This window comes from Talpa europaea, assembly GCF_964194135.1.
Source record: "Talpa europaea genome assembly, chromosome: 4".
Lineage (NCBI taxonomy): Eukaryota > Metazoa > Chordata > Mammalia > Eulipotyphla > Talpidae > Talpa > Talpa europaea.
In genome coordinates, this window is record NC_140070.1 from 143,005,126 (window position 1) to 143,076,629 (window position 71,504).

General features: G+C 49.6%; 1 protein-coding gene across 1 annotated transcript; it reads right to left on the reverse strand.

The window, feature by feature from the left end:
- Nucleotides 1-8,038: 8,038 nt before the first annotated feature.
- On the reverse strand, nt 8,039-34,328 carry VPS26C (VPS26 endosomal protein sorting factor C; the record flags this gene model as incomplete). Its single annotated transcript, XM_084232525.1, has 8 exons — nt 8,039-8,121; nt 8,384-8,536; nt 8,736-8,886; nt 11,774-11,848; nt 13,473-13,553; nt 17,853-18,002; nt 19,234-19,377; nt 34,272-34,328. The coding sequence occupies 8 exons, from the start codon at nt 34,326-34,328 to the stop codon at nt 8,039-8,041; spliced, it is 894 nt and encodes a 297-aa protein (XP_084088651.1).
- Between the last annotated feature and the right edge of the window lie 37,176 nt (nt 34,329-71,504).

Genomic DNA, 71,504 nt, shown 5'->3' on the forward strand with positions numbered 1-71,504 from the left:
CCCCGTGCGGGCAGTGCCTTCCAGCCTCAGCATGGGCTGAGGAACAAGGGCCAGCTGTTCCACTTTCAGGAATTTTGTGAGCTGGCTGTTAAAACTGCTGTTAAAGATGGAATTATAGAAACATCATCTAAAAAAGCAGAGGCAGCAACTTCCCTATTCCTCCCCCTGGTGCCCGGCGTCCGGGGCGTCTGTAGGCAGAAATGGGGGGTTCTGCGCGTTGTGCCCCAGCTCTCCAGCATCACAGCGGCAGCTTGGACTTGGCAGTGGTGGGAGTATTTACACCACAGAAATTGGGAAACGTACCCCCAGCCCGAGAATCTGTGAAACCTGGAGTTTGTCTGTAGGAGAAGCAGCTGGTCTGACGCTCTTCATACCCTTCCCGCCTCCCGGGAAGTGACTTCACATTTGAAGGCTGAGGGGGCACTTGACCCACCCCCGCCTCAGGTGGTTTCTGCTGAGTGAGCTCCATCCCTCTGCTCTGTTTGGCCTTGATCTTGCTTCGCTGCTGTGGTACCTTTTGGCCTCAGCCAGGGCTGCCCCCTTCCCTGCCGTGCTGGGAAGAAGGCGCCGCTCAGCACGGGCCCGGCCTGCTGGCCCCAGGGCAGCCCAGAGTCTGAGCTCTGCTTTCCCCATCTACAGGGCCCTTCTCTGCCGAAAACCAAGGACAGGCCTTCCTGCCCCAGCCAGGCCCTGCCCCTGGAGGGTGCAGGTAAAACCAAAGCAGGTATTTCTGGGTGTCAAAGGAGATACTGCCCTGAGGGATGACTCCAAGCCCAGGCAGGGCATCTTGCCTCCCTGGCGGGATGACCAGGCTTGAGAGGGCCCAGCCCTGACCGGGCCGTGAGGGCCTCGGCCCAGCGGTGGGCACTGGTTGCCCAGCTTCTGTGGCAGGACACCTCAAAGGGAAAGCCTGTGCTTTCGAACATGGGCTCTTGTGTCCAACAGAGGAGTCGTTGTTCTCGGCAAGTAACTTGGAACTGCAGTGACTAAACACCATTCTGTTCTCTAAGATCCCCCCTCTGTTTTTCAAGTTATGTATAAAGGCCTTTTGCCTAATTCCTCAGCCCTCTATTTCAACTTCTATTTATTCGGTGTGATAGAAAGGTCTTAATTTAGGTCTCCTGCTACCAGTTCCAAGAAACCTGCCACCCGCTCCAAGCGTCGTGTCCTGAAGTGCCGCCTCATTCCAGCCGGGTGAGCCAACGGCCTCTGAAAACAGAAAGCAGTTGAATAGATGGACACTGCTCCAGGCGCGGAGCCCGTCCCCCTTCCCGGTGAGGAGGCTCGTCAGCCCTCGGGCCTTCCTGGGCCATGTCTCCTCTCTGCCTCGTGTCCCCGCTGGGGCCTGTGCCTGGGGGCCTGTGCCTGGGGGCCGGGCCTCGAGCCCCTGTGCCTTCCCTTCTGCCGGGAGCCCTGTGCGAGTGGGGCGTGGTGGGGGCCTTCGTGGCTCCTGTGTTCCTTCAGCCTCGCCAAGGCTTGACGGCGCGGGACCAGGAGAGGCGCTGTTCTCGGAGCTGAAGGACAAGGGAACCGAAGCGATGAAAGGCCCTTCCTCAAGTCTTCGCCTTGAGGGGACATGAGGGGACATGGGTGTCAGTCGCTCGGTAGCGCCGTGATGTGTCATGGCCCCCACAGGAGAGCGGCGTCGGGCGAGGGGTGAGAGGCAGGGAAGGGGACCTTGGGGTGCAGGCCCGCAGGGCCCTGGAAGGGGGCTGCGGAGACCGGAGAAAAGGCCGCAGTCGGCAAAGGGAAGGCGGGAGCAAGGCCGCCGAGGGCGGAGCTGCTGGCCGCCGAGGGGAGGGGAGGACACTCCTCTGTCCCTTCACCCCTTAGTTCCACTGTCCGCCCGCGTGGATGACGCTGCGGGGGACACTCGCGTGGAAGTTTCGTGTGGACGGGTTCCTATTTCTTGGGGGCATAGGCCCCACGGTGGAATTGCTGGGCCGTACCTTCTCGAGGAGCTGCCAGGCTGCTCCCCACGGCGCCCCTTCCGCCCGCCCGCGGGGGGTGAGCTTTCTGCCCCGCACTCCTTTGTCAAGGGGCATGTGCGGCCGCGTCCTCAGAGGCAGCCTGTTTGCGGAGCTCTTACCCTTCCAGTCTTGTTAACAGGCCTCAGGTGGGAGGACGCCCCCCTCGGCCTCGAGCAGAGCTGAGGAGGCCCGTCCTGTCGGGGCCTCCCTGAAGTGGCCGAGGCGGCAGGGCCGCTCAGCTCCAGTGCTTTGCGCTGCTCCGTGGTGTCCAAACCTCCACTCGTCCCCCAGGCCCTGGTCGCTGCCCCTCCCAGGCCGCGCGGCAGCTTCTCGCTGGCCGAGGCCCAGGAGAACCTCTGTCCCCGGGCAGGCTCTGTCCCCGCACGCTCCAGCACCCCGCCCAGCGGCCCCGCGCGCCTCATCCCCCGGGAGAACCAGCTGCTGTCCGGGCTTTCCGTGGTCACACCCTGCAAAGCGTCCCGAGAAGCCGCGGTGGTGAGGTGGCCCTTCCTTCTTCAAGCATCACAGTCCCGTCATAGTCCCATGATGTCCCCAGCCGATCCGTGTCCACCTTCCCGTGTGTCCACTTCTAATTTTTTTTGTGTGTGGGAAAGGTTGACGCCGAACCTTCCATGCTGGCCAGCCCCGAACATCCCGAGGGGCTTTAAAAACAGCGCCTGATGCACCCCTGGACCTTCGCCTTCCTCACTGTGACCTGCTGCAGCGCAGTCACAGCACCTGGGTGGGCTGAGCCTCGGTGAGGTGCAGGCGTAGCCCGAGGCGCAGACGCCCTGCAGCTCGCTCTGTGTCAGGGGACTTGGGTGAGACGCAGCAGGGTGGAGGGGAGGTTCCAGCTGAACCTGCCAGACTCGGAGCGAGAACTCTGCTGACACCTGGGTCACTCCTAGGCTGCTCTTCCGCGGGGTCTCCCACGCAGAAAATAAGAAGCTACAGAATAATTGAATGAGTAAGTGTGTGTTCTCCCCTCGGAGGCCAAGGAGACTCATTGTCTATGTATTTCTGCCTTTTTCTTTTTCCTCAAACGGTCAAAGGATTTTGTTAATAAGGTCTTTGAAAGGATTTTTTAAAAAGATTTATTGATGCATACAAGGACTGGGGTACAGGCTGGGGGCGGGGGGATGCACCAGAGACAGAGCGGGGAGCAAGCAGGCAGACTGACTGACACACACTGCTGAGGGGAGCAGAGGGGAGTCCGGAGAGGTCTGCCTCGCCATGTGGGTATCTCCCTGGCCGGGGATGGAACTCGTGCTGCAGAGGCCGCGGACAGCATCCCCGGGCTGTGCTCAACCCCTGCGCCACCAGGAGGCCCCGGTCAAAGGATTTTAGATTTATGTTCTGGGGTTAAACTCTCATAACCAACACCACCGCCTCCCCTCTACCCCCCCTCCCCGCACCCCGCTTTAAAGGACGGAGATTTTCAGTAAGTGAAGCCTCTGGTCAGGTCACCCTGACCGCCCAGACGAGCAGCTCTCCCGCCAGGGCCGGGCGGTTGGGAGGGGGCGAGTGACTGTGCAGAATGGAATCTGCAGTTTGTCTCCAAGTTTCTGCCTTTTAGGCTCTGCCAGTCTGGGGCCAAGCCTGTGAGAGCGGAGCCCAGAGAGCACCTAATAAGGCACAACCCTCCAGGCCGTGGCCAGCGCTGGAGCTGGGGAGGGGGACTAGCCAGGCCTGGGAGGGGCCCTGGTGCCCCGGGAGCGGCCCCGGGAGCGCCCCGGGCTCCCGGCCTCCCAGGCTCCTTCCTGCCCTTGCTTTGGCCTCCAGCTCTGCTCGCCCTGGCGGGCGGGCGGGGCTGGGCTGTGGCCGCTGTGGGCCTGGGGAGCAGCCGGAAGCCTGTCAGCCCAGGGGAGCCAGGCTCGGCCAGCCCCTGCTCGGTTAGGTCTTGAGGGGCCAGGCGGAGCCGGAGCCCCTGCAGCAAGTCTCTGCCTGAGGGGAGGGGAGGGGTAGAGGCAGGGATGGGGCCTGGGGCTCTGGAAACGCCTTCCTGTCTGGCCAGACGGGCCACACCGCTCCAAGCATCTCTCACCCCCCCGGGCCCCTGCAATCCGAGAGGTGGGTGGCACTCGAGCAGGCCAGCGTGGCCCACGGTCAGTCTGGCCTGGCCCTGGGGACGCTGGGTACACCCCAGAAACTCGCTCGGGGCCCCTGCTGAGCAGTCTGGGTGGGGTCCCCCTGCTCTGTGTTCTGCGCTTCCTCCCAGGACCAGCGGCGCCTGCGGGAGCCCGTCCCGTCGCGGTGTCCCTGGGAGTTTCCCGCCCGCGGATGGCAGCGCCCTGGGAGCAGCACCTGGGACCCGCGGGCTGAGCACATCACGGGACCAGGCCTGGGGGACACTTATTCACGGGGTAACCCCCAGTGACGGGCGTCAGTTGGTGGGGTTCGTGGCGGCCAGAAGCACCTGTGCGCCTTCGCAGGGGAGACCGGCGTCCCCCCCCCCCCCCCCCCGGGGCTCTTCATCCTCGGCTCCTCAGAATCCCTGGAATCCTTTCGGCATCTTAGATCCAGGATCCCCAGACCAAGCAAATCAGACCTGAGGGGTGATCCCCATTACACAGGGCGTAACGTGCGTGCTGGGGAGCTGTGCTCCAGGACCCCGGGCGAAGGACACCCCCTCCATGAGGCTGTGGGTCCGCGAGGTCACAGGAGGGGCCCCGGCCAGACGCAAGGCGGCCTGACAGCAGGAGGGGAGCCCCGAGGGCAGAGAGAAGGCGCTGTCTGGCCCGCAGAGGCCTCAGCAGACACCCCCGGACCCCTTCCCGCCCGCAGCTCTGAGGAGCGCCCCTCTGGGGGTCACAAGGGATCCCGTCCTGGCGGCCCGAGCGCTGGGCACCAGCCCGCGTCTCTTTCCAGACAGCCCCGCGCGGGGCTCCCGTGGCCGCTCCGGCCGGGGGCAGCGTCCTTCGCGCGGGCAGCCGCCCTGGACCAGGGCTCGCGGGGCGCGGCCACCCGGGGAGCGAGCGCCTCGACTTGGCCTCCGCTCGGCTCCCTGGGCCTCTCTCTCCAGCGCCCTCTCAGTCGCAGCCCGGCCTTCCATCCCGCAGCGGCGTTTTGCTGCTCCTGGATGCTGTTTTTAAACCTCATTTTCCAAGTGGGGGCTTTGCTGGCCCCCAGACATGCGAGCAGCGCGTGGCCTTGCAGCTGCAGCTCGGTGCGCGCGTGGCCCTGTGGCCGTGGCGGCCATGGAAGCCTCGAGACGGTCGTGCCCGCACGGGGGTCATTTACTTTCCCTTCCAACCGCTTGTCTTTCAATTCTGCTCCTCGACTGGCTGCGCCGGCTCCAGCTGCCGCGGCCAGGGGTGCCCGCTTCGCCCCGGCGTTGGGAAACAGAGGTGGCTTTCCCCATGGCCCGCGTGGGAGCTGTGCGTGTTTCGTGGGTGCCCTTCACCCGGCGAAGGACGCGGCCCTCACGTTGCCAGCGCGTTGCAGCCAATAGTCACAAAGCCCCGGCTCTGTGCCATGCCCTAGGGAGCGTCTAGAAGCTTCCTAGCTCTACAACGTGAGGCGAGCTCCTGAGCCGGGGAGGGAAACTTACTCCCCGCGGGGCCTGCCCCACGTCCGAGGCGGCGGTTACATGTGGCGGGAAAGCACCGCCTGGTGAGTGAGGCCTGGCGCAGCGGAGCCTGGCCGGCTGCCCACGGGAGCCACCCGCGCGGGCTGAGCCCTCCTGACCGACTGGGCACGTCACGGCGCTGGGCTTCTAGAGGGACACTGCGCAGCGCGCCGGGGCGCAGCCGGGGGCTCGGGGCCGGCCGCTTGGACTCCCGAGTCAGTCACACCAAGTCAGACCCGCAGACGGGGGCTCTTTGGGACGAGCCGCCATGGTTCTTGCTTGAGCCGGTTGGGGTGACCTCGCCGTGCCTCGGTTTCCTCGCCTAGAAGGTGGGGACGTCAGGCCATTCACCCACGTAACCCCCACGACAGGCGACGGCTCGGCCGGGACCCTCAGGAATACTCAGGAGACTCTCCTGCCGCTAGAGACTCCGACAGGGAGGCCGCCTCCTCCCACCCTCCTGCCCGCCGGCCCGAGGGCTGCACCTGCCGCCTCCCGCCCGGTGCACCACGTGGGTGTTGGCGCGAAGGCCCCGAGCCGTCCCGTGGCCTCCCCAGGGCTCGCTGAGCTATAGCAGCTCTTCCTTGCCGGCCTCACTCGTTTCTGCTTTTCAGAGCCTCCTGCAGCCTTCACCCGCTTGGCTCCCGCTCCAGGCCCCCGGGACGCCCGGGTCGCGCCTGCCTTCGCCAGGACTTGCTGGCGTCAGCGCGGGGAGGACGGGCCACTCCCTCACCTTTAGAAAGTGCTGGTGTTGCCTTGTAGTGCTTCCCTTCATCTGCACGGTGCGTGTGTGTGTGTGTATGTGTGTGCGTGCGTGTGTGTACGCGCACACGCAGATTGTACGCGTGTATACAAACTTCTCCATGCGTGTGTGCGTGCACGTGTGTGTGTGTACGTGCACACGCAGATTGTACGCGTGTATACAAACTTCTCCATGCATGGGCGAGGTTAAGGGTCAAGTAGTAGAGAAAGTAAAAAAGCTGAAATAAAGAAAATAGAATCTGTTCCTTCGTATCCCTGTGTCCCAAAGGCACCCCCCAACCTGAAGGAGCCTGCAGGGTTCCCAGAGGTCGGGGGGACACGCCCTCCCCACATCCACACAGGCGGGTCTGCCGGCGCCTGCGGACGCCCTTCCTCGGGTTACACCCGAATCTCCCAGGCGAGCACGTGTTCGCCTGCCTCGCCCTGGCATGGTGCGGGGCCCACAGTGACGTAACAGTCTGATTTCCGTCCCACTCGGCAGCTGCGCGGCCGGCCGGCCTTCAGGCAGGCGCACGAGGGACGACGCACAGCACGTGCCTCAGCCGTCCCCAAAGGCCTCATGTAGGTTTTTTCTTTTTTCATTAAAAATGATTTTCTACCTTTGAAATTTCCCAGAAAGTAGGTCTTGGCTTCCTGCCGCTCGCGCTGAACTGCAGGCCAGAGCTGGACAGCTGCTACGGGGAGACCTAGACTGGAAGGCCCCGCTGCACCCCCTTCTGCATGCGCCTCACTGGCGAAGCCCTGGGAAAGCAGCCCCCGAAGCGGGCGGCCCAGGCCCTGGACACTGTCCCAGGCCGCCCCGGGCCTCCAGCCTGGCCTCGAGGGGGCGGGAGCACTGGGAAGGCCAGGCAGGCTGCGGAGCATGGGCGGCTGACGGAGGGGAGACGTGCCCACGGACTGGCCTCACGCTGTGCCCACGGACTGGCTGTGCCCACGGACTGGCCCCACGCTGTGCCCACAGACTGGCCCCACGCTGTGCGCAGCAGGCCAAGGAGAAAGTGGCCCCGGCCACTTGGCCCGGGCAGGCCCCGAGGGCAGGTTGGGGCAGGCAGGCTCCTCAGGCCCAGGCGGCACCGTGGCAGTGGCCCCACCACTCGGGCCCGCTCGGCCACCACAGGCGAGGACACGGCTCTTCCCTGCGTAACCTTGCATTTGAATTTATTCTGGAAACGTGGATTCTGCACCAATTCCCGAGGCTTCAGAAACCCCACGCCAGCCACCAGCACCCAACTCAGACACTTTTTTTCCGGTTTCCTGAAAGTCTTGAAGTTATCGTGAAAAATGTTAGAAAAGAACTATGGAACTGAGTAGAAAAAGGCTACAGGCCCCCCCCAGACACACCCCGCAGCTGCCTCGGAGGCCGTCCTCGCGTCTCTGCGGGCCGCGACTCACTGTCCCGTGGGGCCCTTGGCTGGGGGCCCTGCTGTGCCCACCAGGGGCAGTTTCCTTCCGTCCCCAGATACCACTTTCCAGAGATGCTCAAATTGCTGCGACAACCACGCCACCAAGTCGGAAAAGGCGTGCGCGGGTCAAGAGCCAGCAGCGCCTGCGTTCTGGGAAGTGATCTTGCCAGTGACCTCCAGAACCCTGAGGATTTCAAAGGGGTCGGGTCAGAGGTGCTGCTGCAGGCGGAGGCCTCCTGGGAGTGAGGAGGAGCGGCCATCCGAGGAGGAGGCTTCTGATACAGAATGATCCGGAGGGCAGGCCCGGCTGTGCTCGCGGTCCCGTCCGGCCTGGGCTAGACCCTGCAGAGCTTCAGCGGGAAGTTCTCCGTGATGAGGTGGTCGGCGTGGAGCAGCACGACGACGTTCACCTCGAATTCTGAGGGGAGAAAGCACAGGCTCGCGTCAGGCGCTGTCTCCTTCAAGGGCTCAGCGTCACCGCCCCGGCGCACTCTGACGGGGTCGCCACCATCCCCGCGTGGCCGAACAGACTGGGGACAGCTCACTGCCGTCCCCTCGAGCAGGCGCAGTAGCATCTCGATGGCTCGCGGGGGTGACTGAAGGCCCGAGGCTCCGGGCTGCGCCTGGCCTGTGTGTCCCGGCAGGGCGCCCTGTGTGGACAAGGGCTGAGCAGCGCTTACCCACTTTGAAGTTGGTGGTCTCCAGCGTGGGGCAGGTGAACAGCCGGGGGAAAACCATGTATATGGGGATGGAGAGGCTCCGACACACATCCCCATCGGCGATCTGAATGTTCTGGATCTCTGTGGCATCGCGAGCGTACCCCTCCGCGCACCCTGGGGGAGGGAGAAGGCACCACAGGGTCAGAGAGTCCAGAGGACCCATCAACAGACCCTCTTTGGGCTGGGGAGAACCTGCACCCCCACAGCACTGCCCCCTCACTGCCCAGGCCTCCCCGCCTCCCCACCTCCCTGCCGTGTGCACCCGAGGGCAGCAGGGTCTGGCTCAGGCGGCCCGCGTGGGTGGGGGCCTCACCACAGGTCTCCACGCGGACCAGCTGCAGCTCTATACTCCGGATGGCGGCCTCCGAGCTCTCTACCACCAGCTCCCCGGTCAGGGGCTGCGTGATCACACAGTTGGTCGAGTTGAGATGTCCTCGGATGAGAAACTTGGGGAGCAAGGCTCTCTAAAACCAAACAGAGACGCAGACATCAAGACGGGAGATGCCTGGAGAAATGACTCGATCGTCCGTTTGGTACAAGTGAAAACTGAAAACAAAATTCAGTCGTTTTCATAAAAGCCAAGGAACTTGGGCCTCCCCGGTGGCGCAGTGGTTGAGCACTGGGTTGTGAAGCTGCCCGTGGCCTCTGCGGCGCCGGTTCAATCCCCGGCTGCTCCCCGGCCACCGGAGGAGGGTCCCCCATGGCGCGCAGACCTCTCCTGCCGCCCGCTGCTCCCCTCAGCAGTGTCCTTCGGTCCTTCTGCCTGCTCTGCTCCCCGCTCTGGCTCTGGTGAATTCTCTCACCCTCCCGCGCTTCTGACTGTACCCAGTGCTTGTATAAACAAAACAAACAAACAAACAAACAAACAAATAAATAAACATGCCTCTATTAAAACAAACAAACAAAAAGCCAAGGAACTTATTTCACAAAGTCTCTGAGTCCAGCCGGCCCCTCGCGCACAGCTCACCTCCGCTGGGACTGCGGCACTGACAGGACAGCCTGGGCCCAGCACTGCCGGGCAGGGATGCCTCTGCCTGGCGCCCCAACAGGCAGACATCTCTGGCAACATCTTGATTTAAGAGAGAATTCTAAAAGTAATTAGAAGCAAAGGAAGCGATTTGTTCAGAAAAATAAAAAGCAGTGGCCGTCGACACCGAGACTCGGCGAGGCCCCTTTCCAGTCATCGATAAGAAACGCTTCCCTGTCCAGCGGGAGACGCTGAGTACGCATCCGCCCTGGCGCTGGCCCGGCCAAGTCGCAGCAGCACGGCGAGCCCTGCGCTGGAAGAGCGGCGGCGTGGCGCGGGGAAGCGGCCTACGCATCGGAGGTGAGAGCCCGCCCTGCACCTGAGGAGCAGGCCGCACAGCCGCCCTCCGGGGCCTGCCCACCCAGGAGACCCCAAAGCAGGGCCACGTCCCAAGTCATTGATGGCCAGTGTCGGAGCTGCTAGACCTGGGAGACAAGCCGCCCTCAGACCCGGCGAGAGAGCCCACGGGCCCCGGTCAGAGTGGCCCGGTTCTCACTCGGGCTAAGGGGAGACAGTCGGATGAGCAAGACTGAACCTACTAGGTCTGCATGTGGAACTACTGCCTGGCAGCCAAGCGTCAATAAACACTTGAGGAAACAAAAGCAAGAGGCACACACGCCACGCACAGAAGCAGCCCTTACGAAAAAGGCCGCATCGGTGCCCCGGGAGAAGCAAGGGCACCTGTGGATACGAACGGCGCGTCGAAATGGATCACGCTCTCGAGGGGAACGTTTCCACCCACGGGCCAGAACTAACTGAAGGGCCGTCAGTGAGCCCCGAGACTGGGCTGAGGGCCCAGCTGAGCAGGGACACAGGAGAGGCTCACGGAGCCGGAGGAGCTGGGGTCTTCAGAAGGAAGCGACCACAGCGTGCGAGGCAGCCTGACAGCAGGAGGCGCCAAGCCTGGGCAGGCGCCCTGACGTGAGAAGTCCAGGGAGAGCTTGGAAGTTGCGGGGTGTTGGGCGTGAGGGAGAAACAGATCAGCTCGGACAAATCTGAGAACTGGACAACCGGGTGCTCCTGTTCAAAGCTGTAAGGGCAAGAGGTACCAGAGCTAGAATTTCCTACCCAAAGTGGGCTTCAAATGTGAGAGCAGAGTAAGACATTCTTCAGACACGCAAAGGTTTCAGACACTCGTTTAGAAGGAAGGAATCTGGGACGTAGCCCAGCAAAACAAAAGTAAACGAAAGAAAGACAAAAACTCAACGGCGGGCAGTGACGAGGGGCGAACTCACAGCCGCAGCTGAGCCCCGGACCGCGACGCCTCAGGCGCTGCACGCGGGCCCTGGCCGGCAGGGGGCATAAGGAGCCATGCCAAGCTGCAGCCGGGGCGGCAGGCACTGCCACCGAGCAGGGAGGCGTGGTGGCGGGCCAGAGCGAGCGCCTGGCGGCCTTCGCTGTCTGTAAAGCTCAACTGCCTGGTCTGAACGTTTGAGGAAAGTAGAAACAGGATGAAAAGAAAAGTGAACAACAGAAAAAAATAAGAAAAAAAGAAAGAAAACCACTCACAACCCGAGTCTAGCCGCCGGGAGCCTGGAAAGGAGGGAAACCAAGGAAGCGCGCCCGAGAGAACGCGGCCAGGGCCCAGGGGACAGCGGCGGCTGCCGTTCTCAGCCAGGAGGACGGGAGAAGCCCCGTGCCGCGAGCCTGCGCGTCAGAAAGTCCTGCCAGGGCTGGGGCTAACAGGTGCCCCGTGGGGCTGTGCTTTCTGCTCAGCTCTTCTCTCCAGTTGTTACCGATTGTTCCTAATCATTCTGACCCGTCCGAAGTCAGGAATATAAACTTGTCCTGACCAGCTCAGAAGGCCCCGGCCTGGTGGTTCCTGCGCTGAACCGACGCGGCACCCTGCAAGCATCCAGTCAAGGTTCCTATTCCTGCCGGAAAAATCCTGCCCCCGGAGACGCCCGGTGGACACACCCCGGCTCTGCTGGGCCTCCGAGAATGATGCCCTCGCCAGCCCTGAGCCCGGCCCTCCCAGACCGGCCGCCTCCAGTCTGCCCATATAGACAGATGCCACCGTGGCGCGCGGAGCCACAACTGGGCTCAAGGACGAGCCCTACTGACTACGGGCCGTCAAAGCGAGAGCAGATGGCAAATGGCAAACACGCAGCCTCCAGAGAAACTTCCAGAAAGTGCTCTACTAAGTAGTTGCCGAGTTTTAAAAGAAATCGGAATTGGAAATAGACTAATTTGGGTCCAGACAACAGTCAGGAATTCCCTCTTGCTGGCGATTTCCTTCCCAAATGAAGAACAGCTGGCAACGGGCAGGAGTCAGGGATCTGGCTCCTAAGAAAAGGCGCCTGCGGGGAGCCTGGGGGTCTCACCTCTTTGACGTTCTGTAGGGTTTCCGGGGTGATGGTGAAGTCCACGGGACTCGGAGTCAGTTTCCCCTTCTGAGGCTGAAACAGGAGGGAGACCAGTCAGCCACCGAGAGCCTGGGTCCTCAGGCCGGGCCCCCCTCAGGGAGACGCACGTGTAGCCTGGGAGCCAGGATGGAAGCCCCAGGGGGACAGGCTCTGACACGTCTGCCAAAACCATGTCGTCAAATTTCTTCATGCCCCGTGACTCAGTTTCCTCATCTGTAAAATGAGGGGCCAGATTTTTTGATCTCTAAGTCCCCTTTCAGGTCCGGAATTTAAAAACCAGACCCAAGAAGCTGACCACAATTACTGGGAGATGTTCAAGTTCTTTTCTTAGGAGAGGAGGAAACGCCGGCGTGTCCACAGGTCGGCACCGTGGCCTCCGGGCACCGTGGCCTCCGGGCGCCGTCGCTGGCTCCACGTCACAGGTGAGGACGAGGCGCTTCCATGACTTGCTCAGGCGGGTGGAGGAGCCAGGACCCAACCCAGCCCGGTAGTCGGCTCCGTCGCTGAGCCGCCCCGCTGCCCCGAAGAACCACACCTGTAAGTACCTGCCTGTGACACGAACCCCGCCCGGCAGAGCCCCTCGCGACAGCTCCCTTCACCGCCCTGCCCAGTACGCCGGGCCCAGACCCGTGGCGCGGGCCATCGGCCAGGCTCCCTCGCGCACACACAGTTTCATCTGAGGAAAAGTTTTCTTCTAACAGGTTCATGAACATGTTCTTTAGTGAATTTGTTATTAACAGGTTAATACTGAGAGTCAATCTGTTCCTCCTCACGTCATTTGAAGGAAATATTTAACTTGTCAACCACAGGTCACAGCGAGGTCTGTAAACTCATTCACAAAGACCTTTTTTTTTTTTTTAAATTTAGTAAAATTAATTGATTTACAGGCCGTGAAGGTTTCAGGGACGCATCTTCAGCTGTGAGTCGCCCTCCCCACCGCGGGGCTGATGCCCTGTGCGCCTCCCCACCCCTCGGGAATCACGGTACTGTTCAGAGTCTGAAAGATACTTTTGTTGTGATTTGTTAGTGTTCCCGTATAGACAGGTGCCACCTGTCTATATACTTAATTCATACACACACACACACACACACACACACACTCACATTTATATGCACATTTCCCTGAGTTCAATCATGGGTTTTCTTTTTGACAGTCTTGGTACCACATATTTTAATTTTTGTTTCAGCTCAGCTTCCATCCATGTTGCCCCAAAGGCACTATTCCTTCTGTTTCACTAGCCGAGTGGTCTCCCATTGAGCACATGGGCCGCAGCTGCTTCCACAGTCACCAGTGGGCGCTGGGTTGCGTCCAGGCCTGGCTATTGTGGCTAACGCTGTTATGAACACAGGGGTGCAGATACCATTTCAAATTCGAGTCTCCTCACCTAGGAGAGGCACTGCTGGGCTGTGTGCTGTCTCCATCTTTACATGGGCTCCTTGTTCAGTGTACCCCGGGCAACTCTGGGCCGAGGGGCGCGGGGCACACCTAACGCTCGTGCTGCTGGTTGTGCCAGAGAAACAAGGTTCCTCATCCCTGATCCTGGGGTCTGGTGTCCCCAGTGGCCCTGAAACCGCAACAGCTAACGTATCGGCCCGTCAGGAGGGTGGAACCCCAGGCCCCACAGAAGACCCTGCCGCGCGGAGACCAGGCACTTACAGCAGAGTGCACGATGAACTCACAAGTCTTGGTCAGGTCCTTGGCCAACAGGGACCGCCGCATGTCACAGCGCAGGGTGTACTGGGGAAGGTGGAGGAGAAACGGCATTTAGTGAGACCGGCCTTAGGATGATGTGCAAAGAAACACGTCGTCAACCTATTTCAGGAAAACTGTCCAATGAATACGCCCACTAGAGAGAGTTTAGGGCCTTGCTATAAAAAACAGGTTCAAGTGACGCCTCAACCTCTTCTGCAGCCCCCATGGGGGGAGTCACTGGGACAGGGGCCAAGCCTCACCTGCACCTCGGGAGCGCCCGGCAGAGCAAGGCCCTGGCTCTGTCTCCCTGTGCCAGCCCGGCCATGGGGTACTGCGCTTCTCTGCACCTCGCTTCCTGCTGTCTCCGCCGCCCCGCATGCCCGGTGAAGGGGCCGCTGCCGGAGCAGGGACGAGGAAGCACAGAGGCAGAAGTGGGCATCCCGCAGAGGGTGCAGCCCTGACCCTGGGCCCTCGGTGCCAGGTGCCCCACCCCCCGAGAAGGCACGGGTACCGACAACGGTCAGCGAGCCGGCCGCGGCGACCTTAGAACCAGCTCTTCATGTTTTAACCTTAGGGCGGAAGAAAGGGAGGGTCTTCGCAAGGTTTTAGTCTGGAGAGTGCAAGCACAAGCCCAAATGGTGCGACCAGAGTGACACCCACACGCCCTCACACGGCTGCCACGACGGCCCCTCACGGACACACTCACCTCCCGGCCTTGAGCTCAGCTGGCGCCATTGCTCTGCGAGGCCCCAGCCGGCCGCTGCAGGACCGGACCCCTGGGGAGCCCCCCGCCCGCCCTCCCGACACCCCCGTCACCCAGCCGGCCCAGAACTGGGCGGGCTCCTCCACAGCCCTTGAGCCCAGTGTCCACTGACAAAACTGAACAGTGTGCTCAGCTCTTACCACCACCGTTAAAATAATCCCATAACCCATGTGATACAGCAGTTTTAGCTTCCCAGGAGGAGCTTTACAATGACGTTAAAAATACCCTGTATAATCGGGTGGTCGGATGAAGAAGCTGTGTTATTACCAACAGCCGACCCCCATACAGCAAGCAGTTGCTATTATAACTAAGGTGTTACGGGATCTTCCCTGGTCTGCAAGAATGTTTTCACTTTCCCTCTCTTTCTGCTCTTCTCCCCAGCCAGACAAGGTCAGCGAGGGCCGCGGTTACACACGCGATGTTCATGCGCTGCAGACGTGTGCACGAGCGCACGCACGATGCCGCCGCCTCTTTGTCCTCTCCCGGTACACGGTGAGAACTGCCCTTCCTCAGTGTCAGTCTGGGGGGTGTTGGGCAGGGCCGACCTCCCCCATCCGTATCTGGGTGCAGGCGTGACCAGTAAGACAGGCCTAAGAAAGCGTCCTGCTCGTGCCCGCCCGGTGGACAGCAGGCCTGCCGAGGTGAGAGCCGGCAGGCTGGCAGGAGCTTCGCCTGGCAAGGATGTGCCTGCAGGGGGGAAGCCCGCCCAGAGTGCAGCAGCAGAGCTGCAGACACGCCTGGCACCCAACCTGCCTCAGACCTGCCCTGGAATTGCCACTTCTGTGGTCCAAGACCCCATTTTTGGCTGAGTTACTTGGAGCTGGATTTCTGTAACTTGCAGGTGAAAGGTGGTGAATTCCAGGCACCGCTTTTGGTCACCAGATGATCAGAGCGAACGCAATAGTCAGTAATACGAGTCGGCTGGTGACAAGTGGAGGGGGGGGGTAGTTGGAGGAAAACTCGTGCTACAGTGTCTGGGCGCCCTGTTATTCCCACGCCCTTCCTCGCACTCATTATGATAACGTCAGGATGGCCACCAGTCACTCATCCGTTCACTCAGCAAACACCAGCACATCCTGGGTGCTGGCACCATAATCACGATCTCATTACCGCAGCAAGGGAAGTCACGATGGCGCTGGGGTCGGAGAGGTGGGGTCTGAACTCACACCTACCAGCTGCCCACGCGCAGTCTCGAACATTTAGGCGGCCAGCGCCTCTAGCCCAGAGCTGCCGGCTGCAGAGCCCGGCCTTGTCCTACTGTGGGGATCTCCCCACGCGCTCGGGAGGGGTCCGCAAGGTGTGGGCTGCTGGGGGGCAGGCGGGTCAAGGCTCAGACTTGAGCAGGAGGCCAAAGGAGGTGCAAGATCCGACCTTTCTGTGTGTCAGTGACCACAACACACAAGAAGGAAGATGCTGGCCACCAGCTCCAAAGCACACTCCCAGGGAGAGCATTCTGAACCAGGACTCACAGAGTCATTCCGAACAATTTCAGCAGCGCGTTGTGCTGCTACATTCTGTGGTGTGGTAAAAAAAATGTGCTAGAACAGGCCCAGGATTAGAACAAACATAATGAAACTTGCCTAGGATTAAAGTAAGTTTTAAAAGAGAAAATAGTTGTCCAAAGGACAATTTCAAAAGACTAACAGACTATTAAGCGCCATGATACAACGATCTTGAATTTGTCTAATAAAAGGTCGAAAAATGAACATCATGGGACCGGGAAGAAAAAGAGCAAGTCATGCGGCCCTCGGAAGTGACGAGTCCCCAGCACGGGCCAGGTCGGGGTTTGGCGCTGGCGACATTCACGCCTTCCGTCTGTGCCAGCATTTTTACTTTTGGATTCTGTGGCTTCAGTACAATTCGAATTATAACTAAAATTCCTTTGTGCCTATATGATTTGAGAAAGATGCTGTCGTAGTTCAACAACATTTTCTATCCAAAACCAAGCGGCACGGCCCTCGGGGTGCTGGCCCGGCCACCTGCTCGCCGCCCTCGCTGAGCGCGCGCCCTGCGCTGCAACGGGCAGCTGGCACGGACCCGCCCAGAAACTGAGTGAAGCAAAGAATGAAAAACACATCCAAGGCTAGGTCCTCCCAAGAAGTGTTCTTCCAAAATTTTAAATAGGAATTGGGATTTACACGACATTTGAATTCTGTCCATTTTGATAGGTGTGCAAACATTAACTGTGACCGTCTAAGAGAATGTCCCTATTTTTTGGAGATATTGACATATTTCAAGTGCCAAGATTCTGTAACTTTGAAATGATTCAGAAAAAAACATAGACGGCAGAAAGATGACAAAAGTCAAAGTATCGAGTCGGGGGGGCAGGAGGGGTTAAGGACCAGGGCGACGGTGAAGAGAAGCTCTTCATTTTTAGAACGTTGTGCGCTATTTGGGAGGTGCAGAATTTCAAATTGTAGCGTAGGAGCTTAACCCTCGAGTGGTCAAATCTAATGACCGAAACAAAGGGGGGCTTGAGGGGGGGATCACCAGTGTGTGATGTGTACGGCCTGCGTTACACGCCCGCGTTAAAGACCCACGTGTGGGGGAAGCAAGCGGCGCTGATTCTGGAGAGGGGAGTAAATGCCATGTTCAGTCTTGCTGGAGGGCGCTCTCGTTCACTTTCTTTCATGGCCAAAGAACTTCCAGCTTAGAAAGCGGGCCCAAGGGTTCGTGTCTGCACATCAGCACCTGCACGTCTAACTGTCCGTCCCGCAGCCTCCCCCCATCATCGCTGTGACTCCCCGGGGGTGTCCGCAGCCTTCATTCGTCCTTGGGGACGGCACTCCCTGAGAGCTGCGCCAGTAACACCGGACGGGAGTTTTTTTCTTTAGAGAAAAGACGTTTACTGCAGCAGGTGACGCCACACGACGCGCGTCTTCTCCTGACAGATCTTTCTGGGAATTCATGAAAGTCACATATAGACAAATTCTCCTTTTTGAGGATTTTTATTATCAAAGTGCCGTACTTGAAGTAGGGGAGTGACCTCCATCAAGACCAAATTATCAGCTAAAACTTTAAAAGTGGTAAATAAAACCCAGCCTGGTGCGGCCCTCTGCAGACGCCAGGAAGCCACGCTGTCCCAGCGAGGGCGCCCGGCACCGCACAAGCTCCTTTCTCTCCCCTGGGTGAGGGCAGCCACCCCCTCCCCGCCCCCCTCTCTGAGTCAGGGCTGAGCAACAATAGCAACAGTGAGGGCCCCTGAACCAGGAGGTGGACAGGAAGCCATAAATCCACTTCCCCTCATTTACAAGGCTAGTTCAGTAAAGAATACAAGCCTGTGTGAACAAAGTAGCCTCTGGGGGTTAAACAAAGAGATATTTATGCGCATGAAATAGACAAGTTGGGGCCGGTGCCAGAAAGAAGTGAGGGCAGATCTCTGCCCCAACAGCAGCAGCCCTCCAGCGGCCCAGGAAGGTGCCCCAGGGCAGCAAGGGCGCTGGCGGATGGTGCGGGTTGCAGGGCTCCGCGCAACTGGACAGAGGCCAAGGCCGAGCCAGAGCCACCAACTTCTCTGTGTCCCCAAAGGAGACCAAGTCGCTGGGCAGAGCTGTTCTGGGGTGGACCCGCGGGACACCCACCTGGATGTTGACGAACACGCCGTGGTACGTCTCGTACAGGACCTTGTTACCCTTCACGTGCAGAGGAAACTCAAAAGGGATTTCTGTTTTGCCACTGGGAAACTTTCCTGGCTTCACCATTTCGATGGTGCTGTTGATAATCTGGATTGGCTGTAGACAGAAATCGGCTCAGTCATCAGCAGGCGCCTTCACACGAGTCCTAACAATCCTGCAGACCCCTCCGCCCGGCACCCCGGGCTGCGCCGGGTGCCTGTGTCCAGATGACAGGCGGGGGCTCCATTTTCAAGTCTCTGGCAACAGTTTGTGTATCCAACACTGGGGTGTTGGATCACGGTAGGAAGGGAACTCATATTCCTGTTCCTCCCCCCAAATATCTTACCCAGTCTCATCTCGGAACAAAGCAGCAGACCCAGCAAAGCTCTTCTCACCCCTCCTCACCCTGGGGTGCACCAGCCCCTCCGGGGTAGGGAAGAGCAGACTGAGGAGCAGGCTCAGGCACCCCCATGGGGAAGGTGGCACAGCAGGTGCTCAAGAAACTTATGCTTCATTCAGTGTTGTTCTGTTACAATGCTGGTGAGATAAGACCGTTCCCAGCAGCCCCTGTCCGGTGGTGTTGAGTCCCCACGTCTGTGTGGGTTTCCTCCCAAACCATAGGGGGCACATGAGGGTCACTAGCGGGTCTCAGGGGGCCGGGGGGAGTGGGTGTGGGTGTGGTGAAGGGCGTCCTGTCCAGGATGGGGCCCCCATGTGTCCGGAGCTGCCGTGCCCGGCTCTGGCCACAGTGACCCTGAACTTGGCTAGGTGGGTTGGAGGATGAGGGAATGAAGACAAATGCCTGTTGCTATTAGACGTGCCCGGCCTTTGTTTAGAAGTTTGGTGACGTCTGTGTGGCCGGGACTAGGAGGCAGGCGCCGAGCCCTCGCTGTAATGATAAGCCACTGGTCCACTGGCTTCGCTATCAGCGTTTTGCTCACAGTCGCAGCCTCCAGGAACCTATGAGTCACCTTAAGCAGGGACTGACCTCCCTAACATCCGGCGCCGGCCAGGGGGCAAGGAGATGGCAGCTGGACGCCGGAGCTGCCTGAAGCCACACCTCAGCATCTCCGAGAAGCTGCGCAACCTCTAAAGTGGGTCTGAAGTGCTGATGGACCACTTGGAGCTTGGAGCTCCCCTCCCTCTCGCTCCTCTCCCCTCCCCTCTATGGGGGTAGAAAGGCACAGACTTGCAGCAGCGGGGATCTGCAGAGTCAGGCCAGCTGAGTATCTTTCAGTTTGATTGGCAAGTATGAAACCCCACTAACCCCTACAAACTCAGGACAGACAACAAAGTCGGACGGCAAGTAACCCCGGACACCCACGTCAAGACTGGCCAGGCCACTCACCTTAACTGAGTTGTAGAAGGCCTCGAAGACGCCCACGCTTTTGGCGCTGAGCTGCAAGCTCACGGTCCCTTCCACAGTCAGGGAGACACCCTGGTGCTGGACCGAGTCCTTCCCGGAGATGAGCACCACGCCCGAGAGCACCTCCTGGGAGCAGAGAGCACCGTCAGCCAGCCCGTCCGCCCTCACCCTCCCGTTCCTAGACATTGGCTCCCCAGCCAGCAGGTGCTGCCCTGGACCCGGTGGGAGGCAGGGTGATTTCAGGGCTGGCCACGCCAGGGGGCCAGGGAGGCGGACAAGGAATCACCCCGTTTTCACTCCATGCCAGGAGATCCCCCATGAGGTCTGACTAAGGGCAGAGGGCAAAGTCCCCGCCGCTCACACACAGGCAAGGGTGAGAGCCTCTTCCCAAGGAACACAAGACAGTAAAACGTTCCTTTAGCTTCTTCTCCATTGTAGGGACTAAGGCCACTCCAGTTGTATTCCAAGACCCCTGGGGGCCCCACACTGTGGCCAGCGGAGACACCCCTTTCCGGCTTTCCTCAGCCCCCACGCCTGTGATAGGGTCTCACGCATGAACCGGGCACCGCAGAGAAGCAGCAGCAGCTAACAATAAACGAGAACAATGAGATGCGGCGCTGTCAACAGCGGCCTGGCCGCGGCTCTCCCCAAATCTTCCTGCGCAGGTGCTTTCCAGGCCGCTGCTCGCTCCCAAGGCCCAAGTGACTCAGCACCGCCATCTCGGTGTCCTCTCTGCCCGCGGGGCCTGGCCGAGGAGAGGTCCAAGGTCCTCAGGGTGACACAGGTGACCCGCCTTGCCAAGAGGTCTAGCAGGTGACTGCTGACTCCCCGAGGACGACCACCGAGCGCCAGGGCGCGGACCCCAGCCCTGTCCTCGCAGGGCAGTTTCGAGCCCACGCCAGGGAGCCGGGTTGCTCAAGGCGGGGTTTGCGGGTTTGCGGGCTGAAAGGGAAGCCCCGGGTCCCTGAAACCCTCCAGCCCAGCATGATGCTGGCGAGTGGCAGCTGATGGCAGCTGTTTCTGGACAACAAAACCAGCAAGACTGGAAATGCCCCGGACTCGGCTGTCTGAGGCTGTGGGCCCGCTAGGCGCTGATTCCCCGGGTCACCTCGTGGAGAGGTGCCCAACTCTCACGGCAGGGAGAATTTAGGGGCCCGGGATAGTCCACCTTAAATGTGCTCCCTACACCCCGTGCCCTGAAGTCTAAAGTCAAATGAGCGCCATCCTCGCCAAGAAGCAGGCTCGAGCAGCTCGGCTCGCTCCTAAGCACACAAAGCTCATAAGCAAATTTAAATGAAAATTCCTCTGAAATAATTTTACCTTTAAATTTTAAACAAATTCTATTTTGCAGGACCCAAATCACACAGAAATCTAATTTTTAAAAATTTAAATTCATCAGCATATGAGAAAGTAATCGACTAAGTGTGTCCCAGAAGTAATTGGGACCAAGCTGCCTCCTGGACCTCCTCAGCCCCCCAGGGTCCTGCTCCTGGTTATCCACCGCCTGCCCGGTCAGCCTCAGGCCAGGGCCCGGGCCTCGGGCTGGCACAGCAGCCCCTGCACCCACAGGTCCTTCGCCTCCTGTAATCCTGTGGCCTGAGAAGGGAAAAGCAGCAAAGTACCTCGGAAGCAAGCAGAGTAAATATTTTATGACCCAAGGGACTCCTTTCTTATTCCTTGAGTTTAATTAAGAAGGGAAGTAATAGAACATAAAAGAAGTAAAAGACTTGGAGATAAATTAGGCATCCTAACAGCAAACAGGTGCCGCAGCTCCACCACCACCCAGAGGATGCGGGATCAGCCCCAGCGCAGCTCAACGAGCCGGCACCTGTGGGATCAGAAAGTGGTTCCGAGGCGCGAACGGGACGTGACGGTGCGTGTGTGCAGTGTGGGGGGCAGGCGTGACGGTGCGTGTGTGCAGTGTGGGGGGCGGGCGTGACGGTGGGCGTGTGCAGTGTGAGGGGCGGGCGTGACGGTGAGTGTGTATAGTGTGGGGGCGGGCGTGACGGTGGGCGTGTGCAGTGTGGGGGGCGGGCGTGACGGTGGGCATGTAGTGTGGGGGGCAGGTGTGAACGAGAGTAAAAGACACAGGCTTCAGTGAGGGCAGCTGGAGGCAGGGCGGGCCCCACGGCTTCCCTGAGCATCTTCTAGCCGAGAGCACCAAGGATCAGGGTGGGAAGAGCCAACCGGGTCCAGGTTCCCACGAAGACTTGAAGGCTGCGCACTAGCTCGCTCCTGTCACCCTCGCCAGGTGTCACCCTCCCCAGGTGGAACCCCCAGGAGGTGGCCTGCGGCCCAAGCAGACCCGCTAAAGTCTGCCGGGGAGGAAGGCGCTACCAGCTCGCAGGGCCTGGAGCCCCTGAGGTAGGCCGCTGCCTTTCTAAATTTAAATCCCCCGGGAAATGAAAGCACATGTGTAAGGCCTGTTGCAGGTGCTGCACTGTGGGTGAGAGTGAAACACGCGACACCTCGGGCTGAAGAGTCAGGGACACGGGGCGCTTCGAATGGCACAGTCCGCCCGCATCTGCCCACGGGACAGCTCTCTGAATGTGCTCAGTTTTGAAAAAACCTGACCTACACACTCCTGTCTAAGATTCCGTTTGGTGAAAGTTTTATTGCTTCAAAATGTTCTGGAAAATCTTTACCCTAAACAACCCTGTTGTGTCCTCTGGAGCTGGCAGTGGGGAAACGCCCCCTCTGGAAGCCAGACATGAGGTCTGCTGAGCGGCCCTCACGGGGGACGGCAGCACTTCTCCGAGCCCCACTTCCTCCCCCTGCGGGGAGCAACACGGGCCACGGAAAGCCGGGCCGTGTTCGAGGGGCAATTGTTGATACTGACGGCAAGTCTTCAATTTGCAGAGCATTTTACAAAATCCCATCTTTACGTGCCTGTGTCTGTATGAAAAGCATCCGAAAGCCCCCAGGCGCCCACAGTCAGGGAGCTCGGGGCACAGCGCACCACAGAGCCCGTGGCCAGAGGCTGCGTGAGCCCGGGGCAAGGCCCAACCCCAGCGGCCTCTTACCCGGGAGCTTGGAAACGGGCTCTGGCGCCAGCAGCACTGCCGCTGGCTTGTTAAGACGCCCTTCCGCATCCGCGGCCAGAGCGCTCCCTGAGGCAGAGCGGGCGGCAGCCTGGCCAGTGGCGCCCCCGGGAGCCTGCTCTGCCCCCAGCAGGGATGGGCAGGTGCCGCAGATTGGTCTGGTAGGAGCATCACACACACCACGTGACTGAACAAACCGAGCACAATGAAGCGACAGGTGGAGTCGGGGGCTAGAAACTCCCCAGGTATGGCTGACGTTCAGATGGGACCCAGAAGGGACGCTGGCCTGGCTCATGGGCTTTCGGAACCTGCCTGCGCCCAGGACGAGGACCATGACAGCAGGGGTGGAGGCGGACTGACACGGGGACCAGGGTGAATGGCGGGGGTGAGGGGTCAAGGAGGGCAGCCAGGAGTCAGATGGCTCAGCCCCAAGAAAAGCAGGGGTGAGGGCCTCCCTGGTGGTGCAGGCAGTTGAGCGCAGTCTCTGCAGCGCGGGTTTGATCCCGGCCAGCTGGGAAGATACCCACATGGCGCGGCAGACCTCTCCTGTCCCACCTGCTGCTCCCCTCAGCAGTGGATTTCATCAGTCTGCCTGTTCTGTTCCCCGCTCTGTCTCTGGTGAATCCTCTCACCCTCGTGCACATCTGGCCTGTACCCCGGTTTTTGTATAAATAAAAATAAATCTTTAAAAAGAAAAGCAGGGGTGAGCAGGCCCGTGTTGCAGAAGTGGAGGACACTGGGGAGGCGGGCGGGGTGACAGCAGGGTGACAGCTGGGAGAGTCTGCAGGAGAGACCAGAGAACTCTGCCAACTGGGGTAGCGGTGAGGAGAGTCAGAGGCACAAGAACATAAGAGAGACGCCATCTCCCCAAAACCTGCCCTTGAGCAGCACTGCTGGAGTTCAGCACTGGGGGCCAATCACCACAGCCACTAGGCAGGAAGAAGGCATCTGCAGGTTTCAGCTCAGAGGGTGGCTGGCTGTGCTAGGCTGCACCTGGCAGAGGACCCAAGGTCAGGAGGTTTGCACTGGGGACCTAAGGTTAGGATGTCTGTACTGAGACCCAAGGTCAGGAGGTGTGGACTGAGAATCAGGGTCGGGAAGTCTGGACTGAGATCAGGGTCAGGAGATCTGGATTGGGGACCCAAGGTCAAGGTCAGGAGGTCTACACTGAGACCCATGGTCAGGAGGTGTGGATTGAGGACCTAAAGTCAGGAGGTCTAGACTGAGACCCAAGGTCAGGAGGTCTGGAATGGGCTGGGCTGGGCTCTCAGCCCCATCAGGAGGAAGGCAGAAGGCAACCCAACCACCCTGTCAGAGGCAGAGCAGCCGGCAGGAGGTCAAGGGCATCTGTGACACGCTGAGATTTCTCTAGCTGCTGCGGGGCCTAGACATGGACACACTCACGGTGGTCAGACAGGCTTTCCTAATGCTCCGATCAGTAAAAAATATCTCCAACACACGCCAAATGGAGAACTACAAGACTAACTGTGCGGCACCCTGTTCTCAAGCAGGTCTGCATAATTCTGAAAACGCCTCACGCCTCCTGTGAGGGTTAGGTTCTGACTTAGGCACCAGGTCTTTTCAGATGAGATTGCTCATGAGAAAAGAGGCCCTCATGCAGCTTAAGTGACTAAGGGCCACACCACCCACAAAATGATCGTGAGCTCCCTCCTAGCTCAAAGATCTATAACTTTGTACCCTAAATACCTGTAACAGCATCACTGTAACTGACCATTCGGTCATTAAAAATCCAACAAAACAACAGAGTGGGGAAAAAATTTTTTTTCTTACATCGTTCATGTCTGCACAGTATTTGCTTTCTTCCCTGATGTAGTCCCCTAGGCCAGCCACCACCGAAGCACCTTAGTCCCCTGTGCTCTTCCCCCGTCGTTTTGATCCCTCCCTCCCCGTCCCCTGCTGAACGCCTCAGGTCGATGGTCAGCTTGCAAGTTTTGTTTTTTCTTGATCTTTTCTTTGGTTTCTCTAGATTCCATCTGATATTTATCTTTTTCTGCTGATTTATCTTGCTTAGCATCATCCCTGCTCTATCCATGCTGCTGTAAATGGCATGCGTTCATCTTTTTCATGGCTGAGTAGTAGTCTATTGTGTACATACACCACAACTTTTTGATCCACTCGTCTGGGGACATGTAGGTTGTTGCCACATCTTGGCTATTGTAATTAGTGCTGCATAAACATAGGAGTGAGGTTTCCTTTCGAATTAGTGTTCATTGCCCACGGGGTGGACTCCTAGGAGTGGAATCACTGGATCACATAGTTTAGTGTTTTGAAGATCCTCCACACAGCTGTCCATAGTGGCTGGACCAGTCTGCATTCCCACCAGCAGTGTAAGAGGGTTCCTTTATCTCCACGCTTGTTGTTTCCAGTTTTTTTAATATGAGCTGTTCTCACTGGTGGGGGATGGTATCTCATTGTGGTTTTGACTTGCATTTCCCTGTTATTTAGTGATGTTCAACATTTTTTCACATGCCTACTGGCCATTTGTGTTCCTTCTTTGGAGAAGTGTCCTTTTAGCTCTTGTGCCCATTTTTGACTGGGTTGTGTGCTTTGTTGAGTTGATGTAAGCTCTTTGGAGATCTTTGGTATCAGTCCCTTATCAGTTGTATTACGTGCTAATGTTTTCTCCCAATCAGGAGGCTGTCTCTTCATTTTGGTTACTGTCTCTTTTTGCTGTTCAGTAGCTCTTTTTAGTTTGATTATCTTCTTCGTTTTCTGTGCTGCTGGAGATGAGTCCTCAAAGATGTTTCTGAGGTTTATGTCATGGAGTATTTCACCTATATTCTCTTCTATCTATTCTTTGGTGCCCTGGTCTTACAGTCAAGTTTTATTATCCATTTTGAATTGATTTTTGTGTATGGTATGAGATAGTCCAGTTTTCCCACCACCATTATTCAAGTGGCTTTCTTTGATCCAGTGTAAATTCTTTGTTCCTTTGTCAATGATTAGTCATAGACAAGGCCTCCCTGGTGGCGCAAGGGGTTAAGATGCAACCTATGAAGCTATTCGCAGCCACTGCAGCATGAGTTCAATCCCCGGCCAGAGAGCTACCCACATGGAGCAGCAGACCTCTCCTGACTCTCCCACTGCTCCCCTCAGCAGTGTATTTCAGTAGATCTGCCTGTTCTGCTCCCCACTGTGTCTCTGGTGAATCCTCTCACCTCCACACCTCTGGCCTACACCCCAGGTCTTATATGCATGGATAAATCTTTAAAATAAAAAAAAAAAAAGATTAGTCACAGATAGACCATGTATATGTGGTTTTATTTTTGGGCTTTCAATTTGATTCCATTGGTCTGTGTCTCTCCTTTCGCTGCATTACTGTACTGTTTTTATTATAATGGCTTTGTAGAATTGTTTGAAGTCTGGGCATACCTCTACTCTTCCCCCTTTTATTCAGGAAAGCTTTGGCTACGTGAGTTTTTTTGTGATTCTGTATGAATTTTAACAATATTTGTTCCATTTCTTTAAAGAAAGACATTGAGATTTTTATTGGAATTGCACTGAACCTGTAAATTGCTTGTGGTAAGATGGTTGTTTTAATAAGGTTAATTCTTCTGATCTGTGAACAGGGAATATCTTTCCATTTCTTTGTGTCTTCTATTTCTTCCAACAATATTTTGTAATTTTCCTGGCATAGGTCTTTCACTTCGTTAGGTTTATTCTCAGATATTTAATTTTTTGGTATGATTGTAAATGTAATGGTTTTAATTTCTTCCTCTTCAATGAGACTGATTGTTTGCATATAAGAAAGCTACTGACTTTTGTGTATTTATTTTGTATTGTTCTTAATTAGTTTTTCTGTTTTTAGTATTTTCTCTCTATATATAATCTGCAAATAATGATAGTTTTAATTTTCCCAATTTGCATTCTTTTTTATCTTTCTCTTGCCTAATTGCTCCAGCTAAGACTTCCAGTATATATCAATAACCAGTGATGAGAGTGGACATCCCTGCCTTGCTCTAGATCTTAATGGAAAGGCTTTCTGTTTTTCACCATTAAGAATAATGTTGGGGGGCCTCCCTGGTGGCGCAGCGGTTGAGCGCTGGGTTGCGAAGCTGCCTGCAGCCTCTGCAGTGCCGGTTCGATCCCCGGCTGCTCCCCGGCCACCGGAGGAGGGTCCCACATAGCACGAAGACCTCTCCTGCCGCCCGCTGCTCCCCTCAGCAGTGTACTTCGGTCCTTCTGCCTGCTCTGCTTCCCACTCTGGCTCTGGTGAATTCTCTCACCCACCCACGCTTCTGACTGTACCCAGTGCTTGTGTAAAATAAATAAATAAATACACACACGCGCGCACACACACACACAAAAGAATAATGTTGGCTGTGGGTTTGCGATATATGGCTTTTATTATCTTAAAATATGTCCTTTTTATACCAATTTTGTCAAGGGCCTTCATCATAAATGAATGTTGGACTTTATCAAATGCTTCCTTAGCATCTATTGATATGATAATATGGTTTTCATTTTTCTTTTTGTTGATGTGGTGAATTACATTGATTTTCAGTGCTGAACCAACCTTGCGTCCCTGGAATAAATCCCACTTGGTCCTGGTGTATTATCCTTTTGATGCATTGTCAGATTCAGTTTGCTAAGATTTTATTGAGGATTTTTGCATTTGTGTACTTTAGGGAGGTAAGTCTGTAGTTTTCCTTTTTTGATGTTGTCTTTGGTTTTGATATTAGTTTAGTGTTGGCCTCATAAAATGTATTTGTTAGTATTTATTTCTCAATATTTTGAAATAGTTTTTGTAGGCTAGGCATTAGTTCATCTTTGAACATTTGGTAGAACTCATTTGTGAAACCATTTGGTCCTGGGCTCTTTTTTGTGGCGGGAGGGTTTTGATTGTTGTTTCAGTTTCACTGATTGGTTTGTTTAAGTTTTCTACTACTTCTTTGTTCAGTTTTTTTTTTCTTAAGATTTATTTTTATTTATGTAAGAGCTGGGGTACAGGCCAGAGTCGTGGGAGGGTGAGAGGATTCACCAGAGACAAGAGCAGGGAGCAGAACAGGCAGACGGACTGAAAGCACTGCTGAGGGGAGCAGCGGGCGAGACAGGAGAGGTCTGCCTCACCATGTGGGAATCTCCCTGGCCGGCTGGGAATCAAACCAGCGCTGCAGAGGCTGTGGACAGTTTCACAGAGCTGTGCTCAACCCACTGCACCACCGGGGAGGCCCTCTTTGTTCAGTTTTGGGTGACTGTATAATTCTAAGAATTTGTCCATCTGATCTAGATTGTTGCACTTGTTAGCATTTAAGTATTCTAGTAATTGCCAATTATCCTCTGGATTTCTGCTGTGTCAGTTGTAATTTCTCTTCTTTCATTTATGATCCTATTGAGTTTTCTCCCTCTTTTTCTTTGTGATTTTTCAAAGAACCAGCTTTTGGGTTCATTGATCTTTTGGACTGTCTTTTGTATTTCTATTTCATTTATTTCTGCTTTAATTTTTATTCTTTTCTCTACTGGCTTTTTGGATTTTTGGTTGTTCTTTTTCTAGTTCCTTGAGATGGGAAATTAGGTTGGTTTGGGGGGGGGGGGTAATGCACCTGTATTGCCATATACTTTCCTCTTAATACTGCTTTTGTTGTGTCCTATACATTCTGGAAAGCTGTGTACTCATTGTCATTCATCTCAAGGTATTTTTTAATTTCTTCTTTGATTTCCTCATTTACTCAGTGATCTTTCAGTAGTAGGTTGTTCTGTCTCCATGCAATGGGAGAGCTCCTTGCTTTCTTTTCACAGTTTATTTCTAGTTTGATGCCTTTATGGTTAGACAATCATACTTGGTATGATTTCAATAGTCATGTACTTATAGATGTTTGTCTTGTGACCCAGTATGTGGTGGATCCTGAAGTATGATCCATGTGCACTTTAAAAATGTATATTCGGGGCCTCCCTGATGGCCTAGAGTTAAGTCTCAGCACTATCACCACTATGGCCTGATTTTGATCCCCAGCCGGGGAGTTAACCCACAAGTGCTGCAGCAGACCCCTCCCATCTCACCAGCTACTCCCCTGAACAGTATATTTCAGTAAATCCGCCTGCTCTGCTCCCCACTCTGTCTCTGGTGAATCTTCTCAATCCCCATACCGCTGGCCTAAACCCCAGTTCTTCTATGCAAAAAAGAAATCTTTTAAAATGTATATTAGGTTTTTGGGGGGTACAGTGTCCTATAGAAGTCTATTAGGCCCATGTGATCTAGATCTTCATTTAGGGCTATTGTGTCCTTGTGTATATTTTGTCTCGTTGATTTGAGAGTGAGGTGCTGAAATCTCCTACCACTTATATATTTTCTCCAATGTCTGTTCCCAGAGATTTCAGTAATAATCTAATGGATTTTGGTGCTCCCTCATTTGGTGAGTATACACTGCGGCCCAGTTTGCTGGGTGGCACCAGAAGGCTGAGCAGGATGCACTTCCCCATGCAGCCGGCCTTTGGGGCTTCAAATTGAGGTTGAGGGAAAAAAACATTTGCATCTTGGAGTTCTGTCTGTTCCTGAAGAGCTGGTGCTGGTGCTGTGGTCTGGATTGCTCACGCAGGGGTATCCGAGGGACCCAGATACAAAGTAGGGTGCTGGGAGTCCCAGGCAGGGGCCCAGTGTGCTGGGAGTTGTCACCGGCTGGGTGGGGGTGACTTCCCAGTGCGGCCGGATGCCCGCCGAGAATGGAACCTCTTTTTTTTTTTTTGGGGGGTTTGTGAACACCCTGGAGAAGTCCTGGTGTTGCATAGCTGGTTCAAAGCATCTGGTTTTGCTAAGAGCTCGTATCAATCCTTCTCATAGTGGTTTGTAGGAGAGAGGTTGATTCCTGCCTCTCTGTTCCACCATGCTGTTGCGTGGTTAGGGTTTTTTTTAATACCATTCTAACTCGGCGATTTGTCTTCATAATAACTGTTATGCACAGACCTTTTCTTCTTGTTTTTTTAAAACAAGAAATGACATGCAAGCCAAATAAAACAGAATGCAAACTTAGAGGTTCTTGTGGCTAGGGGAGCAGCCCACAGGGCACAAACCCTCTGCCAGGCAGCCTCGCTGTGCTGGGCAGTCTCGTCTTCATGCTCTCACAACCCTAACAGTTAACGGCGTCACTTTCATGGGGACATATACCAGAAATGAAATGCTCTGAATTTATAAAAACAAATGAATTATATTTACATCCCGAAAAAATGTAACCAATCAGCTCTTCTAGTGCATCGAAAATATAACAGAACTTGCAGTGTAGCTGAGTCCGACTTTTTGGCCAAGAGCACATCTACTGCACCCGACAACGCCTCCAGCGACAGCAAAACCACGCTCACTTTCAGCACCCACAGTGCTGTCACCCCTTGTCTGCCCTCCTCCGCCACTGGCCTCCCTCCTTCCCGGCTGGAGCGGAGGAGCCCGAGGGTCGAGACGCCTGCCGAGGACTTCCCACGCGGGGGCTCGCACGGTGAGCAGATGCCGAGGCAGACGGAGAGCAACTCCGGAAAATGCCGCCGTGGAAGAGGACGCACCACCACCACCTGCCACTGGGCCCCGCCCGCAGGGCAGGGCTGCCCGGGAATGTCTAAGCGCGGTCTCACTTAGCCCTCACGACAAAAGCCCCGTGTGCTATCAGCGCCATCCTGGGAGAGCTAAGTGGCACACAGAGCTGTGACCTTGGGAGGGGAAGACACGGTTTCAGGTAATCCTTCACGGGGTGCCCCGGCATGTCCCTGAATCCTCTGAGCCTCCGTCCACTCGCCCAGCCAATGGGGGCAATGCCACCTCTTTGGTGTCTGCGCGGACGAGCGTGGAGAGGGGAGACTGTAAAACAATGTTGGCTGCATCCTCGGGACATTACCCTTCACTGGAATCAGGTAATTTTTATCATCTCACATTCCATCCGCGGGCTGTGGACACACAGGTTACTTTCCCGACCAGGGAAAATGACTTCTGGGGGCCGGGGGCCCGGCCTCAGGCTCTCAGGGAGAGCTGCTCATGCTGAGTGTGAAGACCCCGAGGGATAAAATTCTGGACCGTTTCTGTGATTTTCTATTTCCGAATGAGAGTGCTGACAGCCATCTTTACAGGGATTCTGCAGTCCCCGCTCCCATATTTATCATTAAGAGTGACTGTCCTGAAGCAAACACAGTAATGGGGGCAAGGGTGGGTTGGGGGGTTCGATGTATAACTCTGAGGCTAAGGCAAACTGAAAATAAATCCTACCAACGTCTGTCTAAAACTCAAGGAAAAGAAAAGAAGTATTTTGGAGAGAAGGAAACGTGAAGTTGCTTTTAAAAACTGCCATCAAATGTGACGAGGCAACCGTACCAGAAACCTTTCGCTAGACTAGGGTCGCTTTACAAATGTCTCCAAGTTCTTGTTCACGTGGCTGACAGTCCATGCCTCTGCCCGAAACAAACAGTGTAAGTGGGGCAGGAGACCCGGGCCTGGCTCCCAGCTTACAAAACTAGGCTCAAGCATCGCCAGCCTCCACCCCGCCCCCTTGAAGCGCCTGAGGGCCCCCGTCCCCCTCCTACTCTGCTCCCCAGGCCCCAGCCCAGCAACCCATCGCCCTTCCTTTCTACTGACCTGTGTCATGAGGCTTCAGACATGGACTGAATACATGTTTTGAATATTATAACAATCTAAAAGAGAATGAGATTGATCAGACATGGCAGAAAAGCATCCAGATGAAGGTGCAACATAAAGCAAGCATGAGCCGGGTATGTCCGTCTAGTTCAGAGGCAAGTCTGTGTGAGAGGAGACGGACAGGGCCAGGGAAGAGGTCAGCGAGAGGCCTGGCTTTCCTGTCCGGCCTTCTGCAAGGGGAGAAGCTGTTAACAGGGCATGGATTACACTCCTAATTATAAAAGTGATCCAACTGTAATTTTTAAAACTCTGCCATTTGGTCAGAGAGTGCCTGTGTCAAGGGCCAATGTTAAACCCAAGTATTTGGGGTCTCTGGTGTCCAAAGAATCAGAACTGTTTTCAGACAGTCCCACAACCAAGATGCTGAAAGTGCAGCAACTGGGTGGGCTATTTTCCAAGTAGAAATCACAGCAGCTTTTTTTTCACTGAATGTTACAATGCCAGCACCGCTGGAAACTAGTAACAACTATGTCTACAACGCAAATTCCTCCGTTTTGCAGAAAGTGGCCCCTCTTAGAGGGGTCGGTATCACAGAGCACTCTGAAATGCCGCCACCTGACCTGGGGTCCAGGCTCTGCCATCAGCTGGGAGGTGGTGGACAGGGCCCAGGCCTCAGTGTCCTTATTGGTATCATGGCAGTGATACTGCCTGGCCATCAAAACTACCCTGGGGCTTCCCAAATATCTCCAGGGTGACCAATGATTGGAGCATGTGGTTATGTGGACAAATCCATCTCACTTCACCAATAACCGTGGGACCAAGGACAGGCTTCACTGGCAACTATCACCTGCCAACCAGGACAGGTGCTGTGCTGACGGCCCACAGGTGAGGCAAGTCTTCAGTGACTGGGCACCAGTGCTACTGAGACATAGAGAAAAATGGAAAACCTGTGCCAGGCAACAGGGGGAGGGTGGCAGAGGATACCCTCACACAGTAAGGACAAACCAGGCGGGGGGAGGGGTCACTGTGCCAAACCTGCTCCATTGTGTACTATTTGTCACTCTTACCACATGTTCACCACAGAAGACATCTCAGCATCTCGGCTAGGGTTACATCTCTGAATAGACAGCGCTAACTTTTTAATGGAACAGTAAATATTAAAGCAAATGTATATGATTTCTTGCCACTGCCTCCCCCAATCCTTACTGAGATTTTCCAATTTAGAGAGAAATGATAAGGACACGAAAGACTAATAATGGGGCCCACACGCTCCTAGTGGCACATAAAGGAGAGCAGGCGCTTTGGAAAAGTTTGGTGGCTCTTTAAAAAGTTAAAAAGAAAGTTACCGTGTCACCCAGGATCCAACTCCTTCATATAGTCCCAACAGAAATGTAAACATGCACTCAAAAAAATTGTAGTAGAATGTTTATATTAATATTGTTCATAACAGCCAAAAAGTGAAAGCCACGCAAATGTCCATCCACAGAGGAAGGGATAAATAAAACGCGGTCTATCTGAGCAATGGAATATTATTCAGTCATAAAAAAGAGTGCAGGCCTGACAACAGGTATGAACGCTGAGAAAACAGGCACTGGCAGCTAATGATCGCACACTACGTGATTCTCTTTATATGAAACGTCTGGCGACAGAAAGCAGATCTGTGGTCGCCGCTGGCTCAGAGGGGGGCAGGATGAGCATCGCCTGCTAATGGGATAGCATTTCTTTTGGGGGTGATGAAAAAATCCTAAAATTAGACGGTAGTGATGGGGGCACAGCTCTGGGAATACAGCCAAACCACACAATTCGGTATGTTGACGAGGGTGAATTTTATGCTATTTGAATTAGATTCCAATAAAGCTGTTACTTAAAACAAGGAATACAAAGTAGATCCATGTAGGTTCCACCAGGGTCACCAACTGTTAGTATTTTGCCTTTTGCTCTCTCACGTAGCAACAGTATGCACAGGAGTGTATGCACAGGGGTCCAGCACAGGAACACAATGGCCGAACCACATAAAATGTAGTTACTGTGCCACTATACCCCCAAACTCTTCAGCCCGTGGAGTATTTTCCCACATAACCAAAATACATATATCACACCAGAGATACTTAACACCATGCAAAACGGTATTTACTAGGAGCCATATGCAAATGTATCCAAAATTATACATTGTATTGGTCGTATGCTATTCTTTTAATGTCTTTTAACCTAAAAAAAAATGCCCAATATTTTTTTTCATGATGTTGACATTTCTGAAGAATCCAAAATTTCACAGAACTTTCCTCAGTCTGGATACATCTGTTTCCGTATGGACTGATTTAGGTTAAACACTCCGCAGAGGGACACTACACAGCTGAGGGGTCCCTCGCTCCCCCCCCCCCCCCAGGACTCTGCCCCCCACAACGCCCGGGGTCCTCAGCCCTGCAGAGGGTGCTGAGGGGGTGTCTGTTCCCTGCCAGTCTCCAGGGAGAACCTGCGTTCCTCCTTCACAGGTAGTTTTTCCCCCGGGGTAATTCGGGATCTGCGAGGTGGCCGCATTTATTGTGTGCAAACCTCAGGGTCCCCCCACCGTCGCGCACCCGAGATTTCAGCCTCGGTTCGCGATCTCCGCCGGCGGCCGTCCCTGGGCGGCTGCGCTGCACTTGCGGGAACCCAGCCCCGCTCTCCCTTGTGTCCCGCAGGCGCGAGCGGGCAGGGGCCACGCAGCAGCCCCCGAGGGAGGGGGAGGGGGAGGCGCGCGACCCCGAGGCCCAGGGACGCAACATCCTCCTTCTGCGAAATAAGGAACCTGGGGCCCGGGTGCCGTGACCGCCCCGTGGCACAGGGCTGGTGAAAGGCGGAATTACGGTGATTATTTCTCGACTTGCACTTCAGTGCCACTGCGGCCGCGAGAGCGCACAGACCGGCGCCGAGGCCCGAGCCCTTCCGCGGGGGCTCCGGGCCTCACCTGGCGGGGAAGGAACCCGGTGGGGCCTCACCTGGCGGGGGCGGGGCGGTGCCAGAACCCGGCGGGGCCTCACCTGGGGGCGGGGCGGTGCCAGAACCCAGCCGGGCTCACCTGGCGGGGGCGGGGCGGTGCCAGAACCCGGCGGGGCCTCACCTGGGGGCGGGGCGGTGCCAGAACCCAGCCGGGCTCACCTGGCGGGGGCGGGGCGGTGCCCGGGCTCACCTGGCGGGGGCGGGCGGTGCAAGAACCCAGCCGGGCTCACCTGGCGGGGGCGGGGCGGTGCTAGAACCCAGCCGGGCTCACCTGGCGGGGGCGGGGCGGGGCCAGAACCCGGCGGGGCCGCCCCTGGCGGGGGGGGTTGGGGGGACCCCGGCGGCGCGCCCCCGCCGGCCCCGCCGAGGCGCACCCAGACGTGCACGGGGCTGCGGGCCAACGCCGCCCGCGGGCGCGCACCCCCACTTACCCCGGCGTGGTACACCTTGTTGGCCCTTTTGATCTTGATGTCCAGGGAGGTCCCCATCGCCGCGCCGCGCCCGCGCCGCTTCCTGCGCGCGTGACCCGAGGGGAAGGGCGGCCCCGCCCCCGCGCCGGCCCCGCCCCCGCGCCGGCCCCGCCCTCTCCTCGCCGCGGGCCGTTGCGTCACGTGACCTAGCCCGCCCGCCCGCCCGCCGCGGCAGTACCCCGCCTTCCTCCTTCCGGCGCAGGGGCGGGCCTTAGCGTCTTCGTCCCGCCTCTTCCGGGCGCGAGGGTTGGGGCCCGGCCGCTCCACTCCTTCCGAGAAGACTGCGCGCTCCGTTTACAGGAGGGCGGGGGTGGGGTGGGGGGGGGGGGGGAGACGGCTTTCCCGGCGTGCCCCGCGGTGGGGGCGGTGCCGAGGCTGCGCCGCTGGCCGGAGCTCCCGTCGGGCCGTGCGGCAGGGGGCGTGGCGGGCGCGGCGGCCCGGGGTGCGGTCCTTGGGCTGCGCGTCCCCGACCCGCGTCACCTGCGCGCCGCGCGCTCCCCCCGCGCTCGCACTGGCCCCGCGATCTGGGCCCGCGCCCCCGTCGCCGCCCGGGCTGGGGGTGCTCCCGGCCTGCCGCGCGGGCTGGCGGGCGGACCCCGCTCCCTCGGGCGCGGCGGGGCCCCGCGGGGGTGAGGCCTGCGCCCTGCGGCGGCCCGGCCCGGCCTCGGCGCAGCCCCCGACCCGAGGCGACGCGGCGGGGCGTGGGGGCGGGGCTCCTCGCGGTGTAGACGGCCCTTGTGGGTGTAAACCCCCTGTCGGGTTCTAAACCAGGACTTCGCCGACCACCCGTGTAGTAAAAATGCATTCTTTGGGAGATTGATAATGCACTGAGGGGGTGCTTTTATATGTACTAGGGTGATTTTTTTTTAATGTTTTCTGTTTTAAAGTGGCTACTTTGAGGGCCGCAGCTGGAATCTGCAGGGCGGTTCCTCGAATTAGTGTCAGGAGTGCTGCCCTCTTCAAACTTGAAGGACTTTCACAGGGCGTCTGTGGTGGGGCTGCAATGAGCAGTTGCTTTTGAAGGTTGATGGCGGAGTGTCGCTCGACAGGCAGTTCTCAGCCTCAGGGTTTCGGTCTCAGTCCTGGCAACTCAGACGGAACCGTTCTTAGAAACTGGATCGTCACCGTCTAGTCTGCTTCAACAATTCGAGAACTGGCTCGCTCTCCATCACGCACCCATCATGTTGGTAAAATAACCACCTCAGTGGAACACGGGAAAACAGGTCCACACTGGAGACTTGTTTGCTTCAGAAAATCCGCTTTATCCTTATTTTACAACATAACATTTCTTCCTTGACATCTTTTATTCGTCTGTGTAGGTCGTGGAGTCTATGAATGCTGGCGCAGCACACAGGGTAATTCCAGCAAGTATTTTGCAGCAAATAGTGTTAGTTTGTTGAGCCCTCCCAAAGCAACGGCTTTAAAACAACATTTTCCCCAATCACTGCTCTTTTGAATCGTTTCCATCCCTTAACCACACTTCTGTTCAATTTCACTTACTGAAAGTCAGACCATGTAGAAGTGTCAATCTCGTGACTTAAGTGGCATCTTAGATCCTTATGGTGGGAAGGGGCAAGTCCTCGTTCTGGCTGACATTTCTTCAACTATCTTCTTCAAGAGTTGGCTTCTGTGTTGAGGTGTCCCATGCTGGCCACCGCTGAAGTTCTCTTTTTTTTTTTTTTAAGATTTATTTGCTTATTTATACAAGCACTGGGTGCAGTTAGAAGCATGAGAGGGTGAGAGGATTCACCAGAGCCAGAGCGGGGAACAGAACAAGCAGACTGACAAAGTACACTGCTGAGGGGAGCAGCTGGCGGCAGGAGAGGTTGGCGAGCCATGTGGGACCCTCTCCAGCTGGCCAAGCATGGAACCGGCACTGCAAAGGCTGCGGGCAGCTTCACAGCCCAGCGCTCAACTGCCACAGCACCGGGGAGGCCCCACCACTGAAATTCTCTTATTTGAGCCCTGCTTCTTTGGATAACTGGCCCTGGTTTGAAACCCCTTTCATAGGGCACACATGGGAAGGCCTGTGGGCCATGTCCCCTCATTCTTTGCATGGGAGAGCTCTCAAGCCTGATCTCCCCTCCAATGCTGCACCCGCCATTACACCTGTTCTCCTGGGTGAGAGTCCCACAAGACAGCTTGAGACCATTTATTTTGCCTGTTGTCCACCTGGCCTTTGAGAAGTTCACATCCTTGTCACACAAAGGTCTAGAGTCAACCCATGGTCTCTCCTCTCCATCCTGCCATCCTTCTTCAGTCTCCTTGCTTCTTCCTGAAATAGATCAATTAGCAAGAACACTGACTGATGGGTTTGCAAGTAGAGAATGAAACCCCAGCCACACTGATGCTCAGAAGAGATCATCTTATAGTTTCCCGTTCTGTGTCACTTCCTGCTGGGAACACGACACCAGTGACCTTGAACAAAGGGGTTGAGCACTGAACCTGTGTAATTGAAAATCCGTATCTAGCTGTTGACCCCCACACTTGACTACTAGCCTGCTGTTGACCAGAAGCATAACCGATGAAGAGTGAGTTAACACATTTTGTAAGTTTAATGTGTCATATGCTATATACTTAAAATCAGCTAGAGTGAAGAAAATGTTACTAAGAGAATCACAAGTGGATCATCAGAAAGGTCTCCATCCTCATATGGGCGCTGAGTAGGCTGAGGAGGAAGAGGCATGAAAAGATCCGCAGATGAACTGGTCCCTGTTGTCAGAGGGCAAGCCACACCCTCCACCTGGGCTCTGTGCAGCCCTTACCTGCCTTCCAGTGCGGACTGAGGGTGGGAAGCATTTGGTGGAAGCCTCCTTGGGAGGTGGCGCCAGGTGAGGCATCTTTCTCTAAAGGGTGGGCTACTCTGCCTGGTGCTTTCAGCTGTGCATCTTAAGCCTGTTTTTTGAGCCATGGCAGAGTTCACACCAGGCATGGCACGTAGATGCTGGCTGCTGGGCCCCGTTGCTGTGGGATCGAAGATATGTTCCTTGAGCTGCTGAGAGGGTCTCTCAACCACTGTCAGGTAAGACACTTTAAAACTTGGCCTCAGTTGAATTAAACTGCTTCCCCAGTCAAGCTCCCATTTGGGGAGGGTGTGTGTGTGTGTGTAAAATCCACATCAAATGACTTGTCAGCTGAGGATGTAAATTCCTCTCCCCTTCACTCAATTTGGGAGAACTCTGAAGGGCAATTGTGGTTACAAAGCTTCATTTACAAATGAAGACTGTTTCTTTTTTGGTTCCTTAGCTATTGTGCATGACAGATGACCCCAGGGTTAGTGTAAGAAAACAAATGCTTGTTCTCATAGTGGCTGTATGTCAGGAACTCAGGAGCTGCTTTGCTGGTGTAAAGGCCAGGAATGGGCACAGTGCAGGTTTTCTGATCCCATGCAGACCGGTTAAAGGAGGAGTCAGAGTCCTCAGTGGTTTTGCAGGTTTTTATTGGGGTTCAACGGGTACGTGGCAGGCAGGGGTGCTGGGGGGCCGGGAGGCTGGCAGTCCTCCCAGCCCCCAGCAAATCCGCACTCTCTCTGGGCTCTCTGGAGTTCTCTGCTTCTGGCTTCTTCTCTTTCGGCTTCTACTGCTTCGGCGTCTACTGGCATCCCTGTGACGCCGCCCTTAAAAAAAACAGTCTTCGCCCAGGTGAATCCCATCTACCTATGCCCACACCCTATTCCAGGTGCCCGCCATCAGGCATGCATTCAGGACAAGGATCCATCATCTATCCTGATGGCGGAAGGGCAGAAAAGCCTGACATTTTCTTTACCCTACAGCTGGGCATTCAGGTTCAGGGTCAGCTAGTGGCAGTCAGGATGTTAGAGAGGACCACAGTCATCCAAAGGCTCCAAGACAGAGGATTTTTAACCTCGAAATATTAAAAATGAGATATGCCTTGTGATCTAGCAATTCCACTTATAGGGATCTACCCAAAGAATACAAAAGCACCTATTTGAAAGGATATATATGCTTCTGTGTTCATTACGGCACTAGTTACATTAGCCAAATTATGAAAACAACCTGAGTGCCCAGAGACAGAGGAACTGAGTAAGAAATGGTTTATGTACAGGATGGGATGGACTACTACTCAGCTGTGAAAAAAGGGAAAAGAAATGTTGCCATTTGCATCAACATGGATGGAACTGGAGGGGATCATGTTAAGTGAAAAAAGTCAAAAGGAGAAAGACAATTACTGAATGATTTCACTCACATGTGGAATATACAGAAACGAGAACTAATGAAACTAATACAAACTGTGGAAATATGACTGCAGGATGGAGGCTGCTAGAGAGGGAGTGTGGTGCCCAGGTGGCCCAGGGTAAAGGCGCTTTGGGGGTGGGGTGGGATGGTGCGCTATGCATCATATACAGTATGGTAAATGCATGTTATCTCAATAAAAATAACCATTAGGAGGTAAAATTAATAAATAAGATGGAATCATGGAGACTGCACCTTCCAGTGTCCCACTATAATACAGGTGTAATAGGTGACTGTGTACTCGGCCTCGAGGGCTGTCTCAAGTTCAACAAACTAAGTACAGTCCAGATACTTCAACCAGCAGCACTTTAGCTAGTTGGGAATTAAGACATACTTTCCCGAATACACTAGGTCAAAGAGCAAATAAAAAATGTAATAATCCATGAAAAAGTAACCAGTCTTTGTTAAAAAATAACAAAGAGTAGATGCTTCTTCTCAAAACCTATGGAACACAACCAAAGGAAGGACTTTTCTGAAAAATTATTAGAAAAGAGTTTTAAAATTTTTCCAGATCAAAATGATATAATATCTGGGATTGGCTTTAAAATAACTCTAAGAGGTGGGGGAGGAGACTGAGAAGGTAGGATTTTTACTTGGGGCAGGGTGAGAGGCTAAATGGAAACTTGTGGAAACTGGGTGACAGGGACGTGGGGCTTTACTATTCTGGTTGCTTTTCCATATGTTTGAATTTCATAGTAGAGGGAGATAAGCTCATGATATCAGTAGGGTAGTATTTTTGAAATATTAGCTCAAAGATTTGTAGCCCTTGTGAATCCTAATAGAAACCTCCCAAGTCTCCCTCCATCACATTTATACTCTGAATCACAACCTGTGTGATAACGAGACCTTTCTCAAAGTTATAACGTGTCTGGTCTAGAGGAAGCGGCATGAAAAGAGAAGAGAGCAAACAGAGCCTGTGGTGGGGGTGGCCCTCTGAACTCCCATCCCAGTGGGGTTGGGGTGGGAGGACTGGGGGGCTGGCTGAAAGCTGAGGCCCGAGGGACCACGGAGGATCAGGAGCGAGTGGATCCAGCAGGGGCGAGCTGCGGGCTGAGTAGCAGCGGGAGAGTCCAGCCCACCCTGGTCTTTCCTCTTGGTGGTGGTGTCTGTGCTGAAACGGACCCAGATCTCTCCAGTAGGGACATGGGCCAAGGGACAGGGCATTTCTGAACGGGATGTCTCTCTCCGCCCCACGTGGAACACGTCGAAGAGGAGGGGAGGAGAATGGGTAGGTGAAAAGAGAATATTAAATACTAGTGCCCAAGTTCCAGCTGAATAGTGAGACTGATTTTTATCCCCTACGCTCAGTGGAAATGGCTGCTGGAGAGCTAAACTGGGTTAATTTATAGAGAAATGAAGACTGTTTCTTTTTTGGTCATTTATGTGTTGTGCCTATATATTTTAAAATAGCTGCATGTATAAAAACAGGCATTTCTATTTAGCAGCAATAACCAGTTAGAAAATAAAATGAAACTGGGGTTTCTATTCTCAATAGCAATGAAAACATAAAATACTTGGAATAATCTGAATGTAGTATATGTTTGAGTTCCACAAACCAAGCTATCAGACTGAATTAAGATATATAAAATATGAAAAATTCTGTACAGTATTTTTGAACACTGCAGTATTTGTGAATAGCAAAGCTAAATGCTGCTAAATGTTCAGTCTTATAAAGTTAATTTTGAGGCTTAGTTAATTTTCTATGATTTTAATGGGGAAATTGAATAAAATCATGTTACAATTCTTCTGGGAAAAAAAGGAATGTTTAAAATTTATATATTTTGTTAATCACAGGGAAAAAAACCCTGTTTGGCATAAAATACAGTAAAACTATGGGTTTCAGCAGCATCATTCTGGAATAAGATTGATTGGGCAAGATGGCTCAGAACAGGTCCAATTATATTAGTACAAGTATGTACTATTAATTACTAATGCTTAACAAATTAGTAGATAAGATTTTAATATATAATAAAAGAGTTATACGGAGAACAGAGCGATGATTCAGTAAATTATAATAGACTAAATTGCTTGATATTCAGATGAAAAATCCATACAGATTTTACTACCATAGGTTCCTCCATTCTCCACCCTCCCTCTCCCCCCAAAAAAACCCTGTTGAAATAAAGAAGAGAATAAAACAAGTTTGGCAGAGACTTAATGGGAAATGTGAGAAACATGAGAAAGCTATTAAGACCTTGTAAAAGAGCAGTCTATTCGACGTAAAGGAAAGCATACCATGTTCTTGGATTGAAAAATATAACAAGGGGTAAAAAGTCAATGAAATATATACAGTTTTTACTAGACATAGAAGAAAACATAATAAAAACAGAACATAATGGGTACTATGCAGTGAAGACAATGGGCAAAAATGGTATCTTGGTTATAGGGGATGCGCTCATGTTTGATCTGTGTAACAAATTGCCACAAACGTGGGGGCTTGAAACAGCACTCCTTTATTAGCTCACACTTCTGTGGGTCCTGAGTCTCAGAGGGCTCATTGGTTTCCTGCTTAGGGTCACACAGAGTTGAAATCAAGTGTCTGCCAGGCTGAGCTCCTACCTGCAGCTCTGGAAGCCTGCCCTTCCGGGTTCATGCGGTTATCAGACACAATTCCCTGTGGCTGTAGGACTGAGGTCCTGCTCCTTTCTGCCTGTCAGCAGGGACTCGCTTAGCTTTTACAGGTCTGTGGCAGGAGGACCCTCTATCTTCAAATAGCAGGGGAACCTCCAATCTTTCTTATGCTCTGAATCTCTTTTAATTCTCTTCTGTCTTCCTTTCAGTTACCAGAGAAAATGTTCTGCTTTTAAAGGGCTCGTATTAGATTGGGCCCGCCTGCAAATCCCATCTTAAGATGAACCATGCCATAAAACATAAGATAGTCCTGGAAGTGAGTGATGTTATGACGCAATCACAGCTTCACAGTCAAAGGGGAGGGGCTTGTACAAGGGTGAAGGTGACGAAATTCGGCTAGAGAGGGGATAACATTACAATCTGTAAGAAGATCTTTAAGATGCAGGACATTAATAGCATTTGTAAAGCAGGAAATTAAATAGTAGTAGACGCGGGGAAATATTTAATTAAAAATAACAAATTTAAGAATCTTCAATTTCATAGGTTAAATGATAAAAAAAATTCGTATTGGCAGGTAGGTGGAGAAACAGGTGTTTTAATTCATTGATGATGGCAATGTGACCAAAGTCTTTAAAATGTTTATATTCTTTGACCTAGTAATATGACTGTGCTAACTCTATCTCAAGAAAATAGTCCTAAATTTAAAAAAAAATTTCCTTTAAACACCATGGTATTCACAGAAAATTATTAATAATGGAAAAGTAGAAACAACTCAGTTGACAAAACTGGGTTGTTAATAAACTACACCTGGGTGTTGATAAACTACAGCTTCAAATCAATGTCATATTAAGTAGTCACTAAAAGAAATAAAACTAAATTGATGAAAAAACATGTTTATGGAGTACAAGACTCAGTATTTTAAAAAATCCATTCTCTCGTTCAAAGCAATCCTATTCAGTAATTTCAACATCTTTTTTGAGAAAAATGGACAAACTAATTAAAAAATTTCTATGATAATGAAAAGGGCCTAGACTAGACTAGCTAACATAATTTTGAAAAAGAAGAGCAAAGTCTCTAAACAGAATGGAGAACACTGTTCTATCCAGAAATCTCCCTGCCTGGAATCTGCAGTGTCATTTGACTGATAAACTGGTAATTTGGGGTCTTACTAAATTAAAAACCCAACTGCTTCCATGCCCCAAGCAAAGACAACCTGGGCAGACAGTTTTATTGGGGTCTTAAGGTATTACAAAGGGATTCACATGTCAACTTTTCTGCCAGACAGTGAGAGCCAAGCCAGGGGCCACACCAGTGTGAGGCTGTAATCTCAGCCACACTCAGCACTTCATGTCACCTGAAGGTAGCAAGCATTAAATGGAGGAGGAGGAGCTGGGAGACGCAGGGTAGCTGATACCTAAAAGGTCACAGTCTTCGGGCCAAAATCCGTATCTAGGCAAAAATTTGGATTCTGATAACTTGAAAATGAAATAGTGTTGAACGTATGCCTATGTAACTTTGACTTTTTTAAAAAATTGGAAAGAAGGAATATTTCCTAACACACTGTATGAGGCCAATATTAACCTAATGCCAAAATCAGACAAGGACATTACAAAATAAAACCACAGACCAATATTGCTAATGGACATAGATGCAAAAGTTCTCAACAAAATACTAGCAGACCGAATTCTACAATATATTTAAAAGGTCATACATGATGACCAAGTGTATCCCAGGAATGCAAGTATGGTTTAACACAGGCAAACGAAATAAAGTAATACCCTACATCAACAAAAAGGAATATAATAATGCTATATCAACAAAAAGCATAAGGTCATATCGATAGAAGCAGTGGAAACAATGGACAAGATATAACACCCATCTATTACAAAAATGCTTAACAAAATGAGTATAGATGGAGTATACTTCAACATAACAAAGGCCGTATACTACAAACCCACCGCCAACGTTATACTCAAAGGTGAAAAACTGAGAGCTTTACCTTTAAGATTAGGAACAAGGCAAGGATATTCACTATTGCCCTTTTTATTAATTCAGTATTAGAGATCTCAGCCAGAGTAATTAGGCAATAGCAGAAGAATGAAGGGATCCACACTGGAAAAGAAGTGAAATTATCTTTATTTGCAGAAATGTGATAACATATATAGAAGACTCTAAAGACTCTGCCAAAAAACTGTTAGAAACATATGAGTATGGTAAACTGGCAGATCTGATTTTTTCTGATTTTCATGTAAAATTAATCACAAAAATTTGTTGCATTCCTATATCTAAAAAATGAGCCAGACCCCCAAAAACACTCTATTTACAACTGCATCAAAAGAAGTTAATATGTGGGAATAAATTTCACAAAGGCTGTGAACTCTCTATACAATGAAAAGTAGAAGATATTATTAAAAGATATAGAACAAGACTAAAAATGGAAATATAGCCCATGTTCATGGAGGGAGAGAAATATAATCAAAATAACCATTCTACTCAAAGCAATATACAGATTCAGTGGACTCCCTATCAAAATTCCAATGATAATTTTCAAGGAAATAGAACAAAAGAATAGTAAAATTTATATGGAACCACAAAATTTATATGGAACCAGTAGCTTAAAAAACTTTGAAAAAAAGACAAATGGAGAAATCATGTGATGAATTTAAACTATATTTTAAATCAACAGTAATTAAAACAGTATGGCATTGGAATAAAAAATTGATCAATGAATGGAAGAGCATTGAGAACCCAGAAATAAAACATACATTGACACCTAGTTTATCACAAAGGAACCACAAACTTCCAATGGAGAAAGAAAAATCTTTTCAATAAATATTGGGAAAACTGAAAAGAATGAAATTGGCTCACTTCCTAACTCCATAAACAAATGTAATTAAAAACTTGAATGTAGGGCCTCCCCGGTGGCGCAGCGGTTGAGCGCTGGGTTGCGAAGCTGCCCGCAGCGTCTGCGGCGCCGGTTCGATTCCCCGGCTGCTCCCCGGCCACCGGAGGAGGGTCCCACATGGTGCGCAGACCTCTCCTGCCGCCCGCTGCTCCCCTCAGCAGTGTACTTCGGTCCTTCTGCCTGCTCTGCTCCCCGCTCTGGCTCTGGTGAATTCTCTCACCCTCCCGCGCTTCTGACTGTACCCAGTGCATGTATAAACAAAAAAACAAACAAACAAATAAATAAATAAGTAAAAGCATGCCTCTATTAAAAAAAAAAAAAAAAAAACTTGAATGTAAAACTGCAATCATAAAATTCATAGAAGGAAACATAGGTGATGTATTCCATAATATCAATGATAAAAATATTCTTGAGGACTCAACCTCAACAGCAAGGGAAGGAAAAGCAAAAAGAACTAATTGGGACTGCATCAAATTAAAAACCCTTTTCACAGCAAAAGAAAACATAAGCAGACTAAAAAGACAGTCTAATGAACGAGAGAAGATGTTTGCACACCACACATCCAACAAGGGATTAAAATCCAAGCTATATACACTGCTCATCCAATTTAACAACGACAAAACCCAATTAAAAATGGGTAGAAAATCTGAAAAGACACACTTTTTTTTTTTAAGAGGCTATATGGGTGGTTAGCAGACATATGACATGCAAATTAAAACCATGATGAATTCCAGAGCACAGATAAAAGCAAAAACCCAAGTTGGGAATGTTTGTGTACCACCGCCAATCAAGGGCTCTGTTGCCAAGCTTATCAAGTCAGCTGCTATGGGAAGAAAGGGGAAGTTGCTGACCCAGGAGAAGAGTCCCAGATCTGGAGAGCAGACCAGTTCACACTGGAGCTGCTGGCACATCCTCCACAAGATGCTCACCTTGGAGATGGTCAGGTGCCCTGTGTGACTGCTGAGCTGCAGCTGATGGGTACCCACAACCAGCAACAAATGGACGCTAGCCAAGTCCACTCTCCCTACTTTCTCAGCCAATAAAGTTTCATTCCTTTGTTCTAAACCCCAGCCTAAAACCTATATAGACCTCTAGCCTCGGCACCTTGGAAAGTGTGTGTCTGTCACGCAAAGAGGTCTCACCACAGTGCTCTTTCCTTGCTCTTTCACTAATTAATAAATGCTTAGTCCTTGCCTGCCCTCAAAAAATACAATAAAATAAAATAAAACCACAATGAGATATCATCTCACACCTGTGAGAATGACTCACTAACACTAACAAGTGTTGTTAAAAAGACTGCTCCAAGTGTTGGTGAGGATGTGGAGAAAAAGGAAGCCATACCCTGTAGGTGGAAATGTAAATTGGTGCAGCCCTTGTGGAAAGTACTGTGACCCTTCCTCAAAAAGCTAAAAATAGAATGACCTTATGATCTAGCAATCCCACTTCTGGGTATCTATCCAGAGAATATGAAATCAACTCATAGAATTATATGCACCACCATGTTTGTGGCAGCATTCTTTCCAAGAACTAAGATGGATGCCACCTAAGTGCTCACTTAGCTTAGAAGATGTGGTCTGTTTACACAGTGGAATACTATTTAGCTCTAAGGAAGGATGAAATTTTACGATTTGCAACAAAACAGAAGGAACTCAAGGGGATTATGCAAAGTGAAGTAAATCCAAAAGATAAAAGCAAATAGTGGATGATTTCACCTATCTAAGCAACATAAGGAGACTAAGCAGAGAAATGGATGAAACAAAATAGAAATAAGCTAGTGGATACTGAAAATCGAAAGGAGGTTCCCAGAGATAAGAAGTTGGGGGCAAGGTGGGCGTGGAGAGGGTATAATGGATGGTGGGGGCTGTTTTGTTTGTTTTCAAAAAGAAAAAACATGGAATAGGGTTGCCAAATAAAACACAAGATGTTCAGTTAAATTTGAATTTCAGAAAATGCATATTTTGTAGAGTATGTCTCAAATATCTTAATTCCAAACCATAATTCATTGTTTAATCTGAAATTCAGGTTTAACTGGGAAGCTTGTGTTTTTTTTCAGGATCTGCTAAACATGGCAAATGGAATTGACCAGAAAAAATACTGAGGAACCTATCAGGTTTGTGAGAGTATCAATTATACTGTTAAACCACCAGCTGGGGGGCCTCCCCAGTGGCGCAGAGGTTGAGCGCTGGGTTACGAAGCTGCCTGCAGCCTCTGCGGCACCGGTTCGATCCCCGGCTGCTCCCCGGCCACTGGAGGAGGGTCCCACATGGTGCGCAGACCTCTCCTGCCGCCCGCTGCTCCCCTCAGCAGTGTACTTCGGTCCTTCTGCCTGCTCTGCTCCCCGCTCTGGCTCTGGTGAATTCTCTCACCCTCCCGCGCTTCTGACTGTACCCAGTGCATGTATAAACAAATAAACAAACAAATAAATAAATAAATAAATGAAAATACATGCCTCTTAAAAAAAAAAAAAATAAATAAAATAAAAAAAATAAACCACCAGCTGGCCTGCAAATGCAACTCCCAGGAGCCCATATCCGTTTTGCTCCCGAGAAGGGTAAGCCCGCCAATGCTCACTTCTGATGTGGGTTTTAAAGATGAAGTACAAGAAAGTTCTGCTGTAGGACAGGGCCAGGAGAATAGGAGCCATCTTAGTTCCAGAGCTAAAGGTATGCAGGTGGGCTGACTGAAGAATGTGCTTTTCTGCCAGAGAAGGGGATTCACCATTCCCACTCCCATAGGATCTGATCACCAGCAAAGACCCAGGATGTGGGGTTTCCCAAGAAGCCACTTTTCCAAATGGGTTTTTAAATTGTAACTACCATCTCAAGTTGATAACTTTATCAAGCTTTATCAACTTTATCAAGCTCAGTTTGATGTTTTCTATTTTTTTCATGACTCTTTCCTGACCACAAGGATCTCCTCTGGACTGGTGGTGAGCTCTATACATCACCCAAGATGCACGTTTTTGAGCCGGAGGTTGTATCTGATTAGAAATTTGCTCCTCTTGGGAAACAGAAATCTGTACTACATGTGGGAAAAAAGAGCTGTACAGAAATGGGGGTGGCCAAAGTTTGCTTTTGAGGCTGTTTGCTTTCCTCCACCCAAATTCTGCCTCTCTTCTATAACAGAATATCTTTTGTCACAGTAGAGTGGTATGCCATAAACAAATAAGTTCTTCAGAGTTTGATACTCTCGTTTTCAGAGCAGACTGGTAAGCAGCATAGAATTTCTTGTCATGGGCAGCCTGCCCTTTTGCTCTGCTCTGCTGAGATTAGGAAATGGTTGGCATGCTGTGACTGTAGGGTGAGCACAGTCCATATTCAGTCAGGCACCGCATAGCAATGTCTCTGTCAGCGATACACCATATATGTGATGGCGAGCTCTACATAAGCCCAGCTGTGCAGTCAGCCGTAACATCTAAGTCTGTGCAGTTACACTCTATGATGTTCATATGACGACAAAATTGCCTAATGATGCATTTCCCAGAGGTCCAAGCTTTCAGTTGCAAAATAAATTTGTCAAAGAGATGTATGGCATGAGGAGTAGAATCAAGATTATGACATTGAAATTTAAAAGTTGCTAAGCTGATAAGTAGATTAATGGAGATGATCATTTTGCAATATGTAAAAATACCAACTGACTATGTTGTATACCCGAGACTGATGTTGCCTGTCATTTATCTTTTCATAATAATAATGAAAAAGAATCCCAACCCCCACCAGAATCTCCATCTCCTGTGCCACTGGTTGTGACCATGTAACTAAAGTCTACACAATTTGATATAAATGGAGGTGGTGTTTGCCACTTCTGGGAAGTGGCCTTAAATGGAGAAGTCTTCTTCTCTTCCCTCTTCTTTCTTCTTGCCGCCTACATGGGACTTGAGGAGCTGCCCTGGTCCGGGAGGTGACGCCTCATGTTGTAACTTATGTAATTACATTTGCCTTACTTAACTGTAACCAAGATGATGGTGAGCAACAAGCTAGAAGGAGCCTGGGATCCTGTTGATGGATATACCCTTCACGTAGCTGTTTAGAGAACACAATTAAATTCTGTTTAAGGAACTGTTACATCAGATTTTCTGGCATTTGAACAGTTTAATGTCACTTGAGCAATGTAATTTTTTTTTTTTTTTTTTTTTTTTTTTTTGTGGGACCCTCGCCGGTGGCCAGGGAACGAACTGGGGCTGCAGAGGCTGTGGGTAGCCTCGCAGCCCAGCGCTCAACTGCTGCGCCACCAGAGGAGGCCCTTGAGCAATGTAATTTCAACATTTGTTCTAAACTTACTTTTATATCTAGATTTGCAACCCCTGCTGCTCACCAGTCATTAGTTCCCATCTCTGTGTGCTCTTAGTCCCTCCCTACCTATTGCCTCTCTGTAGTCACTCTTGCCTTTGTAGAACATTGACCTTTACTTCCAAACTTTATCACATCCAGCTACTTTGTTTTTCATTTGGCGTTTTTCATTTGCCCATGGAGGCGTGATGACTGGAAGGGCTGTTTTCTGATCCATAATCATCATACTTTCCATGGCTCACTGACTGGAGATTTGACTGAATTTTATTCAAACCATTATATCTAAACTTCCAGGTCAATGTTGTTAATACACCTTTTCAAAATCAAAGAACAGATGTTTAATCAGAATGAAGATTTATAGACCTTTCTAAGACCTGGTGTTTGAATTTTATTCACATTTTATCAAAATATACTGTGGTTCCCTACATCCAGTTGCTTTGCATCATGTGTACAGTAAGCAGGACAACCCGGAATCTTTCCTTATTGTACTGCTGATGTTTGTTTTCTTTTGCTCTTCGTAGAAACTACCACAGCTTTTGCGAATACAGAAGTTAATCATTAAAACAGAAAGGATGAACAAAAATTATGCTTTACACAATGAAGACACAATAAAGATGCTATGCTGCTTTTAGCTAGGAATGGCAGGACATTGGGACATGGACAGCTGTGACATTTGTCATAATATTCATGGCTTGTTGGCCCCGCAATTGGAGGTTGGAAGAGAATGGAAGAAATGATGCTAAATCCCAAAAGTCTCACAGCTTTTTTGCCCACCTCGATGACTTGATTCTTTCATTTTCATGGTAAAAAAGAATATAAATACTGACTTTTCTATGTGAATTAAGCATCGTGTCTCAACATCTTTGTGCAGATAGCTCTAAGCAGAGATGTTGAGACACGAAAGTTGATGTTCTCATTACAGCACAGGTGAAATCCATGATTAAAACCTCAACACAGACCAGAGCGATGTGTCTTACTTGACTCCAGTACAGATCCCAGGAAAGAAGAGGCGTGTGTAACACCTGAAGAAGGGAAAAACTGCCAGCCCTGACTGAGTCACCTCACGGTGATGACAAGCCAACGGCTTGAGGGACTTGTATCTTCAGTGGGAAAACCACCTGGAATTTTCTTGCTGCAAGCAACCTAAGAGCTTACTGCATGAGGAAATCAAAGCAGATGGCAGAGTCAGGCTGCTAGTGAGCAGCAAAGGCAGAATGAGACCTAGGTTGCCCTGGCCCCTGGGCCAGGACTCTTCTGGAACGCCTGTCCCCTCTCTGAAGGGGACAGAACATGCTCACCACCAAGGCTGCGATGAACGATCCGGTCATCCCCTGCAGGCTGTTTCCACGCACCCTGAGAAGACCATTGGCCGGACCTCCCCTGTGCCCTTCTGACAAGAAAGAGCTTATATTCTGGAGAACACAAGATTTCTGTCTCCAGAATAATGAAGAAAGCGCTTTTCTAGCTAGGCAAGCCAAGGAAAGAACATTCTGATTTCCAAAGTCCATCAGCAAAAAGGGTCCCCTAAAGATGATCCGTGTTGTCCCCCCTTGCAGCAGCGGCGCTGGGGTGAGCGTCCTCTGGGGCCACCTCGCACCTACCCGGGGTGGGGTTCCTTCTTCATGAACGACGCTTATCCTCCACGGCCTTACCCCCCACACTGTCCCCTTCTCCAAAGCAGCTCTTCACAAGCCAGCGTGTCGCTCCCTGCGCTGTCCCAAATACCGTTTCAGCACCCTGTCCAGGGGGACCCCGCGCCGGCGCCCGCGTTTTGTTTCAGAGTGCCATCAAGACGTGAAGAGATTGGATCAGACCTGGCACCGCAAAGGAGCAAACTACCGGCCTGTGGGACCACCTGACGGGGCTCAGAAATGCTCCATCCCACCAGGAGACTCAGATACCGAGGTTCCATTTGTGGGAAATTTCTGGAAAAGGCAAGACTAGAGACGGGGTATATGGGTGGTGGTTTGGAGCCACAGAGTGACTGAAAACAGGCCAAGGGAACTTTTCATTTTTATTTTTAAGGACACATTGATTCAGCCTCATGATTAGAATATTACACCTAGCAATCAGCAGCATGGGTGCAAAAAAAACCCCAAAACACAACTACTTTAAAACTCCAAAGGGAACTTTTTGGGCCAATGGCTGGGGTGAAGGCTCTAAATGCATATACTCACAAAATCGGAACCACTGCCCTGGATAAGGGGAGCTGTCTGTCTCCATGCCTTGATGAAATGGGGGGGGAGGGGCGGGCAAAAGAAATGTTTCAGGACCAGCCAGACATTGCTCTGCACAAACAGGTTGCCTCCCTAACATTCATGGGTACTGTTGAGCTTTCCACATGGGGGGACCCTCACCCACCTGGGTGCTCCATCCACAAACCTCCGTACTGTTGTATCAAACCAGGCTGGGCTTCAAAAAGCAGAGTCTGCAACTTCTAAACAAAATTACTGCTTTCTTAGTCGATTCACGGTATCAAAGCCAGGCCCAAGAATGTCAGTACTCAGTGAAATGCAGGGAAATAAATAAATCATTTCGCTAATTTGGGGAGACAGCGGTCTGACTAGGAGTCCAGGAGAGCCTCACAAGCTTTTCTCAGAGCAGCAGCTGTTCAGGGCCGCTCCCCGGCGGGGAGGTATTCAGGGTGTTGATGGAATGCCCGCCCGACAGCTGCGGAGTGCTGACTGCATCCCGTCGCCGCAGAAATGCGGGGAAATTATATTAGGAAAATGCATCTTGTTCAAAAGAAGAATGAATGGAACATTCTAGAGTCGACTAGTGTTTCTGTCCTCAGCAAGTGACTCTGAAACTTGGGTGTTTATTGGTCGCCTGATGTGTTGAACAGGCAGGTTCCCAGGCCAGGACCCAAGGCAGCATGACTGAAATTGTGGGAGCAAAGGCCTGAGTATGAATTGTTAACGATCCCTCGGGTGATTCTTCTGCTGACAGCCCTCAAAATGCAGTTGAAGAAATAGGAAGAGGGGAGTGGATGGGAGACAAGGAGGGAGGAAGAAAAAGGGCAGAGGGGCCTCCCCGGTGGCGCAGCGGTTGAGCGCTGGGTTGCGAAGCTGCCCGCGGCCTCTGCGGCGCCGGTTCAATCCCCGGCTGCTCCCCGGCCACCGGAGGAGGGTCCCACATGGCCCGCAGACCTCTCCTGCTGCCCGCTGCTCCCCTCAGCAGTGTACTTCGGTCCTTCTGCCTGTTCTGCTCCCCGCTCTGGCTCTGGTGAATTCTCTCACCCTCCCGCGCTTCTGACTGTACCCAGTGCATGTATAAACAGAACAAACAAATAAATAAATAAATAACATGCCTCTATAAAAAAAAAAAATTAAAAAAAAAAAAAAAGAAAAAGGGCAGAAAAAGGACTAGAACACCCACGTGGGAGATGAAGATACCGAGTCAGGCCTTGCTATTTAGGTGTCTCAGCGCAGTTTGGCTTTAATTCCTTCCAAACCTCCCACTCTGCCTCCTGCTGACATTTCACCTTTACTTGACTCTCTGCCTTGCTGTCAGGTAGCCCCACCTGTGTGGACTGGAGACCAATAGCTTTTTTTTAAAGATTTATTTATTTATGCAAGCACTGGGTACAGTCAGAAGCGCGGGAGGGTGAGAGGATTCACCAGAGCCAGAGCGGGGAGCAGAGCAGGCAGAAGGACCGAAGGACACTGCTGAGGGGAGCAGCGGGCGGCAGGAGAGGTCTGCGCGCCATGTGGGACCCTCGCCCGGTGGCCGGGGATCAAACTGGCGCTGCTGAGGCTGCGGGCAGCTTCACAGCCCAGTGCTCAACCGCTGTGCCACCGGGGAGGCCCAAGAGACCAGTAGCTTTTAAGGATGTTCTCTTGTCTCCCTCCTCCCCACAGGGCCCAGACTGTACCAGAGGTGGATCAAGTCTTCCCTCAGGGGTCTGTGGGCTTGTCCACCCTTAGGGATTGATGCAGAGGAACCTGCAGCGGATTCTTGTTCTGAAACCCTGCAGAGGGGAGCAAGGCAGAGTTGGTTGGTTGACAGCCCAGCCCAGGACAGAACCTTGTCTGAGCACAACACTTGCTCCGGTCACCTGGGAGAGACGGTTGCCCTCTCCTGCAGTGTCCAGTGTGGGTGCTCACTAGAGAATCTTTGGCTTTAATCCTCCATGGCCACTGCCCAGCTCATGAGCAACAGTGCTTGGCCTTTTCTGGAAGATTCTGTTCCCACTAGACCATATGGATTAGCCTTTGGCTACGTATTTATAATGTATAACCTTGACCTCTTGGACAAGACCATGCGAGAGTCAGATTAAAGCTTTGTTCCACGCTGGCCTGAGCTGATTGGTCCTAGAGCGGACACTTAACCCAACCTGGCCCATCAGAGGCGCTTTTCTGGAAACTTGCCTTGTTACCTAGACATTCTCATCTCTGAGGTCAGCCTTCTTATGTAGGGGAGGGAGGATTCAGGGGCTCCAGCACTGCTTTTCTCTTCGTGAGGAATGCACAGTCTGGAAACCTAGGTGTGAGAGAGGAGAGACAGGGTGGGCACCCCAGGGTGAGGGCTTCCTGTGACCCAGAGCAGTCCCTTCTGAGGCCCAGCTGCATTTCTGAGCTTCAGTTTCTGAGCTATGGGGATGTTCTGGTTTTCTTTTGTCACTTCTAGGTGAAATTCACAGGGCCAGAGCCCAGTCTGTATAATTATCATCCTTTGAAATGTGTTAAGATTTGTTTTATTTCTCAGCATATGTCTTGTGGTAAAGATATTACAAACACTTAGGAAGAATGGGTATTTTGTTCTTCTAGGACAAAATTAATTTAATAATTTAATATTTAGGGCCTCCCTGGTGGCACAGGGGTTAAGTCTCAGCATTACGGAGCTATTACCTGCCACTGCAGCATGAGTTCGATCCCCAGCCAGGGAGCTACCCACATGGTACAGCAGACCTCTCCTGTCTCCTGGCTGCTCCCCTCAGCAGTGTATTTCAGTCGATCTGCCTGTTCTGCTCCCCACTCTGTCTCTGGTGAGTCCTCTCACACCCCCTCTCCTGCGCCTCTGGCCTACATCTCAGCTCTGGTATGCATAAATAAATAAATCTTAAAAAAATTAATATTAAAAAAAATTAATATTTAATATTGCATTACATTTTAAATATATATAACTGTGTATGTGTTTTTATATATGTATAGATGGATAACTATATATATATATACAGTTATCTACACAAGTTTATCACAGTCTATTTGTATCAGTCAGATCATCTATATTGTTACTAAGATCTTATTTAAGTAACACACTGTGGTTCCAAAGATAGCAGCAGAAATACCTCCCAGCCCACAAGATATTCTATAATGGGACCCGGCTAGTCATCCCCTCAGGAGATGAGGCCTATCCCCTCCCAGGATCCAGTGGGTCTGGAAGTGTGTATGGTTTGCGGGCTAGGTCCCCAATGCTGATTTCCTTTCTGTCTTGTTGCTGGAAGCCTCCCTCAGGGCTGTGAGCTCTCGTTGAAGCTGGGCTGCCCACCAGGCCAGAGGGAAATTGAGCCACTTGCACAGAAAATATGCAGATGCTCTGGAAGGCACCCCTGCTTCCCCAGTGCTGCACAGAAGTGAAGGGGTCTTCACAGATCCCTGCCCCAGGTCACTGAAACGCCTCCAGGCTTCCATCTTCCCAGCTGAGATGTGGTGAGGCACAGCTGTCCCTCCTGTGCCCCATCTGAAGTCACCCACCGAACCTACTTGTTCAAGGAGGTGGTTGTTTTGAGCTGCTGAGTTTGGGAGTAACTTGTTATGCAGTGGGATAGAAACATAGTTTCCGGAATTGGGGTGCTACCCTCACAGAGCCCTAAAACAGCTAGCATTGACCTTAGGGTCAGGCACCAGGCAGAAGCTGCTCAGGGCCTTGAGCACATGGTTAGTATAAATTGAAGTTCCTTGAGGAGATGCTGGTGAAGGCGAGACACAAGGAGGGAAATTGTTAGGGTGAAAAATAGGTAACCCTTTTGTTGTCATATCATGGAGTTTGGTGATACTACCCTGCGCTGATGCAGAAAACAGAAAATAGTCCAAGGGATTATCTGGGCAGAATCTTTCAAGTGCCAAGTAGTTTTCCTTGGCCATGTATGATAAAATATAGACAAAGAGAGTTGATCTAAAACTCCAAGAAAATTTAGAAAACTATCAAGGGGCCAGGATTTTCTGAGTTTAAGGATAAAACTGCTTCTTCTAATTTCAGCAAAGATATTCACATAACAAATCTAGCATTTTTGTCAGGAAAACATCTCTGAAGTTTAGCTAGGTGGTTTTGTTAAATTTCCAATAGATCAGCATCCCTAAAGATTTAATCTTATGGCTAAAACAATGTTAGTTTACAAATTACAGCTCAATTTTAAAAACTAGTTTGCTACGCTCAACATTGTTAAATGTTTCTAAATTGTGCTATTCATGTTTGTAAATGTCTATAAAAACTCTATAATAATAAGCTTAGGGGGCCTCCCCTGGTGGCACAGCGGTTGAGCGCTGGGCTGTGAGACTGCCTGCAGCCTCTGCAGCGCTGGTTCAATCCCCGGCCTCCGGCGAGGGTCCCACATGGCACGCAGACCTTTCCTGCCGCCCGCTGCTCCCCTCAGCAGTGTATTTCGTCACTCTGCTTGTTCTGTTCCCCGCTCTGGCTCTAGTGAATTCTCTCACCCTCCCACGTTTCTGACTGTACCAAGTGCTTGTATAAATAAATAAAATAAATCTTTAAAAAATAATAATAATAAGCTTAGGGGCTGGATAGGTTGCTGCATGGATGTTTCTGGAAACCATGGATTTCTCCTAGAAAGCAGAGGAAGAACTTACGAAGGGCATATCTCTCTTTATATGTTTCTGTATTGTTGTCAATGAGTGTTCATTTTTTATAAAAATTATAAAATTTTTATTAAAATTAATTTAACACATGTGGTTACATGTTTCTTCCCTGAATTGATCTACCAAGTTTATTTTAGTCTTTGGGGAATTGTCGTCATATGCTCTTATGGTTTCATTATTGCTCAATAAGTATGTAGATATGTGACTGAACTGAATCTATTCAGATGTGGAACATAACTTCAGAGTATTTTTTGTGGTCAAACACTTAGTGTTTATGGATTTCCTCTTTATTTCTCTTCTGAAGGTAGATTATGTTGTTCCTTTAAATTAATGTAAAAATGTCCTGGTAAGTCATGAGAAGACGGGGTTGTCCTCTCCTCTGGCATTTGAAATCATTTTGAAAGTACCAAGCAAAGCAAAAAAAGAAAAAATACATACACATAAGAGGAGAAAACAGAGGATTATTTATGATGTGTGATAGTATTGTCCCCCCCCAAGAAAATCTGAAAGAATAAACTAAAAATCCATTGGAACCAGTTGTAGAGGTTCTTAAGGTAACCAGCTACTAGATAAACATATTCCCAGACCCACTACTAAGACAAAAAAAATTCTCTACTTCATTAAAGATGAAATATTAGCAATATCCAATTAGAAAACATTCTTGAAAGAAAAAAATCCATTTACAACAACAACAAAAAGCTAAAAAATAGGCTTCCCCTGGTGGCGCAGCAGTTGAGCGCTGGGCTGCGAGGCTGCCCGCAGCCTCTGCAGAGCTGGTTTGTTCCCCGGCCACCGGCGAGGGTCCCACAAGAAAAAAAAAAAAAAAAGCTAAAAAATAGTAAAAGTTCAACAGCAAATTTTGAGATATGAAGGAAGAATACATTGACAGTCAGCCAAAACCAATCTGAATAAATAGTGGACATAGGTGGATTGTTCTGGAATAGGACGCTCTGCTGCTCATTTTCTATGCATAACCATATTTCATTCTCCCAACTCTCCATGACGTGAATATTATTATTGCTTCTGTTTTACAAATAATGAAATTAAAGTTCACGAGGTTAACCAACTTGCTAAAGCAGAAAGGCTCTCTCTGTTTAGTGCCTGTGGAATCATGTAGCCTTGAGACTTCCTGGCCTTTTCTCCCAAAACATTTATGGATTTAATGCAATTCCAATAAAAAATCTTAACAGGAAGTTGTTTTTTTTTTTTAACTTTAAAGGTCGTCTGGAAGAGTAAATGCTAAAAACTGCTAAGATGTTTTTGAAAAGAAGAATGATAAAGAATTTGCTCTGGTAAGTATCTGAACGGGATATTGAAATAATTAACATTAAAAAGGAATAAGAGAGTGGGTGGCAGTAGACAATCAAACTCGTGTGGCTGTGATAATGTTGCTATGTCAGTGTTGGGATAAAGTAAATTCACTAAGTTGTTTGGGGACAACTGGCTATTGCATTGGGAACGGAGTGGAAGACATAGGCCCTTCAAATCCAAAAAAAATAAATAAATAAGGGCCTCCCCGGTGGCGCAGCAGTTGAGCGCTGGGTTGCGAAGCTGCCCGCGGCCTCTGCAGCGCCGGTTCGATCCCCGGCTGCTCCCCGGCCACCGGAGGAGGGTCCCACATGGCGCGCAGACCTCTCCTGCCGCCCGCTGCTCCCCTCAGCAGTGTACTTCGGTCCTTCTGCCTGCTCTGCTCCCCGCTCTGGCTCTGGTGAATTCTTCCACCCTCCCGCGCTTCTGACTGTGCCCAGTGCATGTATAAACAAAAACAAAACAAACAAATAAATAAAAGCATGCCTCTATTAAAAAAAATAAATAAATAAATAAATAAATAAATAAATAAAAATAATAAGCTAAAGCTCTAAATACAGCAATCAGAATACCAACTGAAAACATAGAATAGACAGAGGGATGATCTAAGTGAGACTTTAAACCTAGGAGCAAGAAAGAAAAAATGTGACTGATTGGACTACATGCAATATCAATATTTCAGGCTAAGAGAAAAAAAACTTCATTAGTGAATATGAAAATGTAAACAAAACAAACTCCCTTTTTCTCCCCATCAGATTAATTAATTTTTAAAGTGGCACTATCAAGTGCAAGGGAAGACATGGAGCAACATCCCTCATTATTGGTGGCAGTGTTCATTAGGACAGCATTTTTGGAGGACAAATTGACATAGTTATCCAAATTTTAATACTCCTTCCCTTTCACCAAATGAGCACACATTTAGAATGATATATTGACCATAAATAACAATTGAATGTTGATATGTAAGATAAAGAAAACTCTCTTAACCTCACCCAGGAGTGTCTCAAAATACATATATTAGGTAACATATTGTTTTATACATTAAGATTCATAGTTAACCTATCTTTGTGGTGGGTTCTCCTTTATCATTGTACAGTAGTCTCTTTATGCCTTTCTCTTAAAATATTTTGTCATAAATTATATTCTATCTTATATTGCCATCTATATTTCTTTTAGTTTGCATTTGCCTTTGAGTATCCCTTTTAATTCTTATTGTTACGATGTATTTGATGAACATCAGATTGCTGAGTATTTTACAACCTACAATTAAATCAGTGATTTTCTTATTTATTTATTTACGTTCATATTTTCCTTGAAATTTTATTTGTTTTTTTCTTTAACTTTTTTTTTAATTGATGTAACATTTGTTCATACCACTGTCTATGACTTAGGGGTATGGATTCACACCTCTTCAGATGTATGTTAGATTTCTGGATTTTTAAAAACATTGATAGACTTTAGAGCAATTTATTTAAGCAATTGCTTTAGAGCAATTTATTAATAGACTTTAGAGCAATTAATAGACTTTTAAAACAATTTTAGGTTAACAACAAAATTTAGCAGAGAGTGTCAGCACACATATATTTCCTCCCCCACCAGAGTGATACATTTGTTACCATCCAGGAATCTACACTGATGTGTTAGTGTCACTCAAATTCCATAGTTTATATTAAGGTTCATACTGGGTGTTACATATTCTATGAGTTTTGCAAATGTGTAATGACATGTATTGTACAGCATAGTTTCAGGGCTCTAAAAATCCTCTGTGCTCTCCCTGTTTATCTCTCCTCCTCTTCCTAGCCCTAGAAGTCCAGATTTTTTACTGTCTCCATGGTTTGCCTTTTCCAGAATGTCATAAAGTTGGAATCATACAGTATATAGCCTTTTCAGATTGATTTCTTTCACTTAATAATATGAATTTAAGGTTCTTCCATGTCTCTTCATGACTTAATAGCTCATTTATTTTACTACTGAATTATATTACACTGTCTGTGCTACAGTTTATCCATTTGCTTATAGAAGGACATCTTGGCTACTTCCACGTATTGGCAATTTCTGATAAAATTGCTATAAACACCCATGTACAGGTTTTTGTGTGGACACGTTTTCAATGTGCTTGGATGAATACCAAGGAGTATGATTGCTGGATCATTTGGAAAAAGGATGATTATGTGTAAGAAACTACCAAACTGTCTTCCAAACTGGCTGCTCCCTGTTGACTGTTGATTTCCCACTAGCTGTGAATGAGAATTCCTGTTGCTCCACATCCTCATCAGCATTTGATGTTATCAGTGTCTGGGTCTCTGCCATGCAACTAAATGTGTAGACAACTACATAGTTTTAGTTTCTGTTACCTTAGTGACAAAGGATGTTTTTGCTGGATTTTTATGTTTTCATTTAATCTGAGAATCCTTGGGCCTTTTCGAAAATATTTAATTATGGTAAAATATATATAAGATAGAATTTACCACACTAACCACGTGTTTATTCTTCACAGTATTTGTTGAACACACATATGCCAGTGTGTGCAGAGCATTGTGGCAAGCCACACCTGTGCTTTCAACCTGTATCCCATAAACCACCTTATATGAATGGAAAAGATGCTCTTCAGCTCAAGGCGTTGGCACTCCATTCTTTGCTCCATAATACTCCTAAGGAGCATGGGAGGAGGGGTGTGGGTGGCTCTAATACTGGGCAAAATCAAGGATTCTCAAGGACCATGAACCGTTAAGAAGAAAAGCCCTACTAGGGGTCCATGCCCACCTGTGCACATACAAGCAGAAGTGCGAGACCTCCCAGAACACCTCTGACTCTGTGTTTTACCATCCGCAGAGTTCCTGAATCCTCCCATGGCTTCCCTTAGCCTTCACAAGTTGCACTAATGCAGCACATGTTTCAAAATCCAATATTGATACATTTTGTTAGTTGATATTCATAGTTCATTCATATTTCTTCAGTTTTTGCCAAATGTCCATTATTCGTTCCAGGAGACCACATAACACTCCATGAATTGTCTTTGCAGGCTCCTCTTAACCCTGACAGTTTCTTAGTCTTTCCTTGTAATTGACCTTGGCAGTTTTGAGGAGATGGCCCTTAATTTTGATAAAACCTTTGAGACATGCTTTCCCAAACAATCACTTAAAATGATTCTGTAACAGTATAATCTCCATAAAAAGTGGGACCCCTAAACCTTCATGCTCTATGTCTGCTGCATAAAGACAAAACATTCTCTTAGTGTGAAACATTCTCTTAGTAGGATTATATGTACAGAGAGAAGAGAAGAAAAGGTAATAGTTTCCCAATAAAACATCCAAATTACCCATCCCGTTGTGGGTAAATGCCTAGCCAAACAAGGTTGGCCCAAGCAGGCCTCTGAGGCCCAAAAGCTTTCCCACAAGACTAAGACACCTTCTGGTGGGGACCTTAGGAAAGGGGCAGAAGGCCCCGGGCAAAATCAAAATATTAATCAAGGTAAAGGTTGCCATTCTCAGCCTCCCACAGGTCTCTCGCCCACATCTCTTCCAAGTGTCTCTACAAGGCTCCTTCTTCGTCCCCAAGTCCCTGGTGCAAGGCCAAAGCTGAGAAGCCAGCCCAGCTTCTTCATGTGTCTCTCTGCTCCACCTGCCTCTTCCAGGTCTCCTTTTTAAGAATCTTTTTATCAGTCTTGTTGAGCTTCTCCTCCCCACTCATCTCCGCCTTTCATTAGGTGGGTCAGGGAACCTGGAACCTCCCCTTTTTATGGACATTACAGGGTTAAAATTCTGTATAACTTTTTCTTCTGGAGTAAGAAAAGATCTTAGGCATCTCATGTTTTGTAGTAATAATCTGAAATTTTAGTTCCAGTCTATCATTGAAAAGATTGCTTTCACAGTTTTCTGTTGTACTATTTAAAAACCCTTTCTTGGGCCTCCCTGGTGGCGCAGGCAGTTGAGCGCCGCACTGTGAAGCTGTCCGCAGCCTCTGCAGCGCGGGTTTGATCCTGGCCGGCGGTGAGAATCCCACATGGCTCAGCAGAGCTCTCCTGTCTCGCCCGCTGCTCCCCTCAGCAGTGTATTTCAGTCAGTCTGCCTGTTCTGTTCCCTGCTCTGTTTCTGGTCAATCCTCTCACCCTCCCGTGCATCTGGCCTGTACCCTGGTTCTTGTATAAAAATAAAATAAATCTTTTTTAAAAATAAATAAATAATAAAAATCCTTTCTTTACTATCTTAACCTCAAGACTAAAGGATCCATTTTACTAGTTTCTCCCCTTTTACAATTTTTGAATTTCATTCTCTTGGATTCTTAGCTGTTGTTTCTTTCTTCCTGAAGGAAATGTTTTCAGAAAGGATGAATGAATGATAAACTCTCTGAATCCTTTATGGTCATGCTTTTTAAACTCTGCATTATAGAGATACTGGTACCCTCCCACAGATCTGCTGAAAATGAAAAGAGGCAATATTTTTAAACTTTTAGCAGAGTTCCTGGCAGCTTATGCACCATCATCATGAACTCTTGTTCCTTCTGCAAACAGCACAGATCATTTTGCAATTGTAAAGAAAAGTACACATGGACACGTGCTAATGAGGAAAAACAGTGACAGTGAAGTTATAATAAAGAAAGAGATTAGATAGAACTGTAGAGTCAACTTGATAAATATGGAAAAGGCCTGAGCATTCTGGCCAGCATTTTATCCCGGGTGGTGCTCTCATCCAGAAAGCCACGTGCATGTTCAAAGCCACACAGCCCATCCCTCTCCGCAGAGGTCACGGGAGTTTATCAGCTGTTGCGTACCCTTAGCATGAGTCAGGAGGCTGTTGGGGGAAATGTCTTTCTAGTTACAAGGACTGACAATTTAGTTCAAAGATTAATAAACACCGAATCACACTGGGGAAGTGCATGTCAAGCCAAAGGCAGAAGGTGTCTTCCAGAGGGAGGGGAAAAAGCAGCAGAGTATTCTTTAGACTGAATTTTTTTTAATTGATTCTTTGTTATTCATGAGCAAGGGAGAGAGAACAAATTGTTATGCCTGACACCAGATTTCAGAACTGGAATTCTGTAGTGTGATTCATGCAGCTATATTTAATATCTGCAGAGTCACAGAGTTGTAATCTTCCCAGCCCAGGGAAGCCTTTCCGCAGGGGACCTGGCCCCTACTTTGGTTCTACTGAGAGACCCTTCCAGGATGGGCTGTATTTGATCACAGGCCCACGGCACCGTGCGTGACTGACCCGTGCTGCGTGCTGCCGTGAAGACCAGTGCTGGCAAAGCACAGCTAGGGCTTTCATATGAACTCGAGGATGTGTCGGCCTTTTAAACGCAAGATCCTTACTGCTCCTGACCTGGTTTACGATCTCCCACCAGATTGCAAATGTTAATACTAGAGCCTTTGATATTTCCCGTGCTTGGAGGGAAACAGGGTAGAATCCCACAAACTGAGAGACGTGAAACAAGAGAAAGAAAAAGTGAGGTGTTTTTTTTTTTTCTGAATGTGTGGGTTTACCATCATTAGGGTAGGATATTGTGTTTAAATCATCTTCCAATGCACTTGTAAACCTTGATGGCATAATATTTAAATAACAAAAGACAAGTCTCATCAATTTGTACTTTAAAAGCTTTCACAGGAAAGAGATAAAGGGTAAGTGGCTAATAAAGGAAATGCTGATAAAGTATTAGAACAGAGCCCTCTGATAGCTTCTCGCTAGGACGGGAAGCCTGGGAAATAAGCGAACACAGAATAAAGCAGCTGGGTGGACTCAAAGGAAATAAGGAAGGTTCTTTTCCCCCTGTACATTCCCCCAAATAGAAACTAAGAGGAAAAATAAAATTACTCCAAATCATGATAGGGGAGTAAGAATTCTAATATTGTAAATAGACGTTCCGGCTATTTTCCATGCAACGCTAGAGCAGGAAATAAATCCTTAAACATCAAACTACGAGACTCAAAGCAATAAGAATATTTTCAGAGGTTTAAACAGTTTTTAAAAAACAAGTGCAAAGCAACGTCACGAAGCTATTTTAGCAGATGGGAAATAGGACAACACATGTGTACCAGGCGTTTCTGATACAGAGGCATCTCTATGGAGGGGGGTACCCCCTCCCTGTCACACTTAATGATGGGTGGAGCCCCGTGACCAGGTGACCCCTAGAACACAGAAGGCGGAGGGCTCAGGGGGAGAAGAACGAGAAGAGCTCATGTTCCAGCGGCTGGACTTGAACCCTTTCCTGCTGGGACGGAGACCCATGCAGGAGAGACGTAGAGACACCTGGGTGAGGTGAGGTGCAGACACCTCACCTTGGTTTTGTACTTTGATTTTGCTCCTTTTGTTCCAGCTCTTCTGGGGCCTGTTTCCGAAGCCCTTTCCTGTGGCCCCGACCGAAGGTTTCCTGGACATGTGGCAAGCTCTGCCCGCTTTGGCCGGGCATTTGTTCGTGAAGGGATGGGAAATGCTGGGTGTTTTATGGAGAAACGACGACCTTTCTTCTCTTCCCTGTCTGTACACAGCAATCCCATTTGAGTTCTTCCCCACTGAGAGTCTGCTTTGTCTTTGCGTGCAAGGGTCGCCAGATGCCTTTAGAACGTGCAGGTTTGGGGGCCCAAGATCTGGTGAGAGATAAACTATTTAGAAACCATAAAACATTGGAACGTGTGGCGGTAGGAACAGCCATGGCTGGCGCCCAGGCCTTGCATTTCCCAGGCCTTACACTTACCTTAACACTGAAGAGCTTGTTTTTACTCAAAAACCCTGAGGGGCTCCCTCGTGCAGACAGCACAGGCAACACCCAGCGCTTCTGCTTCTTGTCCAGTGATGGAAAGATACGTTTTGTTTTCTTGGTTGTCGTTTAAAAAATATTATGGAAAATTCCAAGCGTATAAATTTAGAAGAAATCATGTGATGGGTTCCATGGGCTCAACCCTCAGTTTCAACATTGATTAGCTTTTAGCCAATTTTATTCCCTCTAGAGCCCCACCCTGCTCCCCGACTCATTTTTTTGATACAAGCACCAGACGTCATTAACAATTCATTTAAAAGTCCTACCAGATAATTTCTCTTCAAAAAGAACGTGAACCTTAATACCATGGTGGTACCTTAAAATCAGAATAATTCTTTAATTTTACCAAAATGCAGCTCAAGCTTTATTTCCCTGATTGTCCTATAATTTTTAAAAATGTGTTTTTGAATCAGGACCCATAAAATCCCATCCAAGGTGGTTGATTAATGGTTCTCTGAAGACTTCTAAAGTCTGTGGGCTCTGTGCCCTCTCTCCCTCTGCAGGCTCCCCTCCCCTCCCACTGCCCTCCTGCAGCCCTCACCGACCAGTGACTTCCTCCTTGACTTAGGAGAAGGGCTGAGGGCTCCTTTCTCTCCAATTCACTCCGGATTCTCATGGCTCTGAAAATCTAGCAAAGATTTATTTTAAAGATTTATCTACTTATGCATACAAGACCTGGAGTATAGGCCAGAGGTGCAGGGAGTGAGAGGACTCACCAGAGACAGAGTGGGGAGCAGAACAGGTGGATCTACTGCTGAGGGGAGCAGCAGGGAGACAGGAGACGTCTGCTGCGCCCTGTGGGTAGCTCCCTGACCTGCCAGGGATCGAACTCATGTTGCAGTGGCTGGTGATCTGAGACTTAACCCCTGCGACACCAGGGAGGCCCCAAAATCTAGCAAAGATTTTAAGATCTAGCAGAGAATGAGAAAACGGTTTCAAAGATCACTGAGCACAGTTTCTTCCCCTTCTTCCTGGACTAGTCACCACTGCCAGACACTCTGTTGGAAATTCCCGGGTCAGTGTGCAGCAGGATCGCGGGGAATGGTGTCATTCCAGAATGTTTTGAAGGGGGAGAATGTGGCCTGGGAAAGTGCAAGCAAAATGGAATCAGGAACCATTCCGGTTACCTTCAGTGTGTCCACGAGTTGAGTCAGATAATTATTCACAGGCTCGGAAGACTCTGGGACACGAAGCCAATGCTATGAGCCACGCAAGAGAAGCCCAGGCATTTTCCTGACACCAGTCACAGGAGGACCAGCAATTAGAGCCAATCGTTTCGGTCAAGGAAGATGGCGACACGCCACGGGGGTGGGGGGGGCATCCAACCCCTCCGTCCACGGGACAGCACTGATGGCGGGAAAATATTATCTCTCGCTTCCCGCCGAGGTTCAGGGACTGGCTCCCCAATCTTGTGAGCAGCAAGAACGAGATAGTAAAGACCTGCCCCGCAGCCCATCCTGTCACAGGCCAGGCCGTGGCGCCCTGGTGGCCTGCAGGGGCGCTAAGAACTGCCCCAGCCTGAGAGCCTGCCCCGGTGTGAGGGGCGGGGGCTGCGGGCCACCTGTGGTCTGTTCCAGGCCTCCACCTCTTCTGCCATCAGGTCCTGAGAGAGAAGTGACTGTGTGCAGGTGCTAGAAGGAAAGAACGCCAGCCTCAGGGGTGACCCGATATCGCCAACTGTGGAGCCCCGAGACGCCATGGGGAGGAAGCCTTCCCTCAGCTCCGGCTGGAGAGCTGGCGTGTCCACCCCGCCCGCAGGCCCCTGGGAGCAAAGGTGTGCAAACTGCTCGCTTTACTATCAGGTACGCGGGGGCATCGTGGGGGACACGAACACTCAGAGTGGTAAGATTTGACAGTGTCCATACAGCTGTCGCAGGGGGTGGCGGCTCAGGGGAGGGCAGAAGAACAGGTCCGTCGGCACCTGCTGACCCAGTTACACAGGCCAGGCTGCAGACTCTGCTGAAGGCCACCTGGGAGAGAAAGAATCTCCTTTTTAATAAATGTAAACAGAAACCATGCTCCTTTTTTTCTGTTTTATTTTATTAAAGAAATATGCACATGTAGGAGCAGTTCCAAGAGGAAGCTCCATGGAATCATGAGGAAACATCCAGCATGTGAGTCATTCTGGAAAATAGAGTCTGGTCTTGCAAGGAGCCAGTGTCACGGCAGATGGGGAAGGACTATTCTGTCATTCCAAAGTCCAAAGCGATGACTCAATTCTGGAAGCAGACAAGATGCAGAAAAAAGGCATTTGGGGACCACTGAGCATATCTGACTGTGGTTTTCCTATCAGTCCTCGCTGAAGATCATGGGGGCTTGTGGTTGATTTGCTTAGATGCGATGGTGATATTCTGAGTCTAGGAGAATGTCCTGTTCTCAAGAGACTCCCACTGGATTGTTCGTGGAGGAACGTGGTGATATTTTTCAATTCACTTCAAAAGGTTCAGGTGCAAAAAAGAGTGTGATGCAAACTTGAGGTAGAATTCCGGTTAAGAGTCCATGGGCATCCACTGCGCTGTTCTGTAACGTGTGTAGAGAGTTGAAATTTTTCAAAGTTTAAAAATCTCATTACAAAATTATGTGGTCTTCCATCTCCCGGAATAGCTCCTTTCAGTGTGTTTAGTTGCCTGTGCTGGGATTTACCACCAAATTTAAAAATAAAAGCACAGATGGCTATTTCTTGAGTTTTCAATTTTAGATCTATCTAATCATATATTATAGTAGATGACAATTTTAGTCCTTTTGTGTTGCGGTCCATAGTAAATATTTTCCCTATTTAACTAGATGTATAGGCCCATATACTGATTAACAAGAGTACAGACAATGTTTACTGTTCCTTTACTTAAAAAACTACCTTTTCTGGTCTCACTCATAGCAGGAATCTAGAAAACTTAAATAAGGGACCAGGAAAATGAATAACTATAAGAAAGTGAAAATCAAAATCAACAAAAAACTATGAACCAGAGACACTTTTAGGGGGGCGGGGGCGGGAGGGGAGGGATTGGGGTCAGAATGGGGGGGCTGCAATTGTATGGGGAATATAACAATAAAATTTATAAAAAAAAAAAAAAGACATCAATGTAAAAAATTAATAACAGTACAAAACACAACCAAGCAAAAACAGACAATTAGAAATCAGACATACTGCAGGGGAGGAGGAGGGAGAGGGATCAGAGGGAGGGAGGGAGGAGCACAGGGGACTGAGGTGATGGTGCCCGAGTGCATTGGGGAAGGAAACTCTATGGGGACTACACTTGAGGGGGTGGGGGGAAGCAAATATTGTTTAAAAATGAACAATGATGTAAAAAATTAAAAAAAAACTTTATTAATAAAAAAATATGAGGAAAAATAAAAAAATAAAAAACTACCTTTTTAATTGAACTGAGAGTTAACCTACTTCATCAGTTGCTTGGCTTTTTATGAACTATTAAGTGTTTACTCACCTGAAGAACCTCATTCAATGTCATTTTCTGCAGATAACCTCTATCAGTTTGGGGTTTTGTTGGTTGGTTGGTTGGTTTTGTTTTTCTGAGGATACCTGGTTTGTTCTAAGAGCCCCTGGGTGCTCCTGCCGCCCGCATGGGTCTGAACTGCCTGCTCCTTGGAGTTGCTGCACAATTATTCACTGGGACTTTCCCCTGCCACCACCCCGGGAATTCCCATTATATCTCTGCTGGACCCCCAGATTCCCAGGTCACACGTTTACTTCGTGGTCTTATCTTACAGCTATCAGTGCTCTGCTGAGGAGTGGAATTCCATTCCAAGTCCTAACCCTTTGTGACCTGCTCTTGTTCCTTAGAAATTCTTGGGATATTTTCGTCTATCTGATGTCCCAACACTGCACCATGGAATTCTTTGCTGCTGGCCTTTTCCCTTGCTGCGACCCAAAAACTTGGTGCAAGTTTTCATTTGGAGACAGCACTCATGTTCTGCCGTCGTGGGAAATTTGTTCAACTATTTATTCAATAATTCCTTGTTTTCATTTTCTTCAATTTTTCTCTTTCACCCTCCATCAAACCCCTTGTGTCGGTACTCCATCTGCCTCCCCCCTCCCCAACCCCTTCTCTCTCCCCTGGCCCTGTCCCTCTTCTCTGGTAATCATTACATTCTTTTGCTGAGTTCAAGGTTTATTCCTAGTATTCTTTGCGCATGAATGTTCTGGGGTATTCCACTGATGAGTGGGACCATCCGGCATCTGTCATTTTGTTGAGTCTCTTTCTGGGATTCCTGCTGGCCAAATATTGAACTTCTAATTTTTTTAACTCCCCAGCTATGGAATATATTCTTTTTGTTCTACTTTCAGAGAGAACTTAGACTTATTTTCCCCATTTCTACTACATATGTACTTATTTTGTTTTTATTTTTACCATACCTACAGTTTTAATACTTTCCCCTCTCTAATCTGTTCCATTTTAAGCATTTTATTTCTGTTTCATGGATACAGAATTTCTCTTCTTTTTCTGATGATATATTTTAAATTTTTTATCGATGTTGAATGTACATTTAGTAATATATACAAACCTAAAGAGTACAACTTTATGAATTTATAGTAAATGTATAATTCCATACAGTGTATATTATATAAATGTATTTTATATTTATATGCTCAATATTATATGTTCAATGTTTCATATACTTGTTTATGAATTTTAAATTTAATGCCATTATGTACAAATAATATTTTATTGCATAGAACACATAGAGCATACGTAATTATTTTATTATATATAGTAAATGATATGTAAAAAAATTAGTAAATTTTATATAAAATGAAATTTGAAATCATATACATTGAATGCATATGTAATTTAAATATATCACATAACCACCACCCAGATCAAAATAGAAAACATCCCCAGCAAGCCATCAGGCTGCCTTTGTCAGTTTTCCACATAGAAATAACCATTAAGGGGCCTCCTGGGTGGTGCAGGGGGTTGAGCACAGTGCTGTGAAGCTGTCCGCAGCCTCTGCAGTGCAGGTTCGATTCCAGGCTGGCCAGGGAGATACCCACACAGCGTGGTGGACCTCTCCTTTCTGGCCTGCTGCTCTCCTGAGCAGTGTATTTCAGTAGATCCACCTGTTTTGCTCCCTGCTCTGGCTATAGTGAATCCTCTCACCCTCCCACGCCTCTGGCCTGTACCCCAGCTCTTGTATAAATAAATAAATCTGAAAAAAAAAGAAACTCCATTAAAAAAAAAAGAAATAACCATTAATATCACCCCCATCTGGATGTTCCATTTTCCTCCTCTATCAAATTTTTTTTCTTTTTAAAGATTTATTTTTATTTGTTTGTGCATACAAGAACTGGGGTTTAGGCCAGAGTCCGAACAGGGAGCAGAACAGGCAGATCCATTGAAATATGCTGCTGAGGGGAGCAGTGGGAAGACAGAAGAGGTCTGCTGCACCATGTGGGTCATCTCCCTGGCCGGGGATTGAACTCATGTTGAAGTGGTTAGCAATAGCTTGATAGCACTGAGACTTTAACCCCTGGGCCACCAGGGAGGCCCTGCCACCTGTTAACTTTTAGGTTAGATGTTCTTGTAAAATTTTCAGTGAGAGAGACAGCATTATGCATGCTTGACTTACTCTGTCTACTCTGAGTCAGTGCACTCACCATTTCCAAAAGATAGGAGAATCATACAACAGCATGACATGGGCTCCTCCCTCCCCTGTGTGCAGCTGCTGACAGGCATCTCTCCTGCATGTGTTAGCGCCAAAGGAAGGCATTACTAGGATTACTGGTTTATTCATTGATTGTCCTTTTTATTGGACTTTTCTGCCCCTTTCCTGATCTTCAATGTGTCCAGCATTTCTAGTGTCCTTTCAGTGACCATTTCCTTAAATTTCAAGAAAATCCTAGCATATTTCACCGAGTGCAGATCCAATGGTGACACATTCTCACGGTTTGTGTTGATCCGACGGTAATTTATTTCACTTTCACTTCTGAGGAATATTTTCACTAGATATAAAATTCTGTGCTGTCATTCTTTTTTCTTTCTTTTTTAGCACTCAAAAGCTACAGTTCCATTGTTTTATTGTTTTCATAATTTTGTTGTAACATCAGCTGTCAGTCTAATTGTAGCTTCTTAAATATATGCCTTTTACTCTGATTTTTCCTCTTTGCCTTCAGTCTTTGGCAGACTGGGTTTGAGTAAACAGATTCCTATTTTATTCGATTTGTGGTTTGCCAACTTCTTGCCTTTGTGATTTAATGTTTTTCATTCTCAGGCAGTACCTTTTAAAGTATGAGTTCTGCCCTACTCTCTCCTTTCTACTTAGGTCTCCTTCCACTCAGATCTTATACTAAGTTCTGTTGTTTTTCTCACTGACCTTCAGTTTGGAGATTGTTCTACTGATCTGTCCTTAATTGTATTATTTCTATATTTTTCTGTCAAGTCCTCTTTTAATTTCCCCCCAGAGTTCTTAATTTCAGTTATTATATTCTTTAGCTCAAGAATGTGCATTTTCCTTTTATAAACTTCAATCCATAAATGAATTTTATAATGAAATTCTTCATATTTTCATCCATTTTGTTCTTCATTTCCTGTTTTTTTGGCAAAATACTCATAGTTACGTCCTGTTATTTCCAATTACAGAGGTCTGTTTCTATTGTTTATTAATATTTTATTCATATGTTATATGGTCTTGTTTCTTTGAAAATGTATTGATTTTTATTATATATCAGTCATTGAATATTTAAAAAATAATCACCTGTAGAGTCTTCAAATATGTTCCACCAGAGAGAGCTTCATTTTTTCTACATGAAATACACAGTTAGGAATTGAGGTGTGCCAGGTTTCAGGAAGATATAGGTTCATCCCTATATCTTGGCAGGCTTCAACCTGACTTCCACTATTTCATGTCTCTCAAATGAAAGGATTAAAATTTTAAATTTATTTCATATGTTGGAGATTTTCAGTTGGCAGCTAATGAATTCTCCCTTTTCCTACATAGCTTATGTATAGCTTGAAGAAAAGTTATGTAGGCCAACATACTATCTTTATTATTGATGGAGGTCAACCTGTAAAACAAAACTTTAAGATTGTTTGACAGGTTAGCTTGTCAATATTAAATATCAGGTAAGTTGGACGTTCTTATCTAGTATAAGTAGTTCTGGATAGGATCAAGCCTCCTTATTATGGGGGTGCCATCTATGCATGAGGTCATAATAGGGGTTGTTTTGTTCTTGTAAGCAACTTCCCAAGGAGCTGTAGGGCAGATCTAAGTTGAGTGTATTCAGGTATTTTCCTAAATTTGTCACCAAATTAGTGGCTTCATATCCCTAGTGTCAGAGGAAAATATCTCACTGTGGAAAACAGGAAAGTGCATTCCCATACAACAAAATGCACTAGACAGTGTTCTTGATGTAGCACAATGCTGAGGTAGAATCATTTGAGTAGTAGTCTCTTCTCTGTATTCACTTCCTATCTAAAAGTTATAGAATGCCCAAAGATTTGTCATCCAAAAGTTATCATATCGCCAATCCCCCATACATTCTCCTACACCCAGGGTTGATAAGTTATAGCTACGAAAAGGTGACTTTGAGTTCATGCTTTCTAAAACTTGACAGTCTCACTTTGGACAGATGGAATAGATATTTATCCACACTTTACCATCACAATTAACTCTCCAGTTAAGCCAGGGAAAACATCTAGCCTGTTGGGCAATCACTTTGACCATTCTGCTCACTTATTGTGAACCCATAGCCAGGTAACATGTAAGCAGCAGGAGTCTGCTGGTTCACATATGTTATTTTCCCTTCTGTAAAGACCAGTTGTTGATATTATTTATGAATTTGGATATAGATTGGCTTCCTCAAATGGCTGCCTACCCAAGATTTGTGCACATGCATGAAAATGAGAAGGCTAAGAAAACAAATTAATGTTCTTACATGTTGGACTATTTACATTTTACTTTGAAATGTGGAGAGTGAGGGCCTCCTCTGGTGGTGCAGGTGGTTGAGCGCTGCGCTGTGAAGCTGTTCACAGCCTCTACAGTGCTGGTTCGACCCTGGCTGGCCAGTGAGGATCCCACATGACTCAGCAGACCTCTCCTGTCACGCCCGCTGCTCCCCTCAGCAGTGTATTTCATCAGTCTGCCTGTTCTGTACCCCACTCTGTCTCTGGTGAATCCTCTCACCCTCCCGTGCCTTGTGTAAATGAATAAATAAATCTTAAAAAAAAATAAATGTGGAGAGTGAGAGGGATGTATCATCATGAATGAAGCATTCCCACAGACTTTAGGGTGAGGAAAGAGGCAAACTCTCCCGGGACATGGACTCTAGCACCTACCATGAGTGG